The 70,927-nt window shown below is 43.3% G+C and overlaps 2 protein-coding genes and 2 long non-coding RNA genes across 25 annotated transcripts in view; 3 read left to right on the top strand and 1 right to left on the bottom strand.

Moving 5' to 3' along the window:
- The window catches only part of KIAA0556 (KIAA0556 ortholog), a 55,551-nt gene extending 53,894 nt beyond the window's left edge, over positions 1-1,657 (top strand). For all 7 annotated transcript variants that reach the window (XM_021412096.1, XM_021412094.1, XM_021412091.1 and 4 more), the window contains one exon: positions 453-1,657. In XM_021412096.1, coding sequence (XP_021267771.1) covers positions 453-508 — 56 coding nt within the window. In that variant the 3' untranslated portion in view covers positions 509-1,657. The remainder of the gene's footprint in view (positions 1-452) is intronic.
- Positions 11,335-68,567, bottom strand: GSG1L (GSG1 like). Of its 3 annotated transcripts, XR_002443243.1 has the most exons (8): positions 68,156-68,567; positions 49,198-49,245; positions 33,750-33,902; positions 30,821-30,932; positions 27,094-27,261; positions 21,111-21,178; positions 12,975-13,574; positions 11,335-12,168 (listed from the first exon to the last, which is right to left on the bottom strand). XR_002443243.1 is itself a non-coding variant. In XM_021412100.1 (7 exons), exons 1-7 carry the CDS (start codon positions 68,454-68,456, stop codon positions 13,552-13,554), a joined length of 873 nt encoding a protein of 290 aa, XP_021267775.1. In that variant the 5' UTR covers positions 68,457-68,567; the 3' UTR covers positions 11,335-13,551. The 3 variants fall into 3 exon arrangements, 2 of the variants coding, with proteins under 2 accessions (XP_021267775.1, XP_021267774.1); XM_021412100.1 differs by having other exon boundaries at positions 11,335-13,574; XM_021412099.1 differs by lacking the exons at positions 11,335-12,168; positions 12,975-13,574; positions 21,111-21,178 and having other exon boundaries at positions 26,951-27,261.
- On the top strand, positions 21,463-25,506 carry LOC110406081. The gene is made up of 3 exons (XR_002443259.1): positions 21,463-22,272; positions 25,140-25,273; positions 25,365-25,506. It is a non-coding gene; the product is annotated as an uncharacterized LOC110406081 (long non-coding RNA).
- Positions 27,223-68,812, top strand: LOC110406078. Of its 14 annotated transcripts, none has more exons than XR_002443253.1 (17): positions 27,223-27,359; positions 27,734-28,078; positions 29,158-29,269; positions 30,999-31,269; positions 32,666-32,733; positions 38,448-38,547; positions 39,065-41,397; positions 43,416-43,516; positions 49,207-49,608; positions 53,517-53,615; positions 53,702-53,842; positions 57,660-58,104; positions 58,606-58,666; positions 63,424-63,463; positions 63,578-63,685; positions 68,329-68,457; positions 68,566-68,693. It is a non-coding gene; the product is annotated as an uncharacterized LOC110406078 (long non-coding RNA). The 14 variants fall into 14 exon arrangements; XR_002443249.1 differs by having other exon boundaries at positions 59,155-63,463; XR_002443255.1 differs by having other exon boundaries at positions 58,603-58,666.

Below are 70,927 nucleotides of genomic sequence, written 5' to 3'. Positions count from 1 at the left end.
AGTCTCTGAAGCCAGATCGTTCATGTAAAATAATAAATCAAAATGTTGGTGAGAGGATGGTCCACAAGAAACAGCTCGTGTTAGTGCTCCGTTCTGAAATTGAACAGTCAGTGGTTCCCATGTGACCCAATTCAGCCTCTGCCTTCCTTCTGAGCCCCTGTGCTGTGGACAGAAACTTGTGTATGTCATGTAAATGCTCCTCTGCATCCACTGAGAGACGGAGTAACAGGTAATAGAATTACTTCCTCACACTGAATTAGTTGTTTGCTGTCTGGCAATCTGAGATCTTCTACAGGGAAGGAGTTGGCATTGCTGTCAGTGTAGGATACGGTACTGAGAAGTGTAACCTTCATTATGGGATGGAAGTGAGAATGTTTCTTTCTCTTTTTACTCTGTGGCTTTGTTGTTAATATAGGAGCATTTTTAAAACAGCACTCGATTTGCCTTCACAGCTTTGCGTCCAAAAACCTGTCTATGTGAAAAAGAACTGCAGAGGAGGAAAAGATAACAAGGGATTGTGACTGCAAAGTCCTGAATGCATCCAGCTCTGGATACTTGTCATCTAGCTCTCCAAGATGCGTATAATCCGAAAGGGAGTTACTCCATGCTTGCTGCTGAGCCACCTCCTGTCTTACGAGAGGAAGTTGCCTCTGCTGTAGGAGAACTTCCTTCAGTAATGAAATTTGAAGCATGAATTATTTAGTTTTCTGGTTCTTTTATTGTCATTATCTGCAATGACAGATCAGAAAATGGGTTTATTGAGGTTTAATGAGTAAGCTTCAGCTTTCACTTTTTTTTTCCAGTGAAATAATGATTTATTCCATTATTTCACTACTATGTAAAAGCAAAAAAAAAAAAGTCTTTTTTTTTTTCTGAAGGACAATCCTTTGGCACTCCACACATCCTTCAGAGTCCCCCTGCTGCCCCCCGCTACAGCCTGCGTTTGGTTCTGCCAACAAGGAGCCCATCCCCTTGGGCTGCACCAACCAGATCTGCTGCCAGCAAGGCACCATCCCTTTGAGAAATGGTCAAGGCATTTTAACGAGCAGATGGTAAGGAGTGAATGGCGTTTCTAAAACACTGAGTACCCGGAATGTCTGGTCATTTAACCAGAAATTCTAACCGAATAATTGTGCTGCAGGATTTGTAGCTACGCAAATGTACTTTTCAATGAAAATTTGTCAGTGGTGACAACTTGTAAATCTCTTATAAGATCTCATAGAACATTCTTCCTTTCTCATTTAGAACTTATTCATTGTTTTCAGATAGAACTGAAAGCTCTGAAGTGCTTTTATACGTGAAACAAAGATACATACTATTGCAGCTCCTGATTCAGATTCAAAATGTGCTGCTTTACTTGCTGTAGTAAGTCAGGGGCTGCAGTAGCTTGTATATTTGTTTACAAAATACTTAGCTGTTGTTGGCTAAGCTATAAAGACCCAAGATAGCAATGCATTTAATGGATTTCTCTGTACTGATGGAGCAACAAAATGTATTTTGTACTAAATGCAAAACATTTCTACATGTAAAATAGGCGTTGATTTCTTTATAATATAAATAGAATTTGTTATGGAATTTAATTATAGGTATTGTTTTTAGCATGACAAGTGCTCATGCTAAAAAATAAAAGGATATGAATAAAAAGCATTTTCACAAAGCTTGCTTAAGAGCTTTGCTTTCTGTAAATAGCTGGCTGCGTGTAAGTGCCTCTTGGCCACAGTGGCATTTGTGTACTAGTTATTAAACTTGTGGACATCTTCTAATGCTTCCTTCCCCGTAATTGCTACAGTATGAGAAGAGGATGAAGTTCTTTGAAATATTTCAAAAAAGAAGTTGTGGAACATTCTCCTCTGCGGTGTCTCTGGCACAAAGAAGGCTTTGTTCTGGGATGGCATGGCACTGAGGCAAGGCCTGATGAAGTCCTTGATCCTGGGCAGTCATATGTATAATGCAGTGTAACGTTTAAAAAGGATTTCATTCATTCCTGTAGTGGGGCGGTGTCAGCGTTCACCTTCCTTATGAGCTGATGTGATGACCCTTTACCTAACAAAGATATTTTGGTGTCCTAATCAGCCTTACGTATTCTAACTACTAGAATCATTTCCATAGTGAACTGGGGAAAGAATGATTATTTCTCACTGATTTTAACTTGTTACAGGTACATTTTTGTCAGAGAGGCATCTAAGGAGGGAAAAGAAGAGGAGTAAGCATGCAATTAAGAGAATCTTCACAAAGCACGTTAGCCAATGTCAAGTAATGTCAGAATTCCAGCTGAAGTCATTCTCAAGCAGCAGTAACACATCTTTTGACATTATTGAAAGCATGACAAAGGAAACAGGACAGTTAATATGAGCCTTGGTTGAATTCTTTAATAGAAATTGTTAAACTTTAGCCCAGATCAATTTCTGGGCCACTCAAAAACCTTTAAGCCATAGTTGCTGACTTTTACCTGCTTGCTTCTTTACAGGGGTTAGATCAAAATAATGAGTTTGCCTCACAAGGGAAGAAGATAAAAGAATAATCTGTGAGGAAATGAATGTCATGCTGCATAATTTTTGATCTTTAAAAAGGTATTTTAATCGGTCTGAAATGAAGGATGCCTTGGAAGGCTTGCAACTTCAGTCTTCCAATTTCTGCCTTTCTTTTTATGATGTAATCCAGTGGGATTTAATTTCTGCAGGTGAGAAGCACCCATCTGTGAGCAGGGGAGCAAGCAGTGATGCAGACAATGTAAGAGACAGCACAAGATACATGGAAGCTCCGGTACTACTGAGTCAGGGGAGTCATCCTCATCTTGGAGGATGAAACCAAAGGAGCTCCATGAGAAGCTGGTCACAAAATTACACTGCTGCATTCTGCTTAGTTGGTGCTGTTTTCTGCAAGATTTCCTGGTCCTGCGGACACTTTGCCACGTCCTGGTGTGTTAGTGAGTCTTTACACCAGCACTGCTGGTGTGGGCAGACACACTGATGTGTCTCCTCCAAAGAGAAGAGCGGGACGCAGTGGGGAATGGAACATACTGCAGGAGTGTTCGCTTCCATTTGAATGCTGTGGTCTCTGTACTCAGATCAAAAGAAGAAGGGCTCCTGGCTCAGTGGTCTCTTTACCCATTTCTGTGACTGTTTGCTTGTTTGCTGAGAAATGACTTACAGCTCATGTGAGACACAAACATCCCTTTATCACGCAGCTTGTATCACCCTAATGGAATTCTGTCAGCTGAGGATAAAATGTGGACTAAAAAAGCAATTATAGAGTGAATCTCCTAGCTGCAGGAAGAGCTGAGAGATGGGGACAGAGTGCCCATCTGGAGTAATTTCCTGTCTGACTGGCCTCTAAATCTTGCTGGGAAGGGATCAATTTTCCACCCCTGTCTAACAGCATCAGCTCCATTCACCCTGGCTCAGGACCCTAGGAAGTGCTGCAGTGTTCAGACCCAGGCATAAATGGAAACATTTGCAAACTGCGACTTCCTTCTTACTGACCTAGAAATTACTGGAAAAGATGGGGAAAAAGGGCTCCAAGCCTTGTACCTGATGGAGCCCTAGTGATCCTTTTCATAGCTCCCAGCTGAAGGAGAGGACTGACTATCCCAATGACCAGCAGCACAGTAGGACTACTGCTTCCAGCAGTGCTTGGTTCTGCACTTAGAGCTCACTTATGCTCTAAGTGATTAGGAGAAAAACATCGAGCCCACGATCTGCTAGCAGCTTTCCCCAGGTATGCTGGTTGTTACTTTTTTCCTGGAAGATCCCAGTTGTACAGTGAAGTCTTGCCTTTAGGTTCTGACTCCCTCAAGGTCTTTTTGGTGTGATTAAAAACAATTTGGCTGTTTATTACTTCACTGGACTTGTAAAAAGAAAAAAAAAAATCTGCACATGTAGATTTTCGTGTAGTTTTCTCAAGAGAACAGAGATTCTGGGGACCCTTAAACTTAAGGAGAGATACAGATACCATTCTTTTCCTGCTTTTTCCTCTTGCTCATATGTGAACTGTTGTTTCAGAGTGTCCCTCAGCTCACCTAGTTCTAACTGGAAAAAGCATTTTCTGATATTTTTGAAAGTTCACCGTGACAGACTAAGCATGCTCAGGAGGTGAGTGTCAGAGAATGTTAAAGAAACTCAGAAATAGCCAAATGTTGGTCTTCTCATCAAAGAAGCCAGCTCCTACTTGTAAGTATTCTGGCTCTGGAGGAGGCAGTATGTGCAGTGCTAAAGAGAAATGCTTTATTTCAGGTTTTATATCTGGACACTGTATTTCAGAGCCATTGTAAGGACTGGGAGGAGGCTGGGGTTCAGCTGCTGCTGCTGCCTGAGAGCATGAACCTGCTGAGTGGTGGAGGCTGAACGGATCTCCGGGTTGTAGAGAAGGCTCGCATGAAAAGCATGTGTGGTGGGTATAAGAATAGGGGAATACAAAAGAAGCTGCCCTGGGTATGAAAGTTTCTCCTGGAAGTGACTCTTCACCTAAGAGGAGCGCTGTATTTGGGGTAAGAGATGGTCCCTGCTGTACAGGTAACGGAATGGGAGCAGCTGAGCTCTTTCATCTATTTCACTAAGATTTCTCTTCTGCCTGATAGCAGTGTCATGGGGCAGCCAAGACAGACGTTGTTGTCTGTAACTGAGGAAAGAACTTTGATCTTGAGCACAAAGAGTGTTCAAAGAGGACAAGGGCCGAGGCAGCACCAGTGCAGCTTTACAGAGGGTTGGCAGGAGTCAGCCAGCACGCTGAGCTGAGACCAGACATTGATGACTGCCATCCTTGCTTGCTCACAGCGTGGATTAGCAAGTGTAGAACACTGTTACTACCTGTTATTCATGGCTCTGTGCTCCTATTCATCACAAATTTTTCTGGCCTCTTTCTGCAGCTGTACAGTTTTAAACCTTACGAAAGGCAATTAGTTCCCCTCTTTTGAAATCATTAAAGTTAGATGGTTATCTTTGGCAGGCTGGGCCTTACGCAGCTTTTAAGATGTCGATTGTCAACTGTGTATGGAAAGGAGGGTAACAGGGCAGTCTGTGAATGGCTGGCCTGGGGATGGGCAGAGAGATGGGTTGTTTGCTCTCTCCTCCAGTGCAGAGTAGGAATCAGGTTTAGAACGTGGAAGAGTTGGGTCCTTATGTAGCAGATGGTTGAGGATGCCTTTACCAACAGATGCTCACTGTTGCTAAAAGTTAACAGCTTCATGGGGACACCCAACAAATAGAAATCTACCAGAATCATAAATGCATAAAAGATGCTGGCTTAGATAGTTCTTGAGTTTAAAAATGTTTGAATGTAGGAAGATCTTCAGTTAAAAATATCGTATGTGCTTCTTAATTCTTGTGTTTTCTTCTAACCATCTGGCTTAGAGACATGATACTGCGCAAGGTGGAATCTATCTGACCCAGTGTAGCATGTTCTTACCATCAGGGTGCTGTGTAGGAGTTTCCGAGTGTGTTCCAGAGGAAAGCTCTCGGTGAAGGAGCACAGAGCTGTGCTTTGCGCACTTAGAGCGGCAGAGGGGAGCTTTGTTCTGAGAGTTGGTAATTGTATGGGAGAGGCTTGGGGGAATGCTGAAGTAGTTTTTAATGTTCTTTTGCTCTAAGAGCGTTTCTGCTTGATGAGAGGAAGACACATCACACGATTCTCTGCCCTAGTGTGCTCCTAGAAAAGCTGATCCTGTCATGCTTCTCCAGGTTTGAGCGGTGTTCAGGGATCAGGTCACGCCATGGAATGTAGACTGAGCTGTAGTGTGTTCTTGCAATGCTTTGGTGATTTGCATGCCTCTTCTTTTAATCTTCTGTTTTGATTTGTTGACTTTCAAACCGAACATGATCTGTCCTGGGCACTACTGCCTTGTACTGAAAGGTGGAACTGTTCTCCTAGCTGAGTTTCCCGTTTATGCCTCAAAGAAACAAGAAAGTGGTCCACAGGGAACTCGTGTTTAGCCAGCTGCCCACTATTCCATCATTCAGGCTTTCTCAGAACCATTCCAGTTCCAAGCTATAGGCCTATGTTTCCATCCTGCATCTTAGATTATTACAGTCTTTTTCTATATGCAGGCATACTGACGTTCACTGTCTGTTGGTGCAAAGCTGGCTGTGCAAGTAGTGTAGGCAGAATCTTATCTCTGTGGGAGTCACAAATACATATACATCATCAAATTTGCCATATATTCAGTTTAATCCAGTTGATATGGGTCATGTAGAATGTAAGTCCTTTCATCTGATTGCGTAGTAGCAACAGAGTATTTCTGTTACCAAATATTTCAGATGTTTTGAAGATGTAAAGAATTTGCAAAAAAATATTATTCAAAATACGTGAATTCATTCAACACTGGCATTCCTAAAAATCAACACGTGGTCAGAACATTGGCACAGAACCCAGCCGTTTAGAAAAGCAATGCAAAGCTGAAGTCAGATGTGACTGTCACAAAATCAGAGTAATTGGTGCTGAGAGGAACCTCCTGATGTCCCCAGTCCAGTGTACTGCTCAAAGCAGGGACAGCTGGGAGATCAGACAGGTCACACAGGGCTGCATCCCATTCAGCCCTGAAAGCTTCTAGGAATGAAGACTGCACGGTCTCTCTGGGCAGCCTGCTTTAATACTTGGCTATGAATAGTACGCTTTTTTCCTGTGACACATGGTAATTTATACTTTCTCCCACTGATTAAAGGCCTTGGTCAGCATGGATAAGACATCTGGCACTGCAGAAAGGTCATCTCTTCTGTCATCATCTAGCTGTACAATAATAAATTCGGTCTTCCAATGATAATTTTAGATTTGCAAATTAGCAGAAGTCTTATGATCTATCTCTCTCGTGCTCTACTGGAGTCGCTGCTAAAAAGAAAGTAATCAGCAAAGCTCCCTGAAATGTTTTAAGCCTAAACAGTGGTAAAATCTAATCTACAATGAATGTCACTTCTGGCTTGTTTCCAAAAGAGTGTATTTGGATCGCTTGCTATATACTGGAAATTATTTGGTAAGGATTGGTTGGCGAACAGATGAATCAAAGTGACATTTCCATTACCAACAGGAGATCTATCTGTGGTCAGAATTCATGGAGAAGGATGCGGGATGGTTGTAAGACTATTCATTATGTTTAATATTGTCAGAGAAATGAAATAGCTTCTATTATTCATCTCTCTGGGATAGTAATGCATCTGAATATTAATACAAAAATGGGAATCTGATCAAAACCCACTGACCCAGCAAGACATTGATATGTATTTTCATCACTCTCTTCGGGACATTGAAAAAAATGTATTCTTCACAATAAATGTGCAAGAAACCAAGATCTTCTGCATTTCTCGGTGGGGTACTTGGGTACATCACTGTGTATTCTGTCCTTGTGTCTGAGGTCCTTCAGGATTTCCAGATCTCATTTCCCTCCTAGCCCTTCTAGTGGTTGGATGTGTTGGTCGGACCCCAGAGAGGGAAGGATTCATCTCATAGTGAAAAATAACCCCCTGTAGAATTGCATGAATACAAGAAGCGGAAAGAGATCTCCAGAGACAGTTTCACCTTGGGAAGCAGGGATTGTAGGCTTAGTGTGAAAGTTACTGAAGTTAGGTTGTACTGGAGTGTGCAAAGGGAGGTAGGTACGTAAATGCACAGGGATCGTGTAAGGAGAGCAGAATGGAGAAGGGATTAATGGTAACGAATGGCACTGCCTGGGAACTGTGACTTGTATTTGAGTAAAGATGATGCTGATAATGAATATTAAAGAAGCTGGCATTCCCTAGAACTAGTTCTGCTATATTTTAAGCCATAAACCATATGGACTGTTGGACTTTGCAGAAAGCATTCACATTATGCAGGGGTATTATTATTAACAGAACAAAGGGGTAAGCATGAGGTCATAAAATGTATGATTTAATGACTGGATTTGACTGTAATTATGCATTAGAAATATTCATGAGAAGTCTAAAAAGTGAATCAGCAGTGCATGATCTAACCACAGTAAGCGGCCTTCCAAAACAGCGTTGCAGGAACTTTGCCATTTATCTTCTTTATTCATTGATGCAGATGTAAATTAGGTTTCTACACCTTAGTGATCTCACAGTGCGGTGCTTCTGGAAGAATAAAACTCCTTGGGATTTCACATAGCGGATCTGATCTACCAGTGGCTCCAGTACAGGTTGGTTGTATAATTGTTTAAATGTTGTTTACTGTATTGCAATGGCTTACTTTTTGCAGCACAACTTTTATAACTTGGTTTCTTTTATAGAATACTGTCTGATAGAGCAGTTAGACCTGCTGACCTCCAGCGGTCAACCGGAGGCCTAAATTTTTCTCTGACTCTATGAGCAGGGTGGATCAGGAACCTCTGTGTAGCATAACTTATCTGCTGTAGGATCTGTTCTGCCAACTGAACCCGACTGAGCCATAGCATGGTGAATATTAATAGATTGCTTAATTAACTCAATCAGTCAGTGCCAATAAAAGATTGCCCAAGGCTGAGAACAGTATTCACATCCTCACGGTTCTGACCAGGCTCCTAGGAAGGACACAGGGGAAGGCAGACTTCTGGTCTTAGCAGTGTGTGTGCAGTGTTCTCAGCTTGCACATGGGGATGAATGCACAACAGTGCGTCTTGCTTGGGTAAGGGTAATACTAATGAATCTCTGGGTATGGCTGGAGAATAGCAAATGTAATGTCTAGAGTTAAGAAAGGAAAGAAAAATTATTTGGTTCAGTATTGGCTCTTCAGACTTGAAAGTATGTACTAAATGAAAAGAAAAATGATGTTACATGGTTTAATGGAGAAGAGGATGAAGCACAGTGTGAATTTACAGACTGATTTCTCCCTGTGTCTGATTGCCTTCTCTATCTCTATGCAGGTGGAGATGACAAAGTTTTGGAGAGAAGGCTTATTCAGAGTAAAGGACCAAGGTAGGCATGGTGCAGATCAGGATGAGTTGTCCAAGAAGAACAATGGATGAATATTTTTTTAACTGTCAGAGCAGTAGGACTGTGTAATTGCTTTTCTGTCTTGAGTACAAGGCAGCAAGACCTAAAGTCTTAAGGCAGAATATGCCTGTAGCAGGATGCTTTTCTGACCAGAGTAGAATGTTAGGAGTGAATGCCAACAACTGCTTTCAGGCCCTTGTACTTAAGATACTGCTATCTTAATTTTTATTGTGCTGACTCAGTTTTGTTATCCTTCAAAAAGAAGGGTTCTTTCTGCAGGTGTAGGCACTCAGCCCTCACCCTTCTGTTGTGTTAGGAGTGGGTGGCCAGTGAGAAAATAAACAAAATGCTGACAGTCTCTCCAGAAGTGTGGGAGGAGAGCTGTGCTTCTCTCCCAAGAGAGGCCAGGTAAGCACAGCCAGCAAGCATGCCTTTCTCCAGCAAAATATAGGCAGGCGCACCTTGTAAGGAAAGCTCATGGCTGCCTTGGGACAGCCTGCAGGGCCAGAGGAACTCTGGAGTCCTTATGTAGAAGAGCCCTGAAGGTATAGAGCATGTCCCCAGGGTGTACTGCCCAGTCTCATCCTGCAAAGATGTCTGCAGCTGTGGTGACACTGAGTGGCTTTTTCTTGAGTATGTACATATGTGTATACGTATGTTTCCTCCAATTCCCTGTTGTTTCTGGAATAATGATAAAAAGATTCTATCCTGGGGCCCAGCACAGATGTGCAGAGCTGACAGGTCACCTTCTGCTCATCCCCAAGGGCCTGGCAGCAGCAGCAGTGTGCAGGAAAGACAAGTTCTGCTTTTTGATCTGTTTGTCACGTTTGCACCAGGGAAATGACTTAAAAACAGTGCCAGTGATTCTCTGAAAGGAGTGGTGGGCAACTAGGACAGGGAGGCAGCATCTTCCATTAGTGCTGAGTGAAATGGTGGGAGGACGCCCTCCTCCCTCAGCAGCTCCTCACCAACATGGCTGCAGCTCCTGCCTCGCCAGTGGCTGGCACAGGCAGCCTGGGGCCATGTAGGCCTCTGCTCTGGGAGCAGAACACGGTGGTCAAACTGCTGTTCATCCACTGCTCTTTGCTGGCTCCCAGATGAGGAGGGAGGGTTTCAGGGCCATTTTCCCCTGTACTCTCCATGACCAGTGGCCACTGTTCCTCAAGGCAGGCCATTGTCATAGTGTGGGGCCTGGGCAGCGCTCTGTCCTTTTGCTCTGTGACTGTCAAAGAAAACAATGCCCCAGGCACACAACCATGGCACCTTCTGGGCCCTGGACCCTCTCTGTTTTATGAGATCCAGGCCTTGTGAGTGTGGCCTGTCTGAAGCTTCCCAGCAACATTCCCTCTCAGAGGTGGCTCAGTGGGCAGGGGCTCTCGTTTCTCATGGCTCAGCCAGGGACAGGTCTTGTGTGTGTGACCCTTTCTCCTGGAGATAGGTTCTTTCATCTGGGAAGTCAAAGAATCAATGCTGGTAGCTTGTCCCAGCTACCAGCTTGTAGCTGAGGGCTTCCTCTCAGCCACATGTTCCTCCCACCTTTATCAGCTGGGTCAGCGTTGGAAGCAGGCTGATGGTGTGCTTGTGGAGTTTTTAAGGTTCTGAATGGAAGACCTTGAAGAGTACAGGCTGGGAAGAAGGAATGAAAGGTGGTGTGATAGCGGGTACGTCTCAGTGAGCGAGCCCAGAGGCACCTCATTCTGTCTGTGTACAACATTTGGTTGTGAGATGGGGCTCTTGTGGCATTCTGTGAAGCCACAGCCCAGAAGGTTGTCAAGAATGCAGGAATATTAGAAGGAAGGGGAAAGCCCTAACCCTTGTTTCCCTTGTTTGTTAAAGCAAAGATTTATGGAGCACGTGTGCTCTCTCTTCTTTAGTCAAGGCTGTGCAACTCAGATCTGAAGCAGCTTTTTCAACACACAAATTGTTGTTCATACACAGCAATGAGAGTCAGTGCTGTTATACTGCATGCTGGGAATTATGAAAGCAGCAGAACTTGACTGCAGTGTCACAGGTGCTAGATTGCTAGATGGCAAAAAATGTGGGTAAGCAGCACTGAGTGGGGAAGACATGCACCAGAGATGCATCGTTGCCGTGTGAAGGCGAAGCAGAGTTGTGAACTGTTCTGTCAGCTCAGTTATCAGAGGGTGAGAAAATGGACATCATACACTCCTATCTTCACTTGTTCTGCTGGTGGTTTGTATCTTCCATCATACCTGAATAATAGGGACTTCCTGCACGCTTTTATGTTTTGGCTCACCAGTTATCTACAGTGGGGACCAGCTTGGTGTGCCCTGGTTTTCTTCCATGTAACCCAGGATGCTGCTGCACACGGGAGGTGGTTTGCTACATGCCTATGTTTCATCCCAGTGCGTATTCAAATTGTGATTGTTGATTGATTTGTTGTACAAAGTAGTTTTAGACAAAAAAAAAAAGACAAGCACAGTTTTCTAACAAGTAATGTCATTTAATGAATGATATAGTCTAGAAAATAGAAACTACCCAGATGCTGGTTGGTTGGTAGGTCTGTTTGGGGTTGGGGAGGCCCTTGCTTGAGCACATGATGCCTTGTTTCAATTATTTTGGCAGCATTTGTAGTTGCTGGAAACAAGGAAACATCCATGTATAGAAAGAGACACTAAGGGGGCATTTTTTTTCTAAAATGTGGTAAGTATGCAGAACGTTTTCCCACCCTGTCTCATCAGGTGACGTGAAGGGCTCAGAGCTCACCAAGGTGTTACAGATGATTTCTTCCTAGAAGGGAGAGACTCAACCAGCAGTACACACCACTGTCCAGTGCTCAAAAGCAGTACGGGACTTCTCGCTTTGCAGAAGGTTTTGTGGATGCTGATGTTAGTGCACTTCTTTCTGGGTGCTTTTCTGCATGTGTTGTGTCTGTTCCCTCAAGGTCTGGCTGCTAATTCCAGGGAATATGCTTTTCAGAATGTCACAATACACTGTGTACAACTCTGGGTCTATTTTGGGCTTGGGCAGAGATCTGGCGTTGCTTGCCTGTTCAGTGACCGAGTGCTGCAGCAAGTACACATCACTGAAGAGTGCAGTCAGGATTTTGTGTGCAGCTTTGTAAGGATCCTCCTCAGACTGCACCATTGCCTTGAGCTCTGTCAGGGTGTAGCCGTTGTAGCGCTTGCTGTCTTCTGCCAGGGGCTGCACAGTCTCACCAATGTGTCTCACTTTCCACTTCAAGCATTTCAGTTCATCTTTTACATCTTCTAGTTCTTTCTCCATGGCTTGGAATTCCTCTGTGGTTACAAATCTCCTGCCAAGAGAAGTGGTGGACACAGTGTGGAACTCAGCGGCTCAGTGGGGGTGAAATCAGTCTGACTTGCATGGGGCCAGAGTATGGAACCTGAGGTTTGGGAAGGGGAGGCACCTGCCATGTGACTGAATGCCCTCTCCAACCCTTATTTCTCAAACTTCATAGGAACAGTGTATTTTCTCTGCTGCAGGGATTGGGAGCCTGATCATATAATTCAGAATGAGAGGTAATGGCCTCGCGTTGCGCTAGGGGAGGTTCAGGTTGGATATTAGGGGCAGTTTCTTCTAAGAAACAGTGGTGACACAGTGGCACTGCTGCCCAGAGAAGTGAGGGAGTCACCGTCCCTGGAGGTGTTCCAGAACTGTGGGGATGCGGCACTGAGGAGGTGGTCAGTGGGCACAGTGGGGTGGGCTGTGGTTGATTTGGCGAGCTGAGAAGTCTTTTCCAACCTTAATGATTCTATGGCTCTACTGTAATGACACCACTGCCACTGAGCTGTATCATGATGGTTTTGCTTCCTAAGTGGCTGTTAATAGTGTGGGGAGAGATGGTTTCTCATTTGAAAGGGAGACCAAATTTAAACTGCCCTGTGCAAAGAGCTGAGGGTAGCAACCTGGCCTGGGCATGATCTTCATTCACGTCCAGACAGCTAAATAAATGAATGGAAAATATGGTCTTTTTGCAGGATATAGTGGAAATATAAGGTAATTACAGGAAAACAAACACTGGAAACGTGTAAATATAAAAGATATTTAAATTGTTTGATAATCATTTGAGATCTTAAATTGTGTAGTCTGGATACTTACCTTTCATGATCAGGATCTTCCAGATGTGATTGAAACCCCTTTCCTATAGTTCTTAATCCAGTTTTAGAAGAGCCAGGAGATTGGGAACTATCTTCAGGAGTCGTTGGAGGCCTTGTGCTTTTCCTGGTTGGGGTCAATGTGTAATCTGATGCTGAAGCTTCCAAGCTGTGTGCTGTTTGAGGACAGAAGGCATAGAAGGAAGCAGCATTGGTCCCTGGACTGGCTGGAGAGGAGTCCGAGTATTGCTGAGGCTTGGCTGAGCTGGGTGTTAGACTGAGCCTGGGGCTGGCTGGGCAAGATGCTGGAGGAGTCCTTGTACCGAGTTGGCTGGAACATGATATTGCTAAGTTTTTATTTCTTTGCTTAAGTGGTTGAGGGCTTGGTGATTCTCCTGGGGCCAACCTAGAGATGGAAACAATGTCCAGCTGGGTTTGATCCTGAACCATGGAGATCTGGCAGGTCGGTTCTGATGAAAGTGAAGAGCTGCTTGATATGTTGCTAGAAGAGCTTGACGTAGCAAATGGGGGTATTTTCTGAGCATTATGGTCACTCCCGTTCCTCTGTGTGCTAGTGACATTTAGAGCTGGGTGTTGTGAAGCCCTGAGGAAAGACAAAAACACACTTTTTCCTCTGGACTGGATTAATTGCTTATAGAGCAATTTTAGTTCTATTCTGAGACAATCTTAGGTCTATTTCCCATAACCACACTTTCCCATAGCCTGATTTACTTCTCATCTCAGCATAAAACCCTTCGTTTCTGATAACCAAGAGTTTTGAGAATGTTTGAGAATAAGGCACGTAAATTCAGGACCAGTTCTTCCCAGGTGCCAGCTAAGCTATTGTCAGCTATCATCAGAGTAATCACTGGCACATCAGTGTTCTTTTCAAAGTCGTATAGCTCTGTGAGAAGCAAGCATTTGGTATTTGGGAAAGGACAAGGAAGGCAGAAAGTTGCTGGCATATTGTGACAAATTCCAGTAAGAATGCAAGCGGATAAAGTCTGGCTTGCAGGCTGTTGCTGCACCTGCCCTTGATCATCCCTACAAAGAGTGAAGAGAGGCCTTCACCTTGGTCCCGTGCGCTTTGCCCTCCTGGTAGCTCTGCATGGTTGCCCAGTGAATTATGGGATGAATAAACAGAAGACAAAAATAGAAGAACTGTACAGAGTGACATCACTGTTCCTGTAGTGACATTATAGGACGCTTCTTTTATAGAGCTCAGAGTGCTAAGAACTTGTCTTTCCACCCTGAACTGTAAGCTGTGTGCGGGGCTGAGCAGCTCCTTCAGGTGCTGGAAATGGCAATGGCAGGGGATGCTAGATCTCCTCACCTACACATTGTTTCCTGCACTTCTCTCCTGGCTGTTGCTAAGAAGGAGAGATCCCAATGCTTTTTGTTCTATGGCTAAACTTTGCTTAGCTTGGCAAGACTGATAGCAAGGAAGGAGGATGTACTGCTGTAGACTGGAAACATTCTCGTGGATGGCAAATGTAGCTACAAATTCCTTCACCTCCAAGGGGGAAATGAGCATACTCCCTGTGCAGATCATGATTCCTAATTTCTGACAACCAAAGGACATAACAAACAAAATAATACCAGTGACCAACTCAGACCTTCTGCATCTGGTACATTCACGTTCCTCTTGTGGTGAAAGATGGTGAAAATCCTAGTCTGGATGTGTTATAGGCCATCCAGTGCATCAAGTCTTTTTCTTCTGCTAGTCCCAGTGGCCTGAACTGTGTGATCACTTCTCCCTGCACCTTTCTCAGGGCTGGATGCAATTAAACACTGATTTTTTAAGACCCTAAAGAGCACACCTCACATCTATTGGCTTCACTAGGGCTACTGAAACAATTAAGACATTTGCTAGATCACAACGTAATAACAATTTTAAATCAAATTTAGAGTTTTTATAATTGGAACAGCAGAGGATAAACGAAGCTATTGAATAAAAACAGAGCCAAGAAAAAAAAAGCAACATAATATGACTTATATAAAAGGCATGAGGGAAAACTAGACTGCTCGCATCACAGGGAGCATCATTCCCCAGAAGTCTTTGCTTTCAAAAACTGGCTGAACAGGGTTTGGGAAGACTTTCCCAATGGGATAATTGAAGATGCTGCAGAGCTGTACCTAAGACACAAAATGGCAGCAGCTGGGTGGTGCAGCAGGTTCCCTCCTTCCAGGGCCAGCCCTCATCCAGTGCAGCAGGGAGGAGAGGGTGGTAGGAACTCCTTCTGCACATTAGTGCCCAATGCTTAGTTCCTCCTTTCTACTTGTCCAGTGACTTTTGTCTGAGATGGCCCAGCATGTCTAGGGTCCTTACTAGTGTGTAAACATGTTTTACAAGTGCTATAACAGATAATTCCTAAAAGTGACCACCTTTTACCAGTTCTAAAGTTGGAATTTATTTGCTATCTAAGGTAAAGCATTTTTTTTGTAGTCAGACTTGGTCGAACAAATTCTCTTAAGGGGCAGTGTTACAGAGAACATACTAATTTTGGCCTTCGGTATTCAGGTGTTCTGAAAAAAAATGTATAGCTCTGTCCTTAAACAACTATCTGAGGATCTGAAATGTCTTAGGAAAGTGAAACCTTATCAGGTGCCTTCGAAGAAGACTGAATTTTTCTATACTGCTCCACTGCTCATTTTCTGCGGGGGCTGAGAAAGACACCTCTTAAGATCTCCTTACTTTGGAGTTAATACTTTCATGCTTTATTCAGCTGGAAAGGTATCTGCAGCCAAAATGCTGTATGATACACAGCAACTCTGACAGTGCTGTGAGTTCAAAGGATAATTCCAGTCATTTTACAGAATAAACTCCAGGACAGGTTTTTCAGATGTGTTGACTCATGGCTTTGATTCAGGTCACTGATACTTTACTTTCTTCACTACAAAACCCCATGATCAGAAAATATGTTTTGCTGTGGAAAAGTGAAAGAAACTTATTCTGAAAATAGCAAAAGTTGTTTTAAGCCAACTGAGATACGTGCTGCAGCGTTGTTGTTGTTGTTGTTGTTAGTATATTTGTCCTCAAATACAGTGTAAAACTGCCTGAACATTAAATGAACAGTAACTTTTGCCTACACATAATGAGAAATACTATGTGCACTGTAGTTGAAATGCTGTGTGGGTAAGTTCACAGCCTGAAATACTTCATCTCACATCTTGAACCGTGCTGGACAGGGCTGGTAGGACCTTATGGGTCCCTTCCAACTTGGGATATTCTAGGATTTTATGATTGTTTTTCTTTTGCTTTGTTTTGTTTTTTCTTAAGTCCAGGATCATCTGTAGGAGATGGCACATTTATGGAAAGATAATCTTTGAAAGAGTGACAGAAAATAAGTTTTGTAACTAATTTCATGGGAATTTCTACAAGAAACTAGCCCCTTTCACTAGAGCATTGCAGGAAGGAACAAGTATTGCAAACTATCCCTTAGTTTTACTTTGACATCTTTCAGTTTCCCTTGGCCCCAGTGCTGAACACAGGACTGAATTTGCATTTACCATCATTCTTATCATGGAAACACAATCGTGGCCTGGGAAGAAATCTGAAGTTTGTTATAGCAAAATGTCAGTCTGGACTTTGGCAGAGGCAAATGAGGACAGAACTGAGACTTCTATCTTGTGAGCTTCCCAGTGGACACAGGTTTGTCTGAAGACGGGAGTGAAATTCCCTTTGCTTTCAGTATAGCAAGCCCGGGTCGTAGATCTGTAACCACAGTGCTTTATCAGAGGGGATTTTTTTTCATGTAGTGAATCACTATGAACTGAATAAATTACAGGAACAATTGCAGGACTCGGAGCTGAAATCAATGCTGACATGAAATAGGAGGGTGATTGCAGCTGTCATGTGCCTCCACAAGGATAATCCTTGACTCAACTTTGAGCAACATTTCAAACACATCAAGCCCTTGTTGTCTGCCTTCTCCCAGCCCTGTGCTGCTCAGCATATCAAGCATGTTCCCTGTTGTTAGAGTGACCTTGCCTGCCGTCTGTGCCTTGCCCTCTCCAGCTGAGCTTGTGCAGTGTACTTTTTTGCAGCACTGATTTTGGAGATGTACTAAAGTTTCCTGCAAACCCAGCACTATCTTCCTTACATGGCTCTTGCAGCCAAGAAAAAAGCAACAGATCTTTGTGGACTGTTTCCACCACATTTAAAATTTAGAGTTCTTCTGGTGATCTTATTTGAGTGGGGAAAAAAAAAAGTCATTTTGCTGCATGGTGAAGCTGGTTGTGCAAAGCTTACTGTAGACAGCCAGGGGTGGGAGGATGGTGGAAGAGCTGTGGGATGGGCCCTGGGGATGTGCCTGCAGGGTGGCAATAGGAGAACAAACTGCTTTTTTTTTCAAGAGCTTCTATCAGTCAGGTGACCCCCTTAAAACACCCACACTGCCAAAATAGTGACTAGATCATATTTTTTTTTTTAATGCCAATTTGTTTTCTACAAGCAAAGGTGATGTTCTGGACCCTGGGTTAATCTGCCACAAATAACAACCACGGCTTTCAATCACAAACAGTGAGCAGTAAAATGGAGAATATGCTCCCTCCTGCTAAGCTCTTCTGAGCTACGTGACTCCTCTTCGGCTCTGCCACCGTACTGACCCCTCCTTGTCCTCTCTGACATTTCTCTTGCCTCTCTCCTGTTCCTTGTCCTACCTCTGCTCTCTGCCCTATGGACGCCAAGTGGCAGGCTGGAGAAGAGAGTGGGAATGGAGTGAACATCGAGATGTCAGAAATCAGGTACAAGTGGTGTCCGGAGTGTAATAACAGTGAGAATTTTTTGGTAACAACTGCAGAACAACAGCAACAAAATATTCTGATGTGAAACTTCTGTCCTTTTTGTATAGTGACTGTGCATCTGATAGAAAAAAGTTGAGGCTTGCAAGATCAAAACAGACAGCAGATAGGCAACTAAGAGCGTATAGACACTTGCAGTAGAAAGAGTAAGTTCGTTATGAACAAGATATGGCTGGGGACACTTAGATATGTAAGTGCCAGTGCCCCATGTTTGCAGAGGAAGCAGCTCTGGGAAGAGCAGCGGATGCCAGCTTACAGATGAACTCCCCAGCACTGGTCTTAGCCCAGCTCTGGAAAGCTTAAACCCCATTAAGGGAAATTTATAGTGTTGTGCTGGATGTCACGTGGTTTAATGTGTAGTTTTCAAGACTGACTATTGTGCTATCCTAATCAAGGCTCCTCCGAGCTTCTGAGAGATGAGTAGCTGATAGCCACTTTCCCAAACTTCCAGCCCCACCAACAGGCCAACCTGAGCTCCTGCCCCAGCCTGGGCTGCTCTCAACCCTTCATATTCTCTTCTGAAGTCTCCTGGCTGGTGGGTGTCTGTCTTCTGTGACCGCTCAGCCTTGTCCTTTCGATCTTTTATGTATACACTTTAGTGTTTTGCTCTACAGTGGCACTCAATAAAAGCCCTTATCTCTCAAGGAGGACCAGATGTTCTATTTTGTCATCGTGGAAGGACAGGAAAAAGAATGGGATCTGAGAATGTGTGAATGTTCTTAATATGCTGTTTAGTCCAAATAAGAACAGCTTTGGAGCACTTGTAAGTGAGGCCAGCTGGCACGGCCTCCAGGGAATGCCAGGTGAAGGGAACAGCAGGAAATAACTCCTGGTTCTATCTCCTGTCCTACTGGGACAGGACAACCTCTGTGTGAAGAGTTTGACTATCAGACGTTGCTGGCATTTCCTCTGCTAGCGCAATGCAGGCTGCCCTGTGCGGAAGACTTGGCCAAAGTGAAATGTCCTCTTCCTAAATATAGGCAGGCTGCTGTGACTTTAGCAAGGCACTACTTGTGCTGCGCTCTTGATGTTAACATTTTCTGCTGGCCATGAGCTATTTGCAATGCTGCCTTCTCACCAGAGCAACAGGCCTGTCCCTGCAGCCCCTTGCCACTGCCACAACACAAATGCATCAGAATCAGTACTAATATTAGTAAGTAATTAGTAAGCAATAAATATTCATTCTCCTGTTTTCTCTCTGTATGTTGTGGCTTGATGGTCTAGCTTTGGATTTGGTGCCTTCTTGTCCACAAAGTATATACAAAGCTAGATTTTTTTTCAAGTGCAGAACCCATCCCCAGACTGCAGTTCAGAAACCCAAACTCCATGATGGTCCACTTCCCAAGACTAGAGAAAAGCATCTAGAACGGTAAGTGTGATGCTGGGGTATCTCCTGTTTGTGATGTTGGAGATGTCATTTATCATTGCTGCCTGCCTGTTTGTCTATCGGTAGAAATTATGATGCTTGCCTATCTTGGGAGGTTGCAAGCCTCATCACTGATGCCTTTGCTGCAGTGCTGCATAGTACTTCTTATGCAGCTAATATAATGAGCTTGATTGGATATTTGCAACTCATTAGTAACCAGAAAGACGCACCTTGGAGGAAAAAATAAAAGCGCTCCTGCCAGTCAAAGGAAGGAATGAGCATGAAGTTCATCCTGAAGTATCACTCAGAGACAGGGATCTGGGATATTCTGGGGAAATACTTGAGGGTAAGATAGCAGGAGGAAAGAAAGGGAACTTTTAGTGGCTTGGGAATGATGTTGGATTTGCATCTGCTCCTATATTAGCAGGGTGTGATGATAGTAATTCTTTTTTGCATGGATTTCATATCTGTTAACTTTTCTGTCTGGGTCTTGGAATGGTCTTTACAAATAAGAGCACAGCATTGTCTGGTTAGCTGAGAGAACGCATTTTGTATAACGTTGCCATTGAAGTATTAACAATAGTAGCAGCAGTAAATGTAATTTTTCATGTTTGCTTCCAGTAGCAATTGGCTGTAGTTCAGGACACTGGCATGATCACATCGAGTGAAGTGCACCAGATGATTGGGGTACCTGGCTTGTCACGTGCAGTTTGCTTTTATAGAGCTGTCAGTACACCTACCAAGGGAGCTGCATCCTGCAAGGGAAGCACTGGGGCAGGGCTGGGCATAGGAGCAGTTTGTTTTATTCTTTGGAACACCTCATGAGATCAAGGGTTGTTATTTGTTCTTTATAAAGAACAAAAGCAACCCACCTTTGGACAATCTTCATAATGAAATAAGCACATTTGAGTACTAGTTGGTAGCTTGGTAGGTGGAGAATTAAGAAATCTGATTCAGATCAGTTCCCTAGCAATGGCCTTTTTCAGGCCTGTGAAAATGAAGGACGTGGATCTGCCTATGGAAAGGTCTACAACTGCCATGATATCTTAAGGAGCAAGAGTTACCAACTGAGCTGATGGCAAAACAAGTTTGAGAGCAGTGCTAACACGAGCGTGCCTGTGTGGAGACCACCTGGAGAGCTGTTCCAGCAGGTCTGATAGGAAGCAGCACCATCAATTATTACGATTGTGAACACCTAGCTCTGTGAGCATGTGGCTGAGATGTGCATCTCAGAAAGCCACGAGCAACAAAACGCGGTGAGGTTTCCAATTTTTATTGGTGCAGTTCGTCTTAGAGCTCTGCTAAGCAAGTCACTTTCCCAACTCTCCCTCCTGCTGTATGAAGAATCACTTGCTTTCTTAGCAAGGAAATTGATGGAGACACAACACATCTTTCCTGGAGAGTAAAGGCAAAATATAATGTTCAGAGTAGGACAGGAACCATCCTCTAATATTGTTCCATGCATTCAACCCCTGTAGCTTGAAGTAAGATTTTTTTTTTTTGCAAATGCTGGATAAAAGCATAACAATTTTTGGAATAAAGATTAATAGAAGTGCAAAAAAAGGCATTTATTATACTAGTGTTATTGTCTATCAAAGCTGCTTTCAATCATCTTTATATTCAATAGCATGCATCATCATGAATTTGTGATAAATATAGATGAGAAAGGGTAGTGATAATGAAAGCTATACAGGTGTAAATTATAGCATATTTTTAAACTACTATGAAATCACAGCTTCTTGAGACAGCATAAAATTATAGGGTATAGGTACATCTTAGATTGAATCCTTGAGCATTTTGTACTGTTCACATACTAGTTGGTTATGGTTTGGGCAGCACTGTCTGGGAAAGTTACGAACCTCTGTTTACAGAGCTTCCTACTCCAAACCTTGTTCTCAACCCCAAGAAACCGGTTGTGGGGACAGTACAAGCCATTGTGCATCGGGTGTATCCAGAGCCATGGTCACTTACTATTTGGGGAGCAGCTATGGAGGCACTGTAACCTCAGGTCCCCAGCCTCAGCCCTCTCCTCCTCAGTCCTGGAAAAGAGAATATAGAAGTAGCACCTTTAACAGAAACCAAGGCTGCTCCCAAATGTACAGAAATGGAAGGGTCAAAATAAATAAGGGGACAACATACCTGGGCTCCTCCATCTATAGCCAGCCAGGCCCGCTATGGAGATTGTAATGGGCTCAGGAAGGACTCAGTTCCATCAGCTTTGCCCCTCTCTGGGGAAAGCTTAAGTAAAGAGGCCATGGGGAATAGAAATGAGGGGCTCAGGGCTGCATCTCTCCCTTTTTTCCACTTTTTAGGATGCATCTAAGTGTTGGGGATTAACAACATTGTACAGTACATGTGTGTTGGAAGTGGATACGTTGCTAGTGCTATACCATTTAGATGCCAGTCTGGGTAATTTTCTAAAGGGACAGCTCTGCAGATAAACCTTTCTGTGCTGCAGAATTAATTGCAGAGTAAATCTAAGGCAGAATGTTACGCTTATCCTTGTGTGCTAATCAAAGGTGAATAGTTAAATTTGAAATTCTTATTGATGTCTGTAGAAAAAGACACTGGCACTGTAAAGGGGAGGTGCTGTAGGTCAGTAGCTTAAAACTTGTTCAAATATATAGGTGACCCAGTTAGGAATCTGAGCAAGAGGTGAGCGTATCTTTGGACAATGTGATCTGCACAGCATTTTCATGTGAGTACAATGAAGTTGGAGAAAGAAATGATCAAAAAAGAAAAAAATAGTGCTTATAAATGATGACTGGACAAGCTCTGATTCTCAGAGTTAGGAACAGTCCTGATTTATTACTTCTGCAGGAATAGTTTTGGTCCTGACATCTGTTTCAAACTACTCCTAGTATTTCAAAACTACATGTTCTAGCCCTGCAGAGACAAGATTTCTGTGCTGGTATCAGTGTCTGTGCTCAGCTCAAGTTAGAATGTCACCAGCAGCATCTGCCTGATGTTTCACTGGTTTTGCAGATCAGAATAAGGGCTCAGCAAGAAAAATGCTGTGAGACCAGCTCAGTGCCACAAAGGGTTTTGATGGACAGCTGCGAGTTGGCAAATACAGTGCTGTGGATGAATTAACTGTGGGAGGCTGAACCTTCCAGATTTACGTGATAAATCGGTATGTTGGCTCAAGTCACTAGTAAGTGAGATTTACAATGCTTCACAGGAGTAAAAGGCTGGATGTCAGACTGGGGCCCTTCTGCTACGGTGCCAGGATGGCTGACTGACCCCTCTGCAGTAGCCACAGTACCAGTGGGACTCAGCACCCCTCCTAAAACCTGCTCCTCTTCCTCCTCGTGTCGACAGTAGAAGAGGTCAGTGGCTCGTTCACGTTTATTCATATCATTTCAATAACTTCTTATTCCTTGCTTGGGTAGTGCTAGTCCCACTCCATGAAGAGCACACCTGAATTTGGTTTCCATTCTTTCAGCTCCCCTATCCCTGACCCTAGGCTTCGGTTCTCCCATACTCTCACCCAAAGCCTCTACTGTTCCCTTGCCTCTGATCTTCCTCCTTGAAGCCTTAAAGGTCTGCACTGTGTTCATCACAGCTGAGGTGGATCAGGTGTCAGGGCCATGAGCCATGTGTTGATGTCTCATCCTCTGCATGGGGTAGAATGCGTGCACACATCTTGAGTTAGGGGCTCTCAAGGGAACATCACAGCTCTTTCATCTAACGTGTTGCTGGTGATTCTTCTGGTGGGATTATAGGGAGTCCTCTTGAGAAGCTGATGCAGTTACATGTGGTAAAAATGAAATGCAATACAGTGATGCTGTGATTGACAGAGCACTTGCAAGATCAGTGCTGTTTTATTGTCAGTTATCTTTCGTAATACAAACTTCTTCATATCTGGGAGCAGGGGCCAAAAACTTAAGTTGCAGCAAATCATCGTAGAATAGCTTGGGTTGGAAAGGACCCCAAGCCAAAATGGAGATAACTTTTTTTCCTGTCTCCCAAATGATGAATTGCAGCTGTGGAGATTAACATTAAGACTTAAACTGTCACCAAAAAATAATTTCCTCTTAGAAAACTGCCCATTGCACTGAGTCTTTTTCAATGCAGAGGCTAACTGCAAGTGTACGGTCGGTGCGGAATGTGAACCAAGGCAGAGAAACATGCGAGGAAGAGGGAAGTGATATGCACAAATGGAAGGGGAAGGGGCTGGAGGGATTTATTTATAAGGTTTGAAAAGGAACATGGAGGTGCAGGAGTAGGAGGGAAGGAAAAATATGCCTGGATACATGCCCAGGAAGGAAGGAGAATCCAAGTTAATTTCTATTTGTGCAAAGGAAGATCAAAGCTAGAGGAAGTCACGTCCTTGCTGGAGCTGCCGGCACTTCCCTGGTGACACAAAGAATCCAGAAGCACTGTGCTGCTAATTGGTGCTGCAGCACGGCTGCATTCACAGCACACCCTGGTCACAGTGCTGGTGCTGGCTGACAGTGCTCTAACATTTAAAAAATAATAATAATAATAAAAAAATGCCTGTATTGCTGCCCAGCTCTAGATCTCCGGGATGATTCCATGGTAATGCTGTCTCTGGACTTCTTGTTACATATTCAGATACAACAGTTAAAATATTGCAAAAAAAATAAATAATCATAATCACGAAGCACATTAGTTGACAGGGAATCTGAGCTCAAGTATCAACAACTTGCTAATTAAAAACATTGCAAGGATGCTGTAATTACCAGTACAGAAATGTAAGGCATCGGCAGCTGAGATGGGTTTGAGGAGAGGTCTGTGGGGTGTCAGTGCAGCGTGAGCAGGGATGTGGCAGAGATGTTCATTCCGCATGAGAGCTGTGACAGCAAGACCAAGGGCTGCGTGCGTGGTCTGGGCTTTATGTTTCCCTACCATGGATGGGAAGAGGATGGATGCCATGCAAATGTGTATATTTAGCTACTTTTATGAAAAGGAGCAGCTTCATTTCGGGGGTCCATTGAGGGACGTCTAGTTATCTGCTGCAGCTGTTACGTGCACGTGGTGTGATTGTACTTTGGAAACAGGCCGTGCTTGGGCTGTGTTTGCCACGTGTGGGTGAAGGAGAAAGGAGGATGGCCAACAAGTGCATTGTTCTCACAAACTTAACTTGAGCAAGGAAGCTGGAAGGAGTGAACAAAATATACAGTCCTGCCATAGTGCAAGCGGTAGAGACAGAAACATGAAACTCAGGGCATCCCTGACCAGTACACAGAGCAACCACAAGGAACAGACTGTTCCTTCACGTGTTGCTTGGTTTGGAGCTTGTTTTGAGTGATGTGTAAAAAAGGAGAGTTAACAAACACATGGATTTATACTGGGCAAGGTAGCATCTCTCTTTTTTTCTTGGCCATGTGTGTTAAATACCCTGCTAGTTGCATAGGTAAAATGAAACCTTGCACCCAAGAGAAGTGAAACAAACCTGTGCTGCTGCATTCAGCTTGCTGCTACTGTGGACTAAGACTTGCTCATCGGATGTGTTGGTGTGGACACAGGAAGAATCAAAGCACACAGATCAAACTGCACAATGCAGATGCGGGATGAAGAGGGTTACAGTCCTCCATGTTGTTAATGTCTTTTGCTACTGTTCCAGAAATGGCAGTAGTGATATTTCATCAAGTTTCCTTAGCATTTCTCAATGTGACAAAACACACTGTTGCTTACGATCCTGCTGGTCTCACATCTGTAATTCTCAGTTCAGTAACTCTGCTGACTATTTTCCCCTCACTTGGTGTTCCCCTGAGGCGCGTGGTGACCACTTCTCCTTCCCTGTGTATATTCATTTCACACAAAGAGTTTTTTGAAGTTAATCGCCACCTCTAAATACAAAATGAAGAAAGTGATGGTTGGTTGGGTCATTTCTGTGATCCTTCCAAGACTGAAAGGCAGAGTGAAAACTCAAAATTGGACAGAGGAACAATTCTGTCAGCACAGACTATTATTTAAGGTTGACTAACCAAAGCGACATTACAAGCAATAAGATCTCTCATTCTTCCTGCTCAGGAGAACTCCTCAATTTGCTACGGAGATGTCTGATCCTGCCAGCTTTCCTGTCTCCTCAAAGCTTCCCAGCCACATTCTTCCACCTCTGAGAACCTGCTGCTTTGGTCAGAAGAACAAGAACAAATGCTCCTTAGGTATGCTTTACCCAAAATATTTTTACGTTGCTTCCAGCAACAGGTTTTTGGTGAGGATTCTCTGAACTTATCAGCTCCTCGTTCCATAAAGGTCCCCTAAGGAGACTCTCACACCTTCCCTGTTGTCTGAGGTCAGTATTTTTGTGTTCTTTATATTCTGCCGTTTTAAGCAAAGCCTTAAGCTTCTTGTCAAAGAAGGAGGACAGCAAGAATTTCAGTGCAGCCACTTCAGCTAACAAGGAAGTTACAGAACTCAGAATAAATTAGCCTACTTTCTAACATGGCATACCTATGCCCTAGTCATGAACCCGCAGTGCCCTTCAGAGGGATCCTGCAAAGTCTAAGGTCTTTTCTATGCCTTTTATTGAATATTTTTTCCATAGGCAATAAACTAAGTTATGTAATATGATGTGTCAGCACCCTCCTGAGTGGCTGATCTGCTTCCAGCAAGTGGAATTGCTCCAGTGGCTCACATGGGCTGTGTTCTCAGGCACAACCCCACCAGTGACAAGCACCAGGTGTGACTGACTGCATTGGTACAAGCAAGAGAAGCAAGCTGGGTAACAATGGCCAGGGCACAGGGCTTGGCTGACAGCAGGCTGACCCAGAGTGTTCTTGGAAAAGGAGAATGATGTATGTCATAGATGGTTGTGATGAGCAGGCAGCGAGGTGAAGGTTGCTGCTGATAGGTGTGTATGGGGAAAGTCTTTGTGTATATAGAAGTGCAGGGAAAGGGAAAGGGAAGGCATGACCAAACGTGGAATTACATAGGAGGCCAAAGAGTGTGTGAGAGGCAAGTCGTGTGTGAAGGGGAAGAGCAGTGCGTATGCCAAGATTGAGTGTAGACAGTGTTTGTACCTCTGCCCTGCATCCCTCTCACTACAGGGGGGGAGGTGGCACTACTGGCGTGCTGGGTGTTGCAGCAGGAACATACGGGGTGAAATGCAGAGCAGAGTGACAGCTCTTCTCTGAAGGACTGGAAAGGTGTTCTTAGGAAGTGGGAAGTGCCTGCGAGAGGCGTTGCTGGTAGTGCTGCTCTTGTCATAACGGTCAAGAAAAGAGCTGCATGTGGAACTGAGATCTCTGTGGTGAGGACCAGCCGGGTCCCGAGCAGTTGGCTCTGAAGAGCCACCCAGGTCTGCAAGTGTGTGCTGATGGGCCATGCATGGTGATGGGCTCAGCGTGGGGTGGGCAGTACACAGGGACAGGCTGTGCTCAGAGGCAGAGCAAAGGAGAGTTTGTGGGCTTTCAGAGCCCAGTTGGGATCTGGAGTGAATCCAGGACCCTGGCAGCAGTGTGGGTGGAAACGCGGGTGTTTCTGCAGAGGAGTGTAGCGCTGCAGTGTGACAGATGCACGATTTTGTGAGGAGGAGTTCGGGATGAGTTGTAGCATGTGTGTATGGAAGATGGCAACTCCAGTGGTGACTGGAATACATCTCAGCAGCTATTAGGGATTTTAAGGCATTGCCCATTACATGCTCTGAGAAAGGACAGCTGTAACATTTGCTATACCCCCCAGGTTTACCTTTTTTTCAGGGAAGGAATATCTGCTTGCATTTGTGATATAGCTTCATATGAATTTCTATGAATCAGATGCTTACTGTAAGGACTGGTCAGTCTTGTGTCTTAATGAGTAGACAAGAACAGGCAGGCACTGGGACATCACAAAGCTTAAATAAAAACAGACCACGGGGGATCTTTTGTCTCTTTAACACACATCTTCTCCAAGTATCACAGGGACTTGGCCCACATGCCTGGATTTTCTGAGACTAGCAGAGTCCATGAAAACCTCCACTGACCGAGAGACTGTCTGCACTGACCTTTCTCTGAAGTACTTGATGGCTTCCTGGTCTAGGAAGTTCTGTTCTTCTCGAAAGCCCTGCTCAAAGATTTTGCGCTTGTGTCTGAACTCAATGACAGTCTTAGTGTAAGAGTTCAAGGTAGTAACGGAGGCCGCCATGCAGCAGGTGAAAGAACCCCACGCCAGACTGTGGAGAGAGAAACCAGCAGACAGCTGGGTTAAGACAGTAGCTCACGTTATATTTCTGAAGGCAAGAGACACACATACACAGATGTGACCGGGCAGGTAAGTCAGCAGTGACAAACCCATTCTCCTCATCTTACCTCCAGCGACCTCTGGCACATGCTCGGGCAGGATGCTGTGCTAAGGGCTGGGCACAGCTTCAATCCCATGGGGAACCATATGGAAGAGTGCTAATCTTAACGCTCTGGGCACTCTGACAGAACAGTCCAGCATGTCTTGATTTCCCTTTGCGGTATTTCAGATCCTAGCAGGCAAGTGCTAAATGCAGCATGGAACTCCTGGAAGGAGCTGTGCAGAAAACTGTAATTCCTCAAGAGAGCATCCGTGGGAGACTGACTCCCAGCACAACTTGATGGGTGGTTTCTATTCCATTTTACTTTCATCAGATTAACATCTTTATGCTTTTCCTGGTTCAGGGTCATTTCTAGCATTCCTGGCTTACATCCAGTCTCTGAAAGCCCAGCCAGAACAGAAGACAGCATTTCCATTTTGTGGAGAGCCCCAACCTGAGGGCCATGACCCAAGCATGCAGGCAGTGCTAGCCAGCCTTGGGCAGCCCGTGGCAGCGCACATGCAAGTGACAACGAGGAGCACAGGGAGACAGCAGGAGAAGGAAGTGGAAATAAAGAAGTGACCGTGGCAGTGCCTGGCTGGAGCAGCAGTGTTAGCATGGGGCTCCCAGCATGAAGAACTCCTTTTGTTTGCAGAACTTATCTGTGTTCAGGCTCCCCTGGACATCGCATTCAGCCCATCAGCTCCAGGTACGCATCGTTCACATTGATTTCTTAACTGACTTAGGTTAACTTAATTGTCTGTCAGCTACACACTTAACCTGCTCCTTTCTTTCATCTTTTCTATAACCAATTTTAACGCTGATATAAATTATGCAGAGCTGAAAAAACATAGCACAATAGCATTACCTCATAAATAAACATTATAAACAGAGCCCTCAGCATGAACTGTTTTCTCATTCTGCAAGTGTTCTGCAGACAAGGAAACAGTTCTTCGTCGAAAATTAAGCAAAGAACACATATTCATGAACTGAAAAATCTGGGGGAAAAATGGTTCAAGTAAACAGAAATGGCTCATTTCAGTGACTTCAAAATTCAGTGCATAACAACAGTCCTTTAGGGACTCCCATGGCAATGAAGTGTGTAGAGGCAGCCATTTCCTCGGCATTTTTGAACCTCTCTGCCAGATGCAACCAAATGAGAAGCAAGTGCAGTGAACCCTGGGAGGATGAAGCTCCCTTAGGTTTTCCGTGGTTGGGTGGAGAACTGGGAAGGAAACCTGTGCTATGTGTGTCCAGGCACGGGGAAGCCTTGCAAGTGGCTTCGTACAGTGTGCGGAGAAGATCCAACATCCTCAAACATTTCCAGCTGGTCTCCTAATTGATATGAAGGAAGAAGCCAGCTGAAACCACACGCTTCGCTGTGCCTGCTTAGTGCCTGGTGAATAATATATGGAGACATTTTTTCTTGAAGGCTTCTGATAATTTCTAATTATTAACTCAGAAATGCTGAAAGGTTCAGAGAAGGAAATGCAGAACGAAGACTCTGGATGTAACCTCAGGTCTGGCATTTAGAAAATCATCTTAAGACAACTGATACATTTTAGTTTCTATGGACCCTGGTTAAATTTAATTTTTAATTGTAAAGAGCACTGAGTTGTATCCTACCTTAGTGGAGACCTCTTTAGCAGCAATGCCCTCCATGCCAGCTGTGGACCAGGTGTGGTAGGACTGCATCTGCACTGCCTCTGGTGGCTCAGCTAAGGGCTGTGCTCAGGTTGTTCTGTGGCTCAAACAGCTCTGACTCGTGCATTTGTTTTCTTTCTGGAGGGGCCAAGCTTGGACATCCATCAGTCCTCTGACCTGCTGAAATTCCCTGCCTGGAGGACCCCCTGCCCCACTGCTGACTTGTGCCAGGCTTTGCCAAAGGCTTGGGAATGGGGTAAGGTGACGTGGTCCAAAGGGTGCATTGTGAACCCTGTGACACCTGAGCAGATCACAAGCAACTATTCCTCACTGTGAGGAGAGCTATCGTTATCATTCCCATTTGGTAGAGCAGAAATAGAGTTACAGGAAAAAATAGTTTTCCCCCTGTCACGTGGAAAATGAATGATAGTCTGGATTTGCATTCGTGCCCTTTGGTTCTTAGCTCTGGGGCTGATCCCTGGCACTCATTTCAGTGCTCCTGCAATTCTCTGTGCTTTAGCAGGTGCTCTAGCAGGATGCCATACAGGACCCATGGGCCTCTGATGGCTGTTTTGAGACATGGTGCCCCTCTTGTCTTGCACAAGATGAAAGAGAATACTCTAATGATTGATTTGTCATGCAAGACATTTGGCAACATTCTGAATTCTTAGTTTTGCAGTAAATCATAAAATAGATTACTAAAAACAGATAGCAAGCATTACTATTTAATTATGTTAATAAATATAGTGTTATTATTACATATGTTGTAAACTCTTATAAATACAATATATTCTTTTTTTATAAGCTCATCATTGTATGCGATAATGAATATTTACCATTAATACAGATACTAAGGTGCATTTTTAAAATAATGTTTATATTTAATGCTGTGTTACTAAAATGTTAATAACTCCTCTAATGAAACATAGTCTAGTGAGGAGAGAAGGAGAGACTAATAACTCCCTGCAGTGCTGTGCGTAAGATGTATTTGTATTCATTTATTGGTGTTTGCAAAGATTGTTGTCTGAGCTTTGAGATGGAATTAAAATAATGCAATATATTCAGGTTTTTTTTTCCATTTCTGAAGTGTTTTCCCCATCAGCCATACAAAGAAGCTGATGCTTCTGGAGGGATGTGAATGTTGTTTGCAATGCTTGTCTTTCTATTCTCCGCATTCTCCTTTTCCTATCGAGTTTCTTATGAACTTGCAAATGATGTAATGCTGTTGATGCATCTTGACCAAACTATTTCTGTGTAATTTTCAAAGATAATAGGAAAGTTAAAAAGAAAAATTATATATATATATATAATAATAATTCTCCAAAATGTCTGTCGTCCCAAACCTCCCCATGATTCACAGGGAATGACCGTGGTGCTGGGATGCTGGGAGCACTATGCATTCCTCTGCAGCTGCGTTTAAAAACTGCACTGTAAGGTTCAACAGGAGACATGAATGATAAACAACAGCAACAAAACCCCCTTAAAACTCTTTGAAATGCCATGGTAATTATGTACCTAAATTGAACTTTAATGAGAGTGCTCAATCTGTGTTGGTAATTGTGGCTGCTGTTTATTTAGGAATGCTATGTACCTGCTGATATGCACAGCTGCTGCTGCACAATTACTGATAACTGTCCTCTAACACTTCAGTGATAGTATGGCCATGGTGGATTTTTGCTCGTAGCGTTTTGGCAGCTGGAAATTCACATGCATGTTCCCGGCAATTTGAGATGATGTGTACAATCTCCCAACAGACTGATGGACCAACTCAAAAATGAAAAGATAACGACAGGGTGGTGACACTTACCAGAAGGACCATCCATAGTCCCATGAATGTGGCCTCCAGTCCTCTGGCCCAAGGCTCACTGTCACTTGGAACACTTGAGTATACATCATGTGTGCCACCATCCCCAAGAGACCTGGGAAGAAGGAGAGATCAGAACAGCAATTCTTGCACTGAAATTTTTTTTTTTTTACAATTTTAGAGACAGCTACTGCTGGAAATGCTCTGAAAGCTCCAGTGAAGGCTTTGCTGTACTTTCATGCCTCCTGTTCTACTGAGGAGGTGTGTGCAGAGGAAAGGTGTGACTGAGAGCTTGCTGTTTGACATCGTATTGGATCCTCAATTAAGAGAAAAGTTAAAGAAAACCGCTGAAGCAAATACTGCACAATTAGCATCACCACCAACCTCGCTGCTGCAAAACAAGGGTATGCCACCCACCAGGCATCTCACAGCCCGTCTCACACAAGCCTCAGGTAAGAGTACAAGAAGAGAGGCTTTTGTAGGCAATGCTAGGCTGGACGTGTCAACTCCAAACAGAACAATATTGTAGCTGAATAATTGATATGTAAATTTGTGCGCTTATAAAACACTTGGATCTTACACAAGAAAGCTAAGTTAATAACAGTATTCCTAGTATCACAGGAATACTTCTGATGATGCTTGCTTTGTGACACAACTGTATTTTGCTGAGGTAAGTGCAACTGGAAGATCAGGCAGCGTTATTAGGCACTGCGCTCCCCATGACGCTGAAGAGCAGAGCTGCAGTTAGGTCACAGGGCACGTTGCCACCACTTAGCCGGCCAGCAAGGCTCTTCAGCTTCAGCAGAAAAATCTGCCTGTATTTTTACACCTGCTGAAGAAAAGCAAACTTCTCTTTTTCAAGAAGTGGTGGCAAGTAGCACCTCTGATGCTCGGAGAACTTTCTAGCTACAGTAGCTAGAGAGACGGCTGCTTTAGTACCGAGCAGTGCAGCTAAGCTCACCAAAAGCATGGGTTCGGGCAGTGAGCTGAGAGTAAAGCAAGACCATCCACTTTCCTACAGACGTGACAGCCCCTTGCGCTGAAACAGCAGTTCCAGGCACTTTGAAATACGGATGTTCTGCCCCAGCAGGTCGCATTACGCTTTGCCCCTTAACTGAAATCACCTGTTGTCTCAGACCATCCACACTTTTTCACTGGTGCCTTTCCTCCAGGTGGCAGATCCCAATTTTCTCTCCCCTAGACCCAAATTTTGGCTCTTCTTAACTGGACTCCTGCTTACTCCCAGAATCCAAAGCACTTCATTGGTCTCACATCGCACTTGTGGATGATTCAGGGCAATTCTGGGGGAGGAAGCCAGGGGGAACGATGTGTTTCTGCTGCAAATAGGTTAAGCAGGACCTTCAGCAAGACAAAACTTGTATTTGATGCAAACTGCTGCACAGGCTGAACGAAGATATTTTATTGCAGGAAACTGCAGGGTACTGCTCAGCTGCTTCATGTCAGTGTGACGCACTGGGTAGTCAGGAGGAGGAAAGAGCAGCTGCCCCAGGCAGAAATGAGATTTTGGTAGGGTGGGTGGCCTAGCAGGAGTACAGCACGCTGCTACATGCCTTCCTCATCTCTGGCTGCGTTTAATTTCCACAATTCATTGGGAACTTGCTATACTTCTTAAGTAAATGGATTTTTCTCCAGCTGATGGTTATGGCATTGATGTTAAAATTTGTGCTTTGCTGTTCGTATACCTTCTGCCAGTAACTTTTCAGCCTTGCTAAAATATTAGACTACCCTGAGGCATGTCATTGTCACTCAGAGTCGTCAGGAGGTTTGACACAGCCAGGACTAACTTCAGCAAGGCTGTTCTGTTCTTTTCTTTCCTACAAAACTTAGATGGATGCTTCAGCAATGTTCAGCCCATTCGCTGAGTGGGAGGCCAAGATGACAGTCCATTGACTCAGGTGAGTAGGAGGTCGTGAACAAGGGTTGCTGGAACACAGGGATGAAATTGAAGCTGGCATTTATTACTTTTTCTGCCTAATGGGAAGAGGGTTGGGAGTGACATCCGAGCTAGAAAATTATGCTCTGGTAGTTTTTAGCAGACTTCTTTTTTTTGTCCTCTCAGATCCACTTCTGATCAAAGTTTTATACCGCTAACTGTGTTTCAGTTTGAGGCAGTCCCTGAACACGGACGCCCCTTCACAGAAACGTGCATTGCATGTTATGAGGTCTTTCAGCTTGAAATACAGCTGAACAAAATCCTCTGTTATTTCGGAAGTTCTTTCTGCTAGAGAAGTCCATCCAGCAGTGCTCACAAAAGCCAGCTATGGCTGGTTGCTTCTATAAATCCTGGGGAGGGGAGCTGTGAGCCAGTGTAGAGGTGAAGTGGTCTTTCACTACACGGTTAGATGTGATAACTTCTTTTAGACAAATGAATTCCGTAAGTTCATACACTGAAAGGCTCCGAATACAGACAGAGCATGAAAATAGCCTGAGCCAGTTGTTCTGAAGGATATACATGTCCCAGACTTACTCTTGGGATTTCTCCTAAGTGTGATTACTAGAATCCTTTTCATTCTCAGTTTTGCCAAAGAACAAGATAAACATCTTTCTTTGGTCTGGAGCATCAAGCCCTCATACACTCTTAGGATTAACACGGAAAAAATATTTTTCAACTCAATATATTTCTCATTTCCTATTGCATTATCAAAGTGATGTTGCTGTCAATGGTAGTGGCTGTGCAGGGTGTGGGAGAGGCTAATTACTGCATTGCCACTGTGAAATTGGGACTGTGCTCTTTTACTTCTCCCTGGCAAGAGGCGACTTTATTATGCTGCTCCTGCTCCCAACTTGCAGTGAAATGTGATAGTTCAGTGGGGATAAAAGAGTCTCATAGCCCCCAGTTTTTATTCCTTGAAAGTTTTAGCATTTTGATTTGTCCCATTTTTATGGCAAAAAGGGAAAGGAACATTCATACCTGAAAGCACAGTGAAGACAGCAGCAAAGGCATTTAACTTGAGCCCATCTATTACACTGCTTGAATGAAAGAGCTCGAGGCACATAAGGCTGAATCCGACGACTAACAGCATGATGTATAACACCTCAGATACTACTGACAACCACAGGACACCTGCAATGTACAAGAGGAGCAACCGGTCACTTATTTGCTAAATACTTGTATGAGGTTAAAGTTAGTAAAAATTTATTAGGAAATTGGGAACAGCAGTAATCAGGTATTCCAAAAGCTTAAATTTAGCAAGTAACCAACCGCCCAAACTCGGAGAAATAGAAAAGGTGGTGAATGAAGATCTGAAGCATTCGTTGTAGATGTTACATTTGGAAATCTCAGCACAAAGCCTTCTAGCAGGATCTGCTGAGTCTTTAAAAGTGAGCAAGCCACAGGGTAAATTTGAGAGGATGGGAACAGATGATAACAGTAAGTCCCTGCCAGATTCCCAATCGCTGTTTCAGCATTAAGGATCTGCTAGAATTCTTCTGTACATTTGCTAGTGTAATTGCTAGAGAATTCACCTGGAAACAATGAGCACTGGTAGAAAATTTCAGCCTCAGCAATTGAAACATGGAAAATTAAGCATTTGAAGACAATGGTGTATATTAGAAAAATGGTAGTTGTAACCATGGAGACCACTACAAAATTCACTTATATTTATACATTCTCTCCTCACTGTAAGAACACGTATGATAATGTACGTAGTTGAGCTTAGTAAATCAGATACCCAGTCTCACTTTTATCAAATATTCAAGTGTCTTGTCGGTGACCAGATGATCCCAGCTCACATTTTGTCTGAGAAATTGCATCTGATTAATGTGTTATTAGTTGTTGTCACCATGCCTGACCTTTTTAGGTCTTAAACAGTGCTACAGAGATAGCTGTAAACAAACCTTTTAATTTCTTACACTGACTTTGTGTGGTATTGCATCTATCAACAGCAAACAGCTGCTTTTCTCATGTCTATTAGTCAATTTGGTATCAAGGCAACTGGCAACACTTCTCTGAAAAGAAATAGGAGTGAGAGACAGCCAAGGTATTGTTCTGAGATAGAGCAGGATTAAGGAGGGATTTTACCTCATTTTCTTAAAGCCATAAGTTTTTACAACAAGAAAATGATGAAATGCTTTGAGTTGGAATAAGATTATGTAAACCTGATTGTAACCTGAGGCAGCAAAAAGCCCTGACTAACTAGTTCAAATTCATAAACTCCTCCGCCCAACCTTGATAGAATAAAACAAAGCATATCTGCCCCAATGTTTATTTATATTTATTCCCCATTTTAACTCTTGAGGATACTCACTGCTGGTACCTACAGACCAGGGTAGTGCTGGGCAGTAATTGCAGTTCAAGGCTGTGGTGTGGCTCTGTCCTCTACTTCACTGGATATGTAATCTATCCCCTTGTTTCAATCCCTCTTCTTGTAAGATTACTTTTTCCTCCACCTAGCCTATGCACATGACCCCTACCCTCACCCTCCACACTCATGTCTCTTGAATAATCATATGCATGCGTTTGCTCTGATCATCTCCAGAATCTTTCCAGGGCATTAAAGATAAAATATGCTTGGGCTGTGCAGAACAGTGCTGAGCACAGCATTGCAGTGCTCAGCATCTCCCAGCACCACTGTAATATCGGTGCTTACTACTATTGGTAACATAGGCATTTCTAAGAAAAGTGCTTCAATCTGCCTCGCATGCACTATAACAATCTCTGGCTTGCTTCCAAATTAAATGCAGATTTGAGATTTGGTGTTCTGGGAATCGAAGAGGCCTCAATACTAAGTCCTGACGCTGAATGTTGTTTGATGTAGGCTTATAAAGTAATCATGATTCATTTTCTGACCAGATGAAAAAGTTTTTTTCACCTGAGAGCCAGACCTAGATTTATTTGGTAAATAAAACATGCCACCCATTGTCTGTTTTGTTCAGAGTTATATACAACCACAAATACTAACTTCACCTTCAAAGTTCTGGTGATTCTTTTTTGCTCTGTCTCTCTCCAGCCTGATTGCTATTGCTTCCTCCCCAGCTTCCAGTGCAAAGCTTATCAACCTCAAAACCCTGTTCCACATGATGAACTGCAGTTGTCATTCATTCACCTTACAGCTTGTAAATTTGATACTGCCCAAAGAAACCAAGAACTTGGGAGATTTTCTAAGCTTCCAGAATGTCTACCAGAAGCACAGGCAATTCATTCATTAATATTTGCACACCATCACCATGTTTATACATTAATAGTTGTACATTGCCACATCACACTGTTAAATAAGTGGTCTGATGCAGTTTACAAGGAGTAGGAGAGAAAGGCAAGCTTCAGTGTAAATGTCATCAGGAAGTCATCAGGGCCAATTGCTTCAAGAAGTTAGGAAAGCCAGTGTGGTTTCACAGCCCATATCAGAATTCCTATATTTTGGCATGTAAGCTACCTTTTGCCCACCTAGGAAAAGGTGCTTGTAGCTGGATGTTGTAGACACGAGTGTAGTGAGTGTGAGAATTGCTGGGAAACTACAGAGATACACAGACTGTCTCTATAGAAGGGCCCAGCAGGCAAAACTGTAGCCCAGCGCACAGGGATGTAGTGTTTGGCACAGCACTAAAGCCACAGAGGCACGAAGGGAAGCAGAAAGCTTGGGACAACGTGGTACTGCTTGGGGCATTTGTTGATGACCGTGGTGCACTGAAAGGACTGTGATAGAGCTGAAAAATGAGGGTGGTGGTTATCACAGACTGCCCGCTGTAGGGGATGGAGATGCTTATCTGTCAACGTGACTTGCTGTTTTGGGTGGCTTACTGCATGCCAGGGGCTCTGATGCTGCAGAGGACTTGCCTAGGCTCATCTAGCCCTCACACTATTGCATCTTGCAGCTCACGTGTGTGGATACTGCTAGAAGTAGCCTTGGCTGTATTCAGAGTGATTGCAGGGTTCTGGGAGGTGAGGGTGAAGGGTGCGGGAACCCTGTTGGTGTTCTTGGTCCTGCTGGTCAAGGAGAAAGGCACAGGGGGAAGGAACGCAATGACTGTGTGGCTGGTGTCACAGGAAGTGCTTTGAGTTCTCTAACGATAGGTCGCTGAGTAATGAGTAGTAAGTGTTACTGAGAGAAATAGGATCCATGTGGTCAAACAGGACAATAAACTTTTCTCCAATACGATACAGAGAGAGTTTCCTGTGGACAGCATAGGCAATTCTTCCTTCTTCTTTGAGTCCTGGTCCTACCCAGAAAAGTAGGACGACCCTCATGTCTTATTTCATGTTGTACACTGAATATCTGCTTTGTGCATTTTTAAAAATACCTTTAATATACAGGGGAAAGTAAGTCACAAGTATGGAATTTACATATTCAGTTGGGCATACGGTTGTATGTCCTTTCCTGCCTGTTTTGATTTTGAATTTCATCTGAAATAATAACATCCTGCAAATGCGAGCTGTATCTGCATTTTACATCTTCATGTGGAAGACGATCAGAAGCAGAACAGTTATTAATTCTAGACAGAATGTCTCTTTGTTCTGTGCTTATGCTGAAGTGATCTCCCCATGCTCTGCTCCAACCTGAGATTCATCGGGCAGTCACTTGCCAGGACTTAACTCCCCTTCCAGCCTCAGAGGCTTCCTTCCTGCCAAGCAAAGAGCTCCTTCTCTAGAGGAGACCTCAGCTGTTCTGTGTGACATGCAAGAAGCTCTCCTGAGGATTTTTGTCTTCTTTCTCTATGTTCTCACCTTTTCTATCTCAGTACCCATTAGCCTCTGTCCCCTGGCACCATGGTTTGTCTGGCTTAACTCAACCTTTGCAAAAATATTTCTTTTAGAATAGTCAGCACTTGGTTCATTAGGAGTCTCCTACCTGGATGGCCTTCACCTGAGGGTCTGTGTTCTTTCTCTCAACACTTGGTCCCTGCGTGTGCTTTTGGCTTGCTTCTTCCCCAAACTAACTGTTATGTGAGAACAGAGCATTGCTGTGAGCTCATGTACAGAGCCTGGTGAAGATGTGTGTGTCATGCCAAGGACGTTCCCTGTAAATGCGGAAAGGTTCCAGCTCCTGACCGCCTCTTCCTCACAGTGTGCAGCATTAGTCAGGCAGTGTGTCATCCCTGCTCACCTTGCAGTGCTGTGGCAGCAATGTGAGACCTCCTAACAAAGGATGATCTTCTGCTTTAAAACAAAATGAAAGCAACACTGCTTTCACTTACACTCCCATGCGCACATTCTCATAAGCAAAACATGTTCAGTCAGTCTTTCCAGGATTCCCTGAAATGATCCTGGGAAAGAAGGATGCTGCCTGTCACGTCCACCTCATGCCTTCTGGGCTTTTAGCAGGTTATCAGCAATGTGCTGTGTTCTTGTCTCAGACAGGAGCTGTCAGCAGCCTGTCTTGCTGTTATGTCGTGTCTCTATTACACATCACAATTTACTTGCTGTCCAGTGTCTCCCAGCATGGTGTCCTGAGAAGCTACATGTAGATAGGCAGGAGGCTTTTGATGACTTGCTAATCTCATTATCATCAACACCTGCTGTTCTGATATGCCTTATCTTGCCATTTCTTCTCTAGGTGTCTCTACACTAACTAGCCTATCACATCCTTGACAGTCTTGCTGGTAACGATAGAAATCTGTGTACTGTGGGTTCATGTCGGTTCTTTGCTCTTGTTCCATGAGTGTTGTGTTGCAGGTGGGATTGTTCTGAAGCTGAACACCACAGACTGTGGAACTACTCCTGGAGGGAGGGGGTCTCAGTCTTCAGGACAACCCTCTGGAAAAGCTAAAGCACTGTAAGTATGTGACCTGGGATGAGCTGCTCACCTGGAACCTGAGATGGTGGAGCTGGGGCACACTGAAAAAGTCCGTGTATGTTGACTTACATCATAGCATTCTTCCTTTGGAAGGCCCTTTTTATTATCTGATTTCAAGGCAGACTGCCCTCTGATAACAACCTCTGCCTTAAATGAAAACGTAGTGCTGCTGCAAGCATGTTTTTTGTCTGTCTTCTGTTATTTGGAGATTCTTAGAAGATCAACAAGTTAGCCAGGACATTAGTGAATTTCTTTGCATCCCTGAGCATTGCGCTACTGTTGTTTCCTTAATAATGCGTCTTCTTTGTGGAGTTCCTGTTGAAAATCACCAATGCTGCCTCCTCACAGAACTGAATTCCACCTTTGAGATCACCCCAGAAAAAGACTCAGCCTCTGAGTCAGCAGTATTGAATGCAAAGGAAATATATTTTCCTGCCACCATAAATGAAGTGAACATACTGTTCATTGTGACTGAAATGATCATTGTTATTCACAGGATTGCTGAAACTTGAGGAACTCGAGTGCATCGTAACCATCTGACAAGATCAGTCCCTTGCTCTTCTGTCAGACAGTGGAGGGCAGCATCAAGTAGGTTCATAGGTACTAAGTGCGTATCTTCAAAAGTGGTGATCATGTTGAGTGCAACTGCTGCACAGTGACAACATGTTAACAAAAGGATGCTGCGGGCAATTCTGGAATGGAAAAATGAGGCAAGCAGAATTTATTTTGGACGATGAGATAAAGAGGCTTTACCTCAGCCTGTAATGAGTCTCAAGGATGAAAAATTCTTCACAAAACTTGAATTTATTCAAGTATGTCAACCTTGAGCATCAGGCAAGGCACTGTAAATGAACACACTATTACCTCTCAGCAAGCAGCATCCTGAATGAGAAGTTTTCAATGCTGAGTTTCCTTTGAAAAAGGAACCCTGAAAAATGTCACAGAAATGATGCTTAGAAGAACCCCAGGCATCATACCACATTTTGATGAATTCCTGATTAAGCAGTCCAAAGAACAGTGTGGTTAATGACTTCTAGAAGCTTTGAGCAGGTTTTGAGACTGTACAGTATCCAACTGAAGAAGTAGAAATATGAAACTGCAGCAACTGCTGCTGTCTTTATAGGGTATTCTGGTGGTTTGCATCTGCCCTTTTTTCATTTGGAGTAAGAAAAACCAAGGGTTGTTCAGAGTACTCTGAGCAGAAGTACAAATCAAAGCATCGAGTACTCTTTGTACAAACCCACTGCAATTTCCTGTCCAAAAAAATAAGCAACAATTGTGACCGCAACTTTTATATGAGAGAGAGCTCTGGTTAAATTGACTTCAAGAATGTGAAGAAATTATTGATATTGATATTGCAGTTGGGTGCTTTTTCTCCACAACATGCAAAGATGATTCCTGGCTGTCTTGTGTTAGTAAAGCCGTTCTCAGACTTGTTTGCAGTTGGGGCTGAAATACCCAGAATTCAATGCCATCTGAATGAGATTGTGTGTGCTGATGAAGAAGCCTTTGCCTCTGTTTATGGAACCACAAAATTCCGTAACTTCATCTACTGCTGTGCTTTTGAGAATAATACAGCTGACAAACCAGTTCTAGAGAGTATAAAAACACATCTATGCCTCCAATTGCATGCGTACACGAACATGAATGCCCAGTGTGTATGATTATGTATTTGTTGGAAATTCAGAAAGTTGATTTGTGATGCCAGCTCCTTGTGCCAACAGTTTCCCATGCCAGATTGCAAGTCCTGTCTCCAGATGAAATAACGATATTTAAATCCCCTCCTGGCCTGTTTCTCCAGGTGGTCAGGTCATGAAATTGACTGTCAAAGATCCAGTATTAGTGCTTGTTCTCAAGGCAACACTGAAGAGGCGGCTGACAGTGGAATGGCTGTTAAGAGTTCAAAGCATTTTTAATCCATAAACATGAGCTGTTTGCTCGTAAAGAATCTCTTCTGGGAAAATCGTACCGCTATTCCTGAAGGAGACTGCTGAGTCACGTTAACTGTGTTATATGCGGTGCGGGCAGGAATTGTGTGCATGGAGATGTTAGTCATGCATTTTGGCTGGTGGCTTGGAAATGTGCTCCCTGCCAAGCCAGTGACACCGCTTCCTGAATGCCCTGGTATTCCATGAGTGATGCGCAAGGAGCCGTGGCCCAGAGTCTGTACTGATTCCTGTGGGCCTTTTCCAACAGAAACTTAGCTTCCTAATTATGGAAAACTTATATTCAGAATATCGCAGTGGGATTTTATCCTCCTCGGAAACACCTCCTGCCTCTGTGCTCCCCACTGAACATCGTATGTGGTTACTGCTCACCAGACGTTCTAATGGTAGAAGTGCCCTCCCGGCTGATGGATTCAAGGATCTGACCAAAACAGCCTCATTTGGTATGTGACTCTGTGCCGCGCTGTCCCTGCGCGAGTCATAATACTGGGCCAATGTGTGGACAGCTAAAGAGATCTTAAAAAGCTTTAATACCTGCCAGGTTCCTCATAATTCAGCGCTAAACATCTGCTCTGACAGTCAGAAGGAATTCTTCCGAGCTATGATGAGACATCATCTCACATCGCTCCTCTGTCAACTCAAACTTGATCTGTCTGGAAGTTTCTGATCCAAGCAGTCTTTTTCCTCCATCACATTTCATATGACAAAAAGCCTCTGTATGGTAGAAGCAGTGGGACTGAGCAATGTGTCTGCTGCATCAGTGGAAATCCAGTTATTTCTTTAACATTATTTTCTATAATATTCAATTCCAGAACTAGTAGTGCGATGCTACTAGTGCACTGACAGCTCCTTCAATGTTCATGGAATAGATGCTGCTTTTCTGGTGAGTGCTCCATAGCCTTAATGGCTGTACGGTTTTCTTGCTCTACTGATCTTTAAGATGTTGAGTGACGTTTTCTCTGCATTTCTGGTCCTCTCTCTTTTGTTTCTTCTGCTCCGGGTTTGCTTCCCCCTATGTTTCTAAACACTCTGTCACTGCTCAGCTTTTCCAGACTTGTTTTCTGTGTTGGAACTGACACCTGGACCTCACATTAATTGCTCCACTTCCCATTCATTGCAAGAGAAAAGAGAAGAAAAATATACAAACAGATACACTTCGTGAAATGTTGTACATCTTGTTTTGGAAAAGCATTAAAGTAATCTTAAATTGGTCGAGTAAATTTCATGCTTTCTCTTCCAGTTGCTTTCTGATGGCTTGAGTCATTTGCTCATGTCTGCTGCTTCAAGACTGGAATTAAAAGCCAGAAATGTTGGAGTGATCAATTAAAAAATGGTGAAAGGAATAAACCTTGAGCATGCTGTTGTGGCTGGCATAGCGACTCAGCTCTGAGCAGTCAGTCCATCTGTTGGTTAATGCAGTCTCATAATATCAGACCATCTGCCTGCTCCTCTTGTGCTGCAGTGTAGAAAAAGCGGAGTGAGAGAAACAGACCACAAAACTAAGTAAAACTTCCCTCCGAAACAAAGAAAGCTTCATAATCCTAAGAGCTGTTCGAAATACCTAAAACTATCTGCTCTTGTAAAACAAGAAGGCAGTCAAAAAAGCTCCCAGAGAGCAGACTGCAGTCTCAGAACATGAAAGACCATTTGACAAATATAATCGCCAGGAACTGTGTAGCTGATAGAAGAAATGCCAGCTGTTTTGTTTAGCTGTAGTTCTTCGTGGGTTTCTGTATTTTGAAAGGCGAGGTTGAGCTGTGAGCTAAACAAAGAGATTCTCTTTGGCGTGATGATGTGCTTTCTGTCTTTATGCAGTTTTGCTTTGTGCTTGGTTCTGAATTTAATCCTGTCCGTGACACTGAATAGGATGAGGAATATCTTGGTTCTGTATTCTCTCTTTGCAACCGTGTGTTCAGTCGAGTAACACAATGTGAAAGACCATGAAAAACTCTCTAAATCAGGACTGTCCCATAAGCATTAATGAGTATATTTTGGTTAAATGTTCGCTCTGTAGAGCTGCAGTTCAGGCCTGGTTGTGTACTTCCTCAGTAGTGAGCTGAGGGATGAATTACACTTGGACCTTGTGGCTCACATTCCCCACGGCAGAGAAGCAATATTCTCCAGACCTTCTGCATTATCAGCAAGAAAAGCAAGCTTTCTGCTTCCTAATGCAAATTTAGCTGGAGTTCTGCTCTTAAGCATGGTTTCTTCTTTGTATATTTACCTGGCTTTTAAAAATAACTTATGATTCATAACAGATGTGTAAAAAATAAACAAAAAAAAAACCCTAGGGATAAAAAGTAAGTAATGTATTTTTTTCTCCTATGTACTTAGCTCTCCTAATATAAGTGCACCAGGTACTTGTTGGCATGAGTATATATATATACACTCTGTTACAGTTATATTAAAAGTAATGTAAGCAAAATATGAAATATATCAGAAGACAATGGGAACTGCTTGGAAAAGTGTACAATTGCTTCAGGAGAACCAATCGCTTCACTGGCTGGAGGTCTCTAGGCAGTTGAAGCTCTGAGAAAATCTACCCTCCTTTTCTTCAGTTACATAGCACACAGCCAAAAAGTTGTGGTGTTTTTGTTTGTCATATCTTGGCTCTTTTGAATTTTGTTTATCTGTTCTCCAGCCTGAAATCTGCTTTGTGTTGTCCTTCCCATGCAGAAGAGCACTCTTTATCTTTGAGTATAACTGTCATTCTCCTCTCTGTCTCTTTAATTATATCCTTTTTGAGCTGGGGGTGGCAAGGGAGGGATGAGAAGTGCACACAGAGTGCTGTGGGTGGGTACATCATGAATGCATGTGGTGTCATGGAGATATTTTTTGTTTTGTTCTTTATTTCCTCCAATGATCCTAATATTTCTTTTCATCTTTTCTTAATCTCTGCAGAGCAGTGAATTGGTGTTTTCATAGAAGTGTCTGTCACCACCCCAAGAACTTTATCCTGAGAGGTTAAAGCTAATTCAGAACCCATTACTATATATGTAAAGGTAGGATTGCATTTATCAACACTGAATATTATCTGCTGATTTCTCTCTCAGTAATTGCAATCGCATTTTCCTGCAATTCCTTTTTTCTTCAGTGCCATGCACAGCCCATTATCAGCAATAAGCTGTTTGCTCATTTTCTCAAGCAGTTTTGACTGTGTGGGAGAGCACTGGCCCCTGTGCTGTTGCCTGTGGAGAGGTTTTAGCTGAACCACTGGTTTCTTTTCATCAGTTCTTGTTTTTGTCACATCCTCTCCTTCCCAAGGATTTTTTGACTAACTGCTTTTGCAAGGATGCTAATTGTGTGTTTATTAGTCACAGATGTGACTGGTAACACTTTGAACCAAGCTCTCCACTCAGGAAAAAGTGAAGTGTGACAAGTTACTTCTACTAATTTCTCCATGTTCATTAAGCTTCTTCAAATTTTAGTCTCTGCATCGTATCTAGAGCGATGTTTTTCTCAGCCTGTGCGCAGAGTTTTGAAGTTTTCTCCTGATGTTTTCTTTCTTGTCCTCATACCGTCCCTGTTACCAAGTTTGACCCCGCCGTTGATAGCCAACCCAATGGGTGATCACTGCTTTAGTTCTGTGCTTTTTGTCTGAGCATGGAATCATCTACAGAGATTGTGGTGTTAATGATGTTACCTTGTTGTTCTTGTTCAACTTGAGTACAAGACATCTGCTTTGACTTTCAGTGCAATCAGTGCTGTGACGTTATCGTCCTTCTAGTTATCTTCCTCTTGTCAAATTTCTGATACACCAGTTATGTCAGTACCCATTAAAATCAGGCATCTCGTTTTCCTTCTCATTAGCTGCTATTGTAGTGCTGGCTTAAAAGCATGTATAGATTTGGCTCAGCTTTCTCTTTTTTCTGTGCTTTGTCTAGGTGAGACTTTATTTACTTCTCTGTTGTTTGTCATCCTAGTTTTGCCAGCTACTTTTCAGACAGCACAGAATTTGTATTTTTCATCTCTACAGGATGCATCATCACGAGCTGTGTAGAGGACATACAGGAGTCATTTTCTCTCTCTGCCAGTACAGTCTATAATTTAAAAAGTCCCCTGTAACATTTTTGAGCATTAAATACTCACCAGCAATGAACATTTTCCTTCTGTAAGATTTTATGCGGCCTCAAATTTCATGGTGTCTAAAAGGTCTTGTTTATTTTATGCATGTGAATTTCCCCATGAATAAGTAAGAAGCAGTGCTGTACAGGCAGTTGCTGATGACCTGCTGTTTTGTTATTTTTTGTGGGTATTGTTCCATAGATTTGACAGCTGAAGCAAGTGAGGTCTTACAGAACACCGGAGTAGTTCAAATTGTACCATCCTTGTAGAGAGATTGTCCTGTGGATTCTATATGTGAATCTTGCCCTATGTTGGTGCAACGGTCTCTGTTTTGAGCCAGCAATGATCTTTAGCTTGCTCCTGAAGCAGCTTCCCACCAGGACTCCTCAGGTCAGAGCACCTCGTTCTCCTTCTGCCCTCACTGTCATTGTGGTTGACAGCTGACATTTATGTAATTTAGAGAAGGATGAGGGAGTTCAAATCTCCACGCAGTTCCATGCAGGTGGAGGAACAGGCCTGTATTTGTGTCTAATTGTGGTGTCATTCATCAGATCACTTGATGGGACTTATTGCCGCCTTTTGCTTTATGCTGTGGTGCCGCAGTTTCCAGGCCTAATGTTCGGCCTTGGTTTCTTCCACGTGAATGTATCCTCGGTGGCCCTGTGGAAGTCCTCCTGGGCACAGATCTGCAGGAATGGGAGAGAGGAGCTAGAAGGTGAGCCCAGAAGGGCTGATGAGAGATGGAGGGTTGTGGAGCGTGTCACAGCCCCAGTGTGCAGGGTGCGCGCTGCAGGAGGCACCTGATGGAAAGCTGTGCTGAACAAGCGAGGTCTTGAACATCCCATAGGCAGAGGAAAGGCTGGGAGGTGCATTAAAAGATGGACCAAGGAATTAAAAACTGGATGTGCTTTTCAGTGTAACAGATCAGTGCCTCTTACTAAACCAGCTACCCTTTTTTTTGATGACAAAATAGCAAGAACAAAATTTTGATTTGCTTCATTGAGAAAATCCCAGGAACAATTCAGGTCTTAAAGATCAGGTGGCAGTTTTCTTCCAGCTCCTTTTGGAAATACTTGCTATCCTATTACTCACTTCTGTAATGAAAATCAGAAAATAGAACACTTCATGGGACCCAACACCAGCTGCTCAGTGAGAGCCCTCTAAAAGTCCTGGCCAAAGTAACCTATTTAGTAACCTATTACCCTACCATCCTTTACCATTAGTGAATGAAAAATGTCATAATAAATGTGGACACAGAAAATGCTTTTTTCTCATTATTATCTACCATCACAAAGCTGATTTTGTTAAGCAGATTTAGCACTAACAACCAGCAACAGCTAATAAATTCAATGTTAGGCTTACAAGGTTCTGACAGATTGTTGGCAGCTGACTTAAGAGCAGGGAAGGGCTCTCTTAGTGTAGGTTGGAAGTGTTTATTTATACCACACTGTGGGTCTGTTTGCCCCAAATTTTGCTGCTCAGATCTGCCTCCTTTTCGTAGGTGGCGTTGGTGCAATATATACAAAAGCTGTAATAGCTGAACAGAAATACAATATCCAGATCAGCATAAGTGGACTAAAGATAGGGGGTTCAAAATCATAGATCCTTATGTTTTAACAGTAAAAATAAGAAATAAGTTTTCATTTATGAATGTAAGATCTGTGGTCAGGATGCACCTAGGCATCACCATGTATTTTTAAAATTATTTTACTGTAAATGTTTCAATGATCAACTTTTCTCTGTTAAAAAGGTTTTAAATATTCTGATGGGGTTTTACTCTGACTTGTTGCTAATTGGTGATGGACTGTAGAAAAGACTGGTTATACAACCAGACTAGGTCTTCTCTTAAGCTTCCTTCTAGCATGCCTTCAAAGTGAGAGATGATCTGCTTGGAAGTATTTTGACAGTCTCCAACAACCTGTATTTAGCTGAAAAGTTGATGAGATACAGGCCTGATTTGGAGCAGGGAAAACCAACTTGAAAGAAAACTCTGGAATGCTGAGTTGCATACCTAGAGACATTTTAGATAATAAAAAACCCTGAACAACCACTTTTTAGTGGTAACGATGCTAAGAATGTGTGTAGAAAATGAATAAGCAGAAGTCTCATTGTAAAGATGAGTTCTCAGTTACACAATGTTCTATGAAAACCAAAACATGTTAGTACAACTGAGCTCAGAAAAAGACCCTCAATTTTTATACATTTGCTGCGTGTTATCATATCTCATTTATTTGGAAGAGGAATCAAGTATCTGTCCCAGCACTGCGTGCCACTGAATAGTTGCAAGCTTCTGACCAGTGTCTATGCCCAGTCAACACCACAAGAATCTGGAGGTGTACGCAGGTTTCTCAGTGCTCTAGAAGTGGGGAAATATGTCTCCTGCCCCTTGCCAGCAGCTGAGCATGGTTATCTAGCTACATACCTTTTCTAAATAGGTTTTCAGTTCAGAATTTGGCTGACCCTCTGGAATCATCTGCTCTGAATACCTCCATTGCTCTGCTTGAGAAATAAGAGTTAAATTGCTGATTTCTCTGATTTTGTTCAGAATGGTATTACAGCACAAGGGATGCTTGTAAAGTCAATGCTGAGTGAGAGGATGAAGAAATTAAAGGAGTTGGAAGCTCCTTCTATTTACAAAAGAACAGAATAGGTCTATAAGTTAAATAATTCTGCAGCGAAAGTAAGTTGGGCATCACTGACACAGCTTTCTCTCCCCGTGTGATGAAAGTATTTCTGCACAGTACAAGGCTGATGGTGAAGAAATCAGATTGACTTTGTTTTGGTTGATCTACACGTGCAGAATTTTTTCTGTTTTTCTTTCTAAGTCAGGTAGTCAGTATTTTCTATCTCCAGCTGAGCATTCCCCTCGCTTTCTGTGAATATGTCATACAACTGCATGGGAAAGCTTCAGAAATAGAAATGATTTTCTTCACTAAAACTACACCAAAAGGGCTTGACAACTTCAAAAACGAAAAATAAAACAGTCTAGAAATATACACTGACACCCTGCAGCAACTCTAAAAGTGCTATGGAAAAAAAATGCTGACAGCATTTAGCACCACCAAAGAAACCATCCTTTAAGTACTAAGTGCTGTTTTGGAATGAGCGTGGGTGATGCATTATGAACCGTAATGAACTTGCACAGAAAATGGATAAAGCACAAAACCATCCTCTTGCCTTTGTAACAGACAGGCTGTGCTTGTCTTGAGTCCGTCTCCTGACAGTATCAGGCAATGTCTGCTTGGCATTGTGCTCTTTGCCTTTTCAGTTCCTCTTACATCTTTATCATTGTCCTTTGTATCTCCTTTCACATTTCTCTCCTTCAGGCTAAAGAGTCTTAGTCTTTCTTGTACATAACCTTCTAGAACTGAGTACTCTCGCTGCCATTCTATGAACTGGACTAAAAGGGAAAAAATGCCACTCTGTATTCTATATACGGGAGAAGCCCTTGGTCGTGTACAGTCATTCTGCAACAGGATGTTCTCTGCTCTCTTCTCAAACCCTTTCCTTGGGATTCCTAAAATACAGTTTCTTTTTTGACCTCTACTGAATATGGAGCTAGCGGTTTCCAATCTGTTGTGTCCCAAGGTCACATTTCTATATGTAAGGTTTAGCTCACAGCCCATCAGTGCTTGTAATCCCAGGATTGTTTTTCCCTTACGTGCATCATATGTTGAAGATTACTTACAATGACCTTCGCAGAGACTGTTAGCATTTTTCTCACTGAAATACCCCAGTACTTTATTAATGGTAATCATCCTTCTCTTTCAAGTTGTCTGGCTTCATGAAATTACTGCCTCTGTCAGACTTCATGAAGGTACCATTTGCTCAAAAGGCTTTGTTGTTGTCTCATGTGAACTAAAAATTGGTGTCACTTCTTTGTACAAACGTGAATTTTCACCTGGTTTTGTGGATTCCCCAGAAGTTCATTGCTAGCAAGGAGGGCAGCACAGAGCTCACGCGCCTGTTTGATTGTGGGCAGAGTGCTCTGTCATGAGCTGGAAGCACAACGTGCTCAGCAGCCCCTTTGTTAATTAACGGAGTTCTACTTTATTTTATATTTCTGATGATGAATACTACTAGGAAATTTGGATTAAATTGCTATGGAGAATGTGCGCCTCCAGTACAAGGATAAAGGAAAGCTTTGCAGCCTGCCCTTTCTTTGCACCTGATTTCTTTCCCCTCTTCTTTTCTTGATGTTAGGTCAAACAAGCGGCTGCACGATTCCCCCTCACAAAGAGACATTTGGGACCTGAAAATAAGTGTCACTGTGACTTTCTGACTATAAATGTCTCCATGGCCTGGGGAAACTATGCAGAGTGTCCTTCCTTAGTAGAGGAAGCAGGGAAATGTCTGTATTACAATATAAATCTTAATTTACTTGGGGAAAAAAACCCACCAAACAAACAGCTGAATGAAAAAAAATGCATCAGAGAAATGACAGGTCTGTAGGAACTAAGTAAACAGCTGTCTTAACCCCTCGGCTGAAAGTAATCGGGATGACATGTAAGTTCTTGTGTGCTTAGGAAGTAATGTTTCCCCTGGCACTGAAGTATGACAAGAAACAGTACTGGTGCAATTTGTAAAAAGGGAAGAAGCCTTAACTGTATTGTCTTACCTTTTTCAGAAGCCGGAGCAAGGTCAATAAAACTTCGACATTTTTCACCTTTAAAAGAAAAGGATTATTTTAGGAGACAGAAGGTGTTCGGTTTTGCTCTGCCTCCTCTTTCTGAGTGGTGTTCCTTCCTGCCATCGCTCCCACCTGAGACTCTATGGGACCACCATGTATTCTCAGCCACAGAGCAGACGTTTACTGGGCCTCCTTCCTGGGTAAACTAGTTATCCTCACAAGGCTGGAGTATGAAAAAGCCCATCTAGGTTCTGGTTCTGAAAAAAGGACATTCCTATGCCACTTATCAGGAGAAAACTTGATGGCAGAGAAGGAGCCACTTCATTCACAGCTCACAAACACTGGACTGTCATTTACAAGCATGGATGAGCAGTACTCCACAGAGTCTGCCTACAATAGGTATCTGTTATGTAAAAATAATCACTTTTATAATGCTTATCTAAAGCTGTCTATCAAAAAAACGCGTCAACAGCAGCTTTTGAGTCCCGGTCATAGTATTTTTAACTAAGACTCCAGCCAAACAACCAGAGTCCCATACAATTAGTCAAGGATAAAGAAAGTTATTCAAAATTTGAATTCATTTGGACAACTTTTCTGTGCTTCATTTTTTAGGATGCTAATAGATTTGATTCCAACAAACTTGAGGGACCAACTTGAGGGCCCTTGAGTGGACACTCACTTGGCTCGCTTGTATGGGGCCCGACATTCAAGCTGCAGTTGCACTTTGTCAGTGCCCCAAGCAACATATTCTTCTCTGAAGGGAGAATGTGAGTGAGCAGAGAATCGTTGACTTCATTTGATAAGCTGTACCATGAAAGCACGTTCTCAGGGAGCAGACTAAGCAGGAGAACAAAAGTCATGCTGATCCTTCTTATAGGCATTACTAGACTCACATTGTCAGCAGATGGATATTAAATACTTTGAGAATCAACTTGGAATTCCAGTTGGGCACTTGATATTACAGCAGAAAGGAAAGACAGTTATTTTCTACAAGAATCTGACATTGAGTACTATTCTCTGGAGAGATGGAGAACTCCATCTTTCTGGAAGGACTGAACAAAGGGATCTGTCCAGCTCTGGCTACTTGGGTGTAGACCTCTAAGCCAGTTTTCCAAATGGGGTGTATCAGGCCCTAATTTGGATATGAGATGAGGCTACGAAAGACAAAAGTTGAAGCACAAAGCAAGCTAAAAGAAATTGCATAGCATTTTCAGATCTTTTAAAACCCATTGTTAAAAAGCAGGCTCAAGTGTTGCTGTGACAGTTGCACAGCCCTGTGTCACTCCCTCTGCCTTGTTGGCTGCCTCATCCATTTACCATTGTAAATTAAAGCTTCTCTGTTTAGGACTCTACCTCAGTTTTTGCAGGAACTCTTGAGAAGCATTTGCTTTTGAGCAGCAAATGTACCTTAGAGACGGATGCTTTGACTTTTCTTTTTTACTTCCTCAGGCAGTTGTAGAAATCATAAAATAATTCCTTTGCTTAGGTGCATCTGTCCAATGAAGAGGTGTTTTTTTCAATGAGATACGTTACGAAGTGGCCAACAGCTTGCCTGCTCTGCCTTCAGTGATCAGAGCATGGCATGCCTGCCACAGGTAGTGGAGAAGAATACGTTTTGCACATTAAGACTTCCATTTACAGAAAGACAGCTAAAGTTTTTATTAGTTTTCTTCAATTTTAGCTGTGTAGTCAAAAGACTGATTTAGAAGATGTGAGCCGTTAAAAAAGAGTACATGGCAAAATGCAGTAGAGATGTTGAAGTCTGTGCATTTTTTTCTTAAAAGCAATTAATTACATGTACGAATCCCTGTTCATTGCAGGGGAGTTGGACTAGGTGGCCCTCAGATGTCCCTTCCAACTCTAAGCATTCTATGATTCTATGATCACTATAATGTTAATCCTTCTGACATCTTTGTTGGCTGGATTGAGATAAAAGAAAACATTCAAATGATATCTGTGTTGAAATAGCATTATAATAACAGATTGCTATTATTACTTTTCATTCACTTTGCTACTTATGCTAAAAAGTGCTGTGTAAATAATCTATGTATAAGTTGCTCTAGAAGTTTCACTTGATATTGAAATGAACATTTCTGTAACCCTGTGGCCAAGAGAAGGACTTGTGCTCTGTGAATCCAGGTGTTAAGAGGACAGTCTAGAAAAGAAAATGACTTATCAAAGCAACATTTCTGTTTCCAAAAGATGTCCATATCTGAGTAGAGGGAGTGTCAGGTGAACAAATGATTGTGTTATGAAACAGACTGAAAGATACTTGGTGGATCACAGAAGTCACAGCATCTCAGAAGCTCTGTGTTGGCGGGACCCTGCCGTTCTCTTTTCAGCCTTGTGCTTAGAGTAGGACTGTCGCTGCAGCCTGACTGGGTCACCTGTGACTTTGCCCTACCAAATCTTGAGATACTTGATGAATGGTGATGCACCTTCTGTAGTGCCTCCTGGGGCTGCATTACCCTTCTGGAGGAGAAGGGTTTCCTAATGTCCAACTGGAACTTTTCTAGTTGCTCTGTCATCTTTGTAGCCATTCTTCCTATATTTGTAGGGACATGAGCAAGGCCAGCTCCCTCAACTTATTTTCATGCATGGTGTTCTTAGGCACCTGACCAAGAAATTCAGACAAGTAGATGGACTATAAAAGATACTGTGCTGTAAGTAGGAATCATTCCCCGTCAGAGACTGCATTATAAGGCATGACGCCTGTCAGGAATGCACTGACATCAAGTTAATATAGGGAGAGTGACCTTTAGATTTGAATTTGATATAAGCAGATTAAGCTGGATTTTTCATTCTAGCCATATGGATCTGCATTTTTGTTTGTTTTCAGACATAATCTATTAATTTTATCTCAATATTATCTTAACCTGACTTCTCTGAGTCATGTCTCCCCCATGGCTGCAGTGAACCTGAGGCCATATTACTGGAAACCTTTAACAGTTACTGACTCTACTGCATGTTATCCCAAGAAAGCCAACAATGAATGGTATTTGCTACTAGAGAAATGACATCTGTCATTCTGAGAGCTGGAGATACACAGTTCAGATACATGGTAAAGTACTGACAAAGCCATTCTAGTCCATCTGTGTCCTGATGAAGCTAGTGGTGTTTGGCTCTAGATGCCTTGTCCACAGGACAAATGTAGGGAGGGTGATCACATGCTGCTTGGAGGAATGTGCATCCATACCTTCTCTTAAATCAGCTTGCCCAGTGTCATCTCTGCCAGGAAAACTCTCTGTGACTAAGGCCTCCAGTTTAAATAACACAGAGAGAAAACGCTGAAGTGACCAGAAAAAAGGCCTTCTGGAGCCATGACACAAAGACTGGTTGCAAACTGGGGACAGAGTAAAAGAAAAGCATGGAGGGTGAAGTGACTTCACTTTCACCTGCTGCTTTCCAGCAGTGGTCTTAGTGATTGTCTTAGTGCTAAAGGTTATGCTGGGAACTACATAAGTTCTTGATGAAGGACTCTTCCCTCTGTTGTTCCTGTCCCTGGACACAGGAGTTTCCTCCTCCATTTTCAGAGGTAACCACCGGTGGCATTTGTAGACTGCATTCATACTTGGGCACGAAGACATGCATTTCATTGAGAACGGAAGATGTCAGCAGTGTTTTCACTGCTCCTCTTAGGATTTATTCGAAGTTATTTTTGGATATCTTGTATAACCGATCTCTTAAGCCCTCTTAAGTTTAATTTTAGACTTTGCACAGTTTATCCTGCTGTGCCGCCCTTTTCCAGATGCATCGTCACCTAATAACTAGGTCCTGCAGAGTCTTTAGAGAATACAGAAAAGGCTGTCACTTAGTGTGGCAACAAGAACAGTGTCTAAGGTTCCTTCCCTCGATAGTCCTCACTCACTTGTCTCAGTGATTCTGACAGAGGAGAAAGCCAAGGAGCGATCTCCCCTGTACGTAACTTACTTGCACAGACAGAGGAGATGCAACCTGGCTTCAACTCTGCTGCACAGTGTGTGGAGCTCTCTGGAGCTCAGCAGCATCAGGATGTTGCTGAAGGTTGAGGAATGAGGACTGACTACCTAAACATCAACAGGAGGAAACCACGTGGTGCCAACTTCTTCTAGGGCTTCCCAAGGGTGAGGTAGAAATCTGTCATGCCATCTCTGCAAGCCCTGGCAAATGCATTCCATCCTAAGCATGCTGGTTGTGCACGGGCTCACTTGTGTCTCATTAGACTTCCTTAGAAGGTCATAGTGACCTATGCTGGTCTAGGTACCAGCAACTGGAAACACTGAAATTTGTGTTTTTCTCCAGTTAATTCATATTACTTAATCCTGCAGATGTGCATGTATTTGTAATTTAGAAGGGATCTTCAGACTGAACCAGCCAGAGAGTAGAAGACATATCTGGAAATACCCATGGTCTGAGCTGGTGGCTGGGTGAGTCAGGTCTTGGTATGGATAATAGACCTAGAGCCCATGATAGTATCTGAGACCATTGGTGAGATGTGCTTGTGCATCTACAGAGAGAAGATGTGGGCAGTTTGTTACTGGTGATCTTGAAACTCTCTCAGATGGAGAGGGAGAGGAGCTGCTGGAGGGCTGCCGGTGTTCCTGTGGGTGCTGCTACAGGCACAGCTCTCTGCATTGGTCTGTGTGGCCAGCAGGTAAGCGTCATGCAGGCATCTGTGTGAGCGTGAATGTGCACCTGCATCAGCTGAACTGGGAAGCAGCAAACGGGCCAGGGAGGAGGAATCCCCTGGATCTTAAACTCTCCTGGGCTCAGCTTCTATTCCCAGGAGCGCAAACAGCATTTTCTCAAACAGGCTCATCAAAACTTTTCCCATTTCATGGCTCTGCAGCTGCGCAAGCACCCGTAGCACAGAAGCCAAATGACTGCCAGCTCCTCAGTGGTTTCTACTGGAGAAAGCTTGGCTTCGGGCTTCGGTGTGTTCTGAGGAAGCGATGTGTGGTGAGAAGTGTTGGACTCAAGGAATGAGAGAGAGATGTGGCAGCACCAGATGACCTCTCTCTAACTCGCAGGGTGAGGCCCATGATCTTTCTACAGTTCTTTGCCTTTTCCTGCTCCTAATACAGTCAGAATTCCTGAGTTTCCAGCAAGTAATTGTCATCGCAATTTTCTCATGTCTGAAAAATCACTGCAGGAGAAAAGGGCAGTGGCTATTCCAAATCCCCAAATTCACCCCTGCCAGAAAATTAAGAAAAGCAAGGCCTCACAGAGCCATCAGAGCTGCACCGTATGTCAGCTTCATGGCAGTGAGCTGCTTTTCCCTTTATGCTGTGCACATCTTGTCCCTGGCACTGTGCAACAGCTCAGGTTGAGATCCTTCTATGGGGAAGTGGTAGACGCTAGAGAGCAAGTGCACAGCTATATAAAACAGCTGGAAATGCAGCTGTGCACATAGATTGCATCTAAACTATAGCACACAGATGTACTTTTTCTTCTACCAGTTCCCTTCAATGTCTGGTTTGTTCGTTCCTTTCCCACTCCACAGATGGAGAATTCAGATTTCTACCCTCATGTGGAACAGTTTCAATCACTGTCTTCAGGACAGCACAACAGTGGCTGAACTGGTCCAGAACGCACCTCAGAATATGAACTGGTGGTTTGGGCTCGAAATCAGGAAGAGGGCAGAAAACACACAAAAAAGCATAGGCTTTAAGACAATATGCTAAAGATATAACACAGCTGTTGCAATAGCAAGGACCAGAAATTGATATCCTGGATCATATTTATTGGTCTTGTGTTTCTGAGCTCTTTCTCTCTTTAGAGGCCAGTGCTAAATGCCTCATTAACAACTAGGGCAGTAAAATAAAAAATAACTCTGTAAAATCCTAACTGGTACATCTTCCAAATACACTGTTTCAAAATATTCTAGTTAAATAATTTGACTTTAAAAAGAAAGAAAGAAAGAAAGAAAAAGCTATTTGAGTTCACTTTCTCTGCATAAAATTTCATGAGTTCAGAAGTACAGTTCTGTTAAATGATTAAATTTCATTTAAACAGCATTCCCTTTTAGAAACACACTGGCTCCCAGCCTATGAAAGACAAGGTCCCTTTTTTCCTAATAGGCCCTAACAGGTCTTTGTCTCTCCAACTATATCTGGAGTCATGTGATTCTAATGAGATTCCACATCATCTACAGAGAGTAAAATCACTGTGTGTGCCTAAAAAATGATCGAGTCCTCCAGGGGTTCGAAGGAGAGGAGGGGGATTGCATCACCACTTTGGTGAATTAAAATACTACGTTAGGAAAAATACAGGTTAATGAGCTCACTCAAACTAAGTTTATCGGGTTAATTAACAAGTGAAACAGTCTACTTTTGATTAAACTTATCCCAGACAAAGCACTTAATTGATTTTTTTTTTTTTCCCCTTAGTGAAAATCAAGCCCTAATCCCCCAAACCAACTGTTGACAGTGTTGATTTTGCTGGAACAATATTTTCTTCTGGAAAACAAACCAGCTTTTACAGAGTTGCACTCAAATATGTATTGAACTATGCAAATAACTGTCTTCTGTCACTCCATCAGCTTTCATTTATAGCTGCTGCCTCTCAACATTCCTCTTGCTTCCAAGTAACATGAGAATTTGCTCCAGTTCTCATTTCTCTCTGTTTCTTTCAACAAACTCAAACTCTCAAGCCTTTCTACCTCTTACAGCAGAAGACCGCTTCTTTAAGGTTTCCCCTTTTTCATTTCAGTCATGCATTTTCCCTCAATTCACATATTTAAAAAAAAATAAAAATGCTAACAATCTTATCAGAGAGGCAACATGCACACTGCAGAGTTTCCCTTTCACTTCCTTGGAGCAGCAGATAGCTGTGCAGGGGCACTGGGTTCAGGCAGAGCAGGGAATGCGCAGCGTGCTGTGCTAAGTCAGCCTGTGTGCCATGGCAACTGTGTTCTCTGCACGGAAACCCTGAGCGATGGGGAAAATCTTGCACAGTAGCTGAAAGCAAACTTCTTCACAGTCATGTCTAATTGAACCGCATGGAAGTCACAAGACTCATCTGATTATCTTCGTAAGGCCCAGTGGGTTGACTGGCCCTTTGTGTACACACATGTAGATGTGTATAAAATTGAGGAGACAGAAAACAGAATTGAGAGAACAATGGTGCTGAGGGAGGCTTTCAATGACTGATGTCAAATTAGACCTGTCTTTATAATCTGGAAAACATGAAATCAGGCACAGTTTCAATTAAGCATTTCAAACCACGGAATGGAAAGATGGGAATTTGTGCCTGTCCATTACAGAGGTGACAACTTGACCCACTGTGCCTACTCCATGGTCAGCTTTGTGGTCAGAAACATTGCACTTTGCTTGGAGCCTCACTGGCTCTACAAAACTCATCTCCTTCCAGGTGCCATTCCAGACAGCTAATGGGAAAGCGGAGGTGTTTCCTACTCACTGGCTCCACAGGGAACTCTGGGCTGTTTTGTCCAGTTCCCATTTGCTGCTGTTTGTGACTAAGCGCTCTAAAAAGAAGAGTGATCTTGCTAATGTAAATATGCTAAAACATGCTAGTTATCAGGGTGTCCATTATCTGTGGGACTTATCAGGTTTCCGGGAAACTGTGAAAGACCAGAAATAATGCTTCTGACGGAATATGTACTGATATATATACCTCACTGTATATATATAAATGCATCATGTCTTCTACGGTTTCTCATGTGCCTGCATTAGCAGTTCCCTTCAGGCTGGTGATTAGTGAAGATCAAAGGAGTACCTTCCACTCTTTCCAATTAGTAGCTGTGGGTCAGCATGGATTCTCTTTTAACCATGCCAGCACTTCTCTCCAGATAACGCCCAACCAGAGTATTCATATTGGATCTGTGCCCTAGCTGCAGAAATACATAAGCAGAGCAAGAAGAGATGAAAGTCTCTGAGAGCAAAGAAGGAAACTCTGTTTCACGGTTAGGATTACTCCAGAAAATGAAAACATCAAAAGCTAATGTGTGCTAAAAATGGAGAAAAGGACAAATTCAGAGCGTTACTACAATGGCGTGGCATGTTGCTATGAACATGAGTCACTAAAAAGAACCAAAGAATATCCTGATTTGGAAGGGACCCACACTTGGTGGTTGCCCAGCCCTTACATTTGTCAAGATCTCTCTGCAAGGCCTCTCTGCCCTTGAGGGAGCCAACTGCTCCTCCTCAAACAGCATATGCTTGAGTCCTGCATCCAGACCCATCTCCAGATCAAGCTTTTCCTTGACAGATTAAGTACTTGATCCTGTAGAGAGGGGTGTGATTTAAAAGGCTTGAAGTACATCGCTCTTTTGGTTAGTTTGCTTTCTAAATATCAAATAAAAGCATAGGAACCAAAGAGAGGTTACACATCCCCTGATTTTGCTATCAGCAAAATGGACTTAGTGTCTTTTTCTAGTTCAGTCTACGGAAACAGAAGATGTTTCTGATTCAGGTGGCTCAATTTTAATTTTTCTTCTGTTTCTGATCTAGAGAAGCAGGTTGAGTCTTCAGGCTCCCTTCTTCTGATCTTCCAAGACAGGATCAAGGAACGTCTTGTGATGCTGCTCTAGCATGGATAAAGGACGAAAAGGATTCACTAACTACTTCTGATGAAGAGGAAACCAAATGTTTACCTCATGTGTCTTCCGAGGGAGAGCAAAGGCAGTATCTTCTCAGCCCTCAGCTTTCCACAGAAACTCTGGCTACTCACTGAAAGTGACTAATTTAAGATAATTTGGTGGAATCGTGATGGTGGTGCAATCGATGAAGAAATGTTTAAGGTTGGAGTACTGCGAAGTGAAGGACCTTTCAGAGTTTTTCAGACTGAAAACATGAAAAGCTTCATTTGTTAACTTAATCTGTATGGGTTCACCAAAGATCTCCCTCAGTTGCTGAATTTCCAGCAGAGGAAGAAGCATTTGCTGCTCACAGAAAGGTATGTCAGTTGCTCCACAAATTAACCAGCTCTCATAATGTTCTGGTGGGGGAGCGATGGAGGTTCCAGTAAGATAAGCCTTGGTTATAGAGGAGATAAGGATGACAGTAAATGTTCTGATCTTAATTTCTTTCTCTGGCTGTTTTCAGGAATTTTAGAATTAGTATTGCTGTGTAGTAGAAACATGGGCAAGCTAGTTTGGGGTTATATCTGAGTTCGAACCCATGCAACAGAAAGGCAAATAAATCAGGAGATGATGAGTCTATTTATTTCAATATAATTGCAACATCGTCTTGTTTTAGTTAGCCTACACTGTAGGATTAATCTGACTGATAGACATTTTTAATACCTATGTTTGTCTTTAGCAATTAAAAGTCTTACTTCCTGTATCCTGCTATCTTTCAGTCTCAAATTTATAGCAACTAACCCATCTCCTTTGCTGCTGCTTTTGCTCTTCCACCTTACATGGTGCCTGGTTTTACCACTGGCCCTCCCCAGCAGGAGCTTCCCTGGCACCCACAAGCACCACCAGAGCAGCAGGATCCTTGGGCTCTGTTGAGAGGTAAGTTGAGAGGTCATGGATAGATACTTCTTGAAAGACGTTTCAGTAATAAACCTCCTCCATTCTCTATTTGTTTATTTATCTGTTTAATGGTTCTGAAAATAAAACGTTTGAATAATGAGCCTTTTCAGGTTTCATGCCCTTTTAGTCATTCATTTATTTATTTAATGGTGAAATCTCAGATTGATTCTGTATTTTGTCTCTCAAAAGGAAGTAGAAGCAATGGTTCTAACACCAACCTAATGGTTTTCTGTAAGAATCAAGCTCTAGATTCTTAGCTGTAGCGATATATAAATAATCAGTAAGAACAACAAAATACTTTCAATTTCAAGTTTAAGGTTAAGAGGTAAAGTGATTACTGGAGGAGTGGGAGCCTTGGATTTTACCACATCAACCTGTATTTTTTCTTTACAGTTGACACTCTAACAGTATTTCTTCCCTGGCTTGCCCACGTATCTGCTCTGATCCTCTTATTTGTTGTGATTCAGGCTGCCTGCTTCAAAGCAAACTCCAGAAACTTCTCCCACCTTCCCTACCCCTCCTTTTTGGGTTGAGGCATCCTGAGTTTCTAAGCGGGCACGCCCAACTCAGAGTATGGAAACAGACAACCTTAACCTTCCAGCCACGGATGTTTTAACAAAGAGAAGGAGAAAGGCAGTAAAACAGAGTACACTGCAAAAGGATATCCAGTTTTTGAAATCAGGTGGAAAAAATGTATGTATTTTTGTAAACTTTATTCCTAAGCTTGTACCTAAAGAACTCTGCAACAAAGTCTCATTTAATATTTTTTTTTGGTCTGGTCAGATAACGCAGAATGAAATCAGTCTGAATGACAGGTATTTTCCTCTCCAAATCTAGTGAGTCTGATCATTGTGGAGTGAACCTGATTCCCAGCAAGCACGGTTTATGTCCTTCCCTCCCCCGTGCCCCATGAGGCAGCCAAGTGCAAGGTGGAACAGCTTAAAGTGAATTTTTGTTTGACTGTGACTATTCATACAGGCCACGTCATTCCATAGTAATAACATCTGCTCCTCATTATTTACTGCCGTCTGCAGTCTTTAAATCATTGGCAAGTTAGATCAGCGAAGATTTATATTACCATTTAGATTACCAACAAGAATACTGAATAACATTACAGCAAAGCATGATTAACAGTGGATCATGCTAGAAGTGACCCTACTCCCTGATAATTCCCTATTTTGAGATCTGTCAGGTAAGTCGATTTTTAATTTTACCTATTTTAGCTCTGCTAATTCCACATAAAGAAAAACTTTAAATTAGGAATTAGTCTGGTGTAATTTAAATGCAGGAGGATACTGTGATGATTGATATTCCATCCCGTATTTATTTCTGTAGTCCTGAATGCATCTGATCATATTTTGCAGTAACTGGCACTGAGGAAACAGTCTCACTTATCCATCCAGATGATCATTTGTATCTCTTTGAAAAATGGGACCTATGTGTTTATCTTCCCCTTCTTTGAAGTTTATTCCAGCTACAAGCAACGAAGAAAGCCCCTCAGACAGCTGGGTTAAGTGGCTGAGAATGGACTCATCCAAAGAGAAAGCGATGTAGTTAGTGTGGAAAGGAGTGGTGCCTTGCCTTGGCCCTTTGCTCTGTTACCAGTCTCAGCACGCAGGGATTTTACATTTGCAATTTATGATGGGTGTTCGCACAGCTAGTCTGTCTAGCAGGATCAGGAGGACCTCAAATCCAGAATTCCCAGTGCATCACAGACACAAAACATCCCCATTATTCTCTAAAAACCTGAAGGTCTGTAATAAAGCAATGACCACAGAAAACTACCGCTGTCATGTACCACAAGAAAAGAAGAAAAAGAACCATTGTGAGGAAGACTAACAGATATGAGCACTCCTATCACACTGGTTCAATTCCTATGGTCAGGGCTGTCCTACCCTACAAGCAAAACCTCAGGATTTGTTAAGAGGAATCACAGGTGCTTTCCTGAAATTGACCTTTCCCCTTGTTCTAAAAGAAGGCAAAAATCCATTACCATCCTTGTTATCTAACCTGGAGGAGGTTTCTCTTCTGATCGCAAATTAGATCATCAATTTAATGTTCGGTGCATGAACAGACATACCAATTAGATTCTGAGAAGCTGTAATAATGTGGAGAGCAGAAAAGCACCCTTGCACGGTCTCCATCTGTAGCCAATTTCTGATGCTTTAGAGAAGGCATAAAACCCTCCAGAAAATACGACGTGCATCAAGCCAGCAGCTATTTTTTCTTGGCTCCTATCAATGACCAGTGGAAACCCTGAAGCATGGATGCAGTGTAATTTAATACAATATAAACATGGCGTGACAAAAGGCAGTCAAACCAAGATGGCTTCTTTCAGACCCCTTCAAGATACCAACAAATCAGTTATGCAGGCTTCACTCCAAGCTTCCTCGTGCCAGAAACATTGCTCTTTTGTCACAGAGCTCTTTCTGTAAATGTAAGAAGTATCAGTATTTCAGTGATTTCCTTTGCTCACACTGCCCTCTGTGGCGGTGAATTCCAGATGACACGCTTTCTGAGAACCCCTCCTTGCATCTTCATTTTTTTCCTCAGTGATAAATAACTTAAATAATGTTCTTTTTTTGATATTTGAATATGTACGCATGCGTGTGTATAGACGTGTACATGATACCATCATAGCCCCTCTAGATATCTGATTTGTTCTATGAAAGAGGACCACTTTTTTCTTGTCTTGAAGGAGATTCTCTTCTCAAATACCTTAGAAATCCCACAGTGCATCTATTTTGCACTCCCTTTTTCTTACCCTAACTATTCATGATGGTGTTAACAAAAAAAATGCACAGCGGTGCTGACCCTTCCATAGAATAACAGTTTTCCTTTCTATTGCAGCACTCTGGCAGCTGGCAGTCACCTCACAGACAAATGCTGGCCCACAACTTGTTTCTTATCTTTTGCCTGCCACTGAGTACCAGTGACCTCAGGGAATTATGTAATTTATGCTTTTAAATTTATTTATTTCAATACTGTTCTTAGTTCTCTGTCGTACCAGCTCACATTTTTAGTTACGGAGATAAATCTTTACTCTGTAATACCAATATTTCCAGACTTTGTGACACAGCACACGTAAGGAATGCATTTAAAGTAAGATTGTTCTCTTCAAATTAAGATTCCTGTGTTAGAAATGGCAACTTCATGGACAGATTCCTTTTCCAACGAGGAGAACAGGTAACCACAGGGCTTTGTTCATCCCTCACCAGGAAGACTGGAACCTCCCCTAGAAGCATTCATTACTCTCTGGTGACTGTAATGATGTTGATCAGTTGAGGCACATATATCTGCTTTGTTCATGTCCACTGCTTTGCTGCTGGTTTTGCGTTGGTTTTGGATTTTTTTTTTGTTTGTTTTTAAATTTTAATTTTCTTTAAAGAAACTGGATAATGTTAATTGTGTCTCTGGTTCTCTTTGTGGATTGTTAATCTCAGCAATAATCAAATCAGTCTCAAGACCAAACTCGAGGGCTGCTAGATATATCTGATCTCCACTGTGATCTTTATTCTTTTTTATATTAATTGCGTCAGCCTCATTGTAAAACTGGCCTTTAATCAGCTTACAGCCTCTCTATTTATCCCTATAATAATAAATAACGTAATGTAAAATCTACACCACAGTTTGCAGCAAAATTTCTACCAACTTCACTATCTTTGTATCACCATAAATAATTGATATTATGTGGACAGTTGGACTGGATGATCTCGTAGATCTTTTCCAACCTTGGTGATTCTATGACATTGAGGGAAGATGTGTATGCAGTACAGAGTGATTCTGCTCCTGTGTACTCCCCTTGTGATATCAGTGCTGCATCATTAGTCTGGGGACTTCCAGGTCAGAGGGTGCTCTCAAATCACTGTGTCAGTGATGGATATTTCCTTCCTGGATATACGCAGTCCTCAGTTTTCACCTTCACAGCATTCTATGGCAGGGAACTCTTTGGGAAGAAATATTTCTATTTATCTGTTATGCCTCTTGTTCTTAAATTGTAGAAGAAGTCAATGATACTTCTTGTTTGAACCCTGTCATTCCCCATCAGTGTCATAGTTCTCTGCGCTTTGTGCCTTTTTTCCAGTTTGAAGAGGCTCTGGCTCTTTTCCACTGTGGAAATATGTGGATACCTAGCAACCTGCTGTTACCATTCCCTCTGCTGTCTGCAGTTCTGTAAAGAATTTTCAGTGGGACATTCCATCAGATGCTTTGTGAAAATCCACAGAGACTGGGTCTAATGCGTTAACTCTTGTCTAAGAAGCTAATCTTCTTGTAGAGAGCTCTACCTTTGATAAAACTCTACCTTTGATAGAATCCATTTGTTGTCCTATACTGACTGCTTTCCCTAAAACCTGTCGTAATGATGCTGAGTCAAGTGGTCTCTATAATGTTTACCCATTTTCCTCTTTGAATACAGAAATGTGCAGATTCATGAAAGATTCTTGCTACCCAAACTGCATTTTCACGTGCCAATTATTTCACCATTTTCAGATGGAAAGTATCCAGGCCCCCTGAGTTCAGTTCCTCTATCACTGGAAATTATCTCTTTAATACAAAGCTAAACCTCCTCAATTTCTTCTGCCCACTCTATCCTTCCTAAGCAAATTGTAACTAGCAATTTTTACATTCCAGTTGTGAAGAAACCCACCAGGTTTCAGTTACGCCAATTATATTACATTTTTCATAATGCAATAAGATTTCCCAATTCCTCTTGCTTTTTAATTATATATTCACAGGTGCTTCTGCCCTGTCCCTCTCCCTGGACAGCTGCCTATGGTGAGTCACATATGCTTATTATCACGTTGCTGGGGAGAGAATGGTGAAGCATTGCTGCTTCCGTACTTCATACTGCAAAAATGTATGGCGAGCTCTTGTCTTCATATGTTACAGGTTTACTCACTACTGCAGGATGCATCTCTCTAGTCCTCTGGCTCCTTCTGCAAATGTGCTTTTACTGTCTATATTTGTGGTCTGCTTTGATGCATCTTTGCATATCAAGTAAGTTCTACTCTCCTGTGCACCAGCCCTGGAGGTGTTCACGGCCAGGTTGGATGAGGCCTTGGGCAGCCTGATCTGAAGTCTTACAGAGTTGCTGGCAACCCTACCCTTGGGTGGGGGGGTTAGAGCTAGGTGATCTTTGAGGTCCTTTCCAACCCAAGCCATTCTATGATTTGCTCCTTGAAGAGAGTACTAATGTGTATGTGGTGGCAAAGAGAATACAGAGACACCTTGCTTTCAAAATAGAATTCCAATAATGCAAAACAAGCTTATATATACACTTTCCTTATTTCTCTGGCTTTTATGGAGTGTGGTGAGCAACACAAAAAAGCTTGTTTTTTATTGGAAGGGGCAGTACTCTTAAAGCACATCTATACAAGTGTTCTTATGCTGCCTTTCTGAAATATGGATGTGATTACTGAGACTGCCTGCTCATTAGCCACTTATACAAATCTGAGTTATGGTTTATTTCTATTAAAAATCAAATAAATGCTTTAATGAGCAAAGATGGCTAAGGTGTTATTGCTTCCCAGTTCTCAAAAGGATAAGGTAGGCTGCCTTACCTACATCGTATGTTGATTTTTTTTAATGTTATGTTCTTGAGTCAGAAAATCCACCAATTAGTTTACCACTGGATACTTTCTATCCCTGCTTCTATTAGCACATCACTAGTTTAGTATCTTGTGACATATCCAGTAGTGGCCCAAGCACAGGCCTAGACAGCAGGTGTGAAATGAGGTATGCACTCAAGGCCATAATCAAAAAGAAATAAAGTGATAGGCAGCTCAGCTCTAAGTCATCTGGACATAGCCAAGGAATTCACAGCTTGGAAAGAGACACCAAACACTCTATGCTGTGTCTAAGTGCAGAACAGGACTTGTGACCAGCTTGAGCTACACAGCCCATAAGGTAAGTTTTATATTCATGTTCTTTGGGAAATTAGATGTATTGCTTTTATGGATGGTACTGTCATGTGTTTGGGATCCGAAGCATTGAACCCGGTCTGGAAGGGAGAGCCTCTATCCTCCTTCAAGCAGACTGGAATTCAGCATACTTTTGAGTCAGAAGCTGTGCTAAATGGTTACAGGATTCAACTACAGAAGGAATATGTATGCTCAAGTGCCTCTTTTCCCAGAGGGAATTCAAGATTTTATTTCTCAGGTGCGAAATGTTTTTCAGATTCTTTAGCAGTCCTAGGCATGTGGATAAACTTTACAGTCACAAAATATTTCAGAAGTAATCACAGCGTTTAACATCTGTTAGAGATGTTAGCAAAACCTAGAAAGGAGATCCCACTTTGCTGGTCTCCGTACAGTGTATGGCATGTTTTTGCACCTCTACATCTGGAATTTAAGCAGATGTTTCAGATAAGCACTGGGAAGACACTCGAAACATTTTTGTTTTGACAGCATCACAACAACATAGACAATTACTGGCGTTGCAGGTGGGATTCATTCAGATGTCTGCAGTGAGTGTACAGGGAAAGGTCAGGAACTGCAGGAATGGTGCTCCCTGTATTCTGGGGCCATATGTACTGCTGACTGGTGTAAACCTGTGGAGTGGCTGCTGAAAGGCTTCTGCCTAGCCAAAGGCTGTTGATGACATCGGGTCTGGGCTAAAAGAAGACTGTTTAGCAAGCAGCATGTTTATGAGAATGTCCTGTGTGGGCTGTTCAGAACAGTGCTTTGTGTATAGGGTATGTGGTATTGACACCTAGGGTGAGGGGTCTCCAAGACCCTGGAAAACATTGTTAGCAGCATGGTAAATTTATGAGACCTGCCAGGAACAGCACTTTGGCTAAATGCAGTGTGCTGGTGATTATGCGTTCAGTATGAGGATCGTGTGAGAATCTTGGACATCTTTCTATTCAGAAAGACCTAGACAGGTTGGAGAGTTGGGTGGAGATGAACCTTCTGATGTTCAGCATGGTTAAGTACAGAGTTCTACACCTGGGGAGGAATAACCACATGCATTAGTATAGGTTAGGGGCTGCCCTGCTGGAGAGGAGTTCTGCAGAGAAGGACTTGGGTTTACTGGTGGACAACAGGTTGACCATGAGTCAACAGTGTGCTCTTGTGCCCATGAAGGCCAATGATATCCTGGGGTGCATTACAAAGAGCATGGCCAGCAGGTCGAGGGAAGTGATCCTCCCCTCTACTCTGCCGTGGTGAGGAGCACTGTGTCCAGTTCTGGGCTCTTCAGTTCAAGAAAGACAGGGAATTTCCAGAGAGTCCAGCAGAGGACTTCAGTGATGATTAGGGGCTGATAAATTTCCTATACAGTCATTTTCAGTATACTATTAGTAAAGCTTTAAGGAAAGTGTTATCGAAAGTATGTGGTGCATTCTAGGTACCGATTTTGACAGATTTAATACTCTGCTTTCTGTGTGCTAAGTGGTATATTCTTGGCATTCTCCTGGCATCCTAGGGTGTTTATTAATGACATAATGACCATATGGCTTGCAATACTTACAGAACTGTGGTCAGTAAATGTACTGTGAGCAGTGCAATAAGCCTATGGCATTGCTTACTTGCAGATTTACCAAGCAGAGGAGCTGTATGTATAAGCAATGACCACAGTGCTGTTGGGCTGGGGCTGGCTGATGGCCTTCCTGCTGTGGAGCTTAGATGAAATGATTGCTGATCAGGCTATAAAAGGCCAAGACAATGTACTGACAGTCTGGTATCACAAACCACTAAGTCTGGGTGAAGACCTTTCATCTGTTGACATTTTCATGGGCCAAATTTAGATCCGTGTCCATTACACCGTTCCTGTCCTTACCAGAAAATCAGTTGTAAAACCCAAACAAAGCAGTTGTCTGTCTAAGCCAATATAAGCTTATATCTGGTTGGATTCTAAAGGTTGGCTGCTCCTTATCTGCTAATTGAAAAGTTCTTTTCACCAAGTCAGTGTTTTAAGTAAGATAAAACGCACATGAAGCTGCTATGGTGGGGTACTGGAGAGGAGAGACAACCCTCTCTCCTGCTTTCACCATAACTTTCCAAAGCTGGCTTTCAGCCACCTCCTAAAATCACTCACTACAGCATGGCTTTGTTTACTCAGCACAGAACTGATCACCGTATTTCTCTTTGCCCACAGATAATTCAGGTTTTGGATTAGAGTCACACAGTTACAAGTTACGCTAAACATAAAGCTTGGCTTGGAAAGCTTACAGTAATTGCCAGGAATTCAGGCATATTTGTTTGTGCCAATCCCAAGTAAGATGCTCACAATGTCGGAGGGTCTTAAACTACACACTTAGTCTGCTGTGGCCTGAGTTTATTTCCAAATCAATAAGAAAAGTGCTCCTTTTTCTACATTTTTTTCCCCCTAATGTCAAGAGTGTCACTTGGGTGCACTTCTTTTAGCATGGGGCCACTTGTTGACACTCTCAAGGCTAGAGTTCGTGAGCTTCTTCTTTCTTACATTGAACTGAGTTGTAATGACCAACTTGAAGCACTATCCCCAAAATTACCAGCGAGTATGCACACCACCTTGGGATGAAATGGACGAGGTACTGCTCACTAAGTTTGGCCCACTTTATAGTATGTGCTCACAGAGTAGTTCAGCAGATGCTGTGAACTTCCCCCTGCCAGGGAGGTTATGTCCTAGGAGACACAACACATGGGAGGATTAGCTGTCCTCCTCTCCCGACAGCGGTGAGCCAGCCCCTGATTCACTCCTTGGGCAATGGCAGGACAGCTCTTTCAAATCCAAGTTTGGATGTGAGCTCTGTCAGCTCTGAAAGCAAGACTGCCTTCCACCCATCTTCCAGTGTTTTATTTGTTGGTAAAGTGCAGGGTACAGAAAGGGAAACAAATTCACTGATAAAGTGAAGCGGTCTTCTCTAGTGGTTCTCAGTAAGTAAATGGCTGAACAGGGAACAGAAATGAGCCTTCTTGTGCCCAGGTCTGCCCTTTAACTACCTTTTCTCTACTCCAATATATACCACGTATAATCTGGCCACCAGAAAGGATTTGAGTGCTCGTTTACTTAGAAAAGAGGAAGTCTAGGCTACAGCCTGATAAAAACCGGGAGCTTTGTGCTTTTCCTGCCATTCAGCCCACTGCCCTTTGGGTTATGTAGGGGACAGTCGCAATCCGATAGGGTAAATGTCAGAATCTCCATAACAACTAACGGCCGCTGCCTTTTGTGCGCTGCATGGAGCAGCTCTGGGAAGCTCTGAGCAGTCAGTGCCCAGCTGCAGTGCCCGCTGAGGGTAGCACACACCGCTCAGCCGGGCTTCGGCTGCCTTCAGAGCACGGACCCTGCATCAGCCAGCAGGTAAACAAGCAAATTTCTGCTCTCGTTGGGAACAGGTTGTGTTTCAACGAACAACTGTTACAATTCTGCCTCTCTCTGCAGGGCAGATCTGCGTTAGCGACAGCACAGAACAGCTTGTCTGTGTGTTCGTTACACTGAACCAAACACAAAACAACACAAGCTGGAAGGAAGTTGTTTTACACTTACCAGCAGCATTGATATTTTCCTCACAGGAGTACCAGATCCCAGTGTGGAAATACCTGAAAAGGAAGCGGTCATCTCCCGTCTCCCAGCTGTAATGAACCACATTCTGGTTTGTCTCATTGGCAGTCTCATTCCCACTGTAGTTGAGGCAGTTTGTCTTCTTCTCTTTCCCACAGCTCGGCTTGGGGACCCTCTGCGTGCCCTCACACCAGTGGGTCGTGATAAAAGCTGTTGTAGAGAAGAGGAGAGCCATCAGATTCAGACTCACTGCTAGCAGGGCTCTGCATCTTCGATTTGTCTTCATGGTAAATCCGCCCTCCCTCCCCCTCCTGCCGAGAGAAGAAGTCAAAGGTTTTTGTTTTATTTGGGGGGCGGGGGTGGTGTTTCAAAGCCTCTCACGATTCAGAATCCAGTTTTCCAGGCACCAAAACTCTCAGCTTCTTCCAGTCTGCTGTTGTAGCAGTGAAGGAAACGCTGCAGCCAGACTCCCATTCTTCTCTTCACTTGAAATCCTGCCTTTGTATGTTAAAGGAGCAGCTGCAGGCGCGGGAGTGCGGCCGTCCTCTTGCAGGCGGTGGAAGGATCAGAGAGGGTCTGTCTCACCAAGAGCACCAAGAGCAAGTCAACATCTGCTCGGGTACCACACATGATCCCCAGGGGCTCTGCAGCTTCCTCTGCTGGGAGACACCTGCAGGCTGCAGGACTCGCTGTTCTCTCCCAGCACGGAGAGACAGGGCAGGCTCGGCAGGAGCCGGGCGACAGGGACAGCTGCTGTGCCACCGCGCTCCTGAACAGCCCTCGGAGGCGACTGCATCATGCTGACGGCTGAGCCGGACTGGGGCAGAGTCACACCTTCCTCCCCAAAGGGATCGCTCAGCGTGGCTGCGAAACGCCTTGGTCATGTACCAGCGGGCAGGGATGTGACCGGGAGAAGGAGGGATGGAGTAATGCTTCAGCTTTTCTATTCTGGGCTCACGAGGAACAAACTGAAGGGCTGATTTTGCTACCGGTACAGCAGTGTAATGCTCTGTCTGCAAGGGTTTGCACTGGAGGTCAGCAAAGCCCCAGAGGAATTCAAATTTGAAAGTCTTGTATTAAGTAGAACTGATGTCTGTCACAGTACCAGTGTGAAGTGGGTCTGTAGGACATTGCTGGTTTGTGTGCTGTGAGGGGATGGTGCTGGCGGCACGGTCTGTACGCAAAGCTGCTGTATGCGCAGGGTACGGACCGTGTACCCAAGCACTGAGGTTGGTGACATCTGTCGTGCAGTGGTTGTGTACTTCACAGATGAGCACAATTTTCTGTGGCGAAGAAGTTACTTGTTGGGCTTTGGACTGAGCAGCCGTTCATTCCTGCTGCCCTGCAAGGACCCTGGGGCCACCCGCAGCCTCTCAGAGCAGTCTGAGCCCTGGAAACACCCACACAGCAGGGCCACAGTAACAGAGGGGCCACGTTCCCTCACACCCTGTGCTCTGTTAAATCAGCACACTGACCAACATGAAAGCTCTTTCCGCGCCTCACTGCCCACAGCTGTGGAATATGGCGGTGAGAAAGGAAGAGCTGGTGGAGCTTCACCTTAGCAAGCACCACAGCAGAATAGAAGGCCCCACCCTGCCTCCCTCACAGGCGGCTGTGGGACTCTGTTATGCTCCTTGACAAAGTCTGGTCTGCATGCCTGGTTCCAGTTATCTATGAGATTTTCCACTCTTTATACCGAATCATTTGGCTTCGGTGTTGTTGTTTTAAAAATAATTTAGGAAGTCCTTAAAAGATGCTGCTCTGGGAGAACAGTTGTGATGTCAAATTTGCAAAGGTAATGCTTGGTAGAGCAGATAATTCCCTACCTTAGCGGAGCCCACTTTGCCCTCTCTTGCCATCTTGTCATCTACAACTGCCTCCTCAGCACCAGACTTTTTTTTTTTTTTCAGTGGCCTGTGCTGAAGGAGTGCTTCTGTGCAGCAGTAATTTTGGGGCCCCTCACTGCAAGAAAGACAGCGAGGCCCTGGAGTGTGTCCAGAGATGGGCAATGGAGCTGTGAGGGGCCTGGAGCATAAGTCTTACGGGGAGAGGCTGAGGGAATGGGATTGTTCAGTCTTCAGGGGGCTCAGGGGAGATCTTATTGCTCCCTACAACTCCTGAATGGAGGCTGTGGGGAGGCGGGTGCTGGCTTGTGCTCCTGTGTAACTGTGGTAGGATGAGAGTTTTGCTGGGGGAGGTTCAGGATGGATATTTGGAAAATTTCTTCTCAGGAAAAATGGTAATGCACTGGAACAGGCTGCCCAGGGAGGTGGGGGAGTCACCATCCCTGGAGGTGTTCAAGAAGAGGGTAAATGTGGCACTGAGGGACGTGGTGGGTGGGGTTGGTCTTAGTGGTCTTTTCCAACCTTAGCAATTCTGTGATTGTATAATAATTGCACTGTGCCCCTCCAGCCCTTTTGAGTCATCACAAAGCCAAATAATCAACATTATTTGTTTGGTTTTAATTGCATGTAAGAAATACAGATGATGGTTATTTAGATGACCAGAGGATTATTACTTCAATTGTTTTTATACTGCAGGGCATTTCATTTAGCAATGGATTTAGATGTTCCTGTGTTCTAAGGCATACCAGCTGCTTGAAGAAATAGAGTGTACTTTAAACTTTGACAGCACGCCTTCATAGGATAGCTAGTGCTCTGCAGGATTATCTTTCAAGTGGCTGTCAGCACCTGACTCATCACACTTTTCCAAGCGTGAACACAGGTCTTTACAGACCTTTTCTCACCAAACTCCTCT

The sequence above is a fragment of the Numida meleagris genome, chromosome 13, assembly GCF_002078875.1.
Source record: "Numida meleagris isolate 19003 breed g44 Domestic line chromosome 13, NumMel1.0, whole genome shotgun sequence".
Taxonomy (NCBI): Eukaryota; Metazoa; Chordata; class Aves; order Galliformes; family Numididae; genus Numida; species Numida meleagris.
Note: the sequence above shows the minus strand (reverse complement) of the source record. Positions and strands in the feature narration are given on the sequence as shown.

Coding starts and splice junctions, on each gene's coding strand:
- GSG1L (XM_021412099.1), bottom strand. CDS start 68,456: ATGAAGACAAATCGAAGATGCAGAGCCCTGCTAGCAGTGAGTCTGAAT. Junction 30,933..33,749: donor TGTCTTCACTGTGCTTTCAG/GTATGAATGTTC, acceptor CCTTCTTCCCAG/GTCTCTTGGGGATGGTGGCA. Junction 27,262..30,820: donor GACTATGGATGGTCCTTCTG/GTAAGTGTCACC, acceptor CTCTCTCCACAG/TCTGGCGTGGGGTTCTTTCA.